General features: G+C 32.9%; 2 protein-coding genes and 2 long non-coding RNA genes across 5 annotated transcripts in view; 3 read left to right on the forward strand and 1 right to left on the reverse strand.

Annotated features, from left to right (window-relative positions):
• Nucleotides 1–639, forward strand: part of LOC127708337 (uncharacterized) — a 4,154-nt gene extending 3,515 nt beyond the window's left edge. Inside the window, exon 2 of the mRNA XM_052213190.1 lies at nucleotides 530–639. Coding sequence (XP_052069150.1) covers nucleotides 530–639 — 110 coding nt within the window. The remainder of the gene's footprint in view (nucleotides 1–529) is intronic.
• A 3,429-nt stretch (nucleotides 640–4,068) lies between these two features.
• LOC127709388 (uncharacterized) lies at nucleotides 4,069–6,225 on the forward strand. Its single transcript, XR_007985625.1, has 3 exons — nucleotides 4,069–4,169; nucleotides 4,681–4,838; nucleotides 6,108–6,225. It is a non-coding gene; the product is annotated as an uncharacterized LOC127709388 (long non-coding RNA).
• Nucleotides 6,226–6,754: 529 nt separating this feature from the next.
• LOC127709384 (uncharacterized) lies at nucleotides 6,755–14,413 on the forward strand. The gene is made up of 7 exons (XM_052214890.1): nucleotides 6,755–6,855; nucleotides 7,195–7,328; nucleotides 8,547–8,602; nucleotides 9,641–9,749; nucleotides 10,171–10,235; nucleotides 12,501–12,581; nucleotides 13,455–14,413. The coding sequence occupies exons 2-7, from the start codon at nucleotides 7,200–7,202 to the stop codon at nucleotides 13,621–13,623; spliced, it is 609 nt and encodes a 202-aa protein (XP_052070850.1). The 5' UTR covers nucleotides 6,755–6,855; nucleotides 7,195–7,199; the 3' UTR covers nucleotides 13,624–14,413.
• Nucleotides 14,414–32,568: 18,155 nt separating this feature from the next.
• Nucleotides 32,569–57,955, reverse strand: LOC127707891 (uncharacterized). 2 transcript variants are annotated; one of them, XR_007985072.1, is made up of 3 exons: nucleotides 57,752–57,878; nucleotides 52,076–52,972; nucleotides 32,569–32,581 (listed from the first exon to the last, which is right to left on the reverse strand). It is a non-coding gene; the product is annotated as an uncharacterized LOC127707891 (long non-coding RNA). The 2 variants fall into 2 exon arrangements; XR_007985071.1 differs by lacking the exon at nucleotides 32,569–32,581 and having other exon boundaries at nucleotides 51,065–52,972; nucleotides 57,752–57,955.
• Between the last annotated feature and the right edge of the window lie 14,134 nt (nucleotides 57,956–72,089).

The following is a 72,089-nucleotide window of genomic DNA, read 5'->3' on the forward strand; positions in this document are numbered from 1 at the left end:
TAGGGGGAGGGTTGAGATCTCATAAACATGTTTAACCCCGCCGCATTTTTGCGCCTGTCCCAAGTCAGGAGCCTCTAGCCTTTGTTAGTCTTGTATTATTTTTAATTTTAGTTTCTTGTGTACAATTTGGAGTTTAGTATGGCGTTCATTATCACTGAACTAGTATATATATTTGTTTAGGGGCCAGCTGAAGGACGCCTCCGGGTGCGGGAATTTCTCGCTGCATTGAAGACCTGTTGGTGACCTTCTGCTGTTGTCTGTTCTATGGTCGGGTTGTTGTCTCTTTGACACATTCCCCATTTCCATTCTCAATTTTAAAGTGTGTGTATCCTATAAAGATATTGGTAAATAATTGGTCATGCGTAACCAAGGGATATAATTTATAATTGTGCATTTTAAATGTTAATTATAGTGCCTGTAGCCTTTATAAAAAAATAACATCACTTATGTTAGGAATTCTATGACTGATACTATTTTATATTAATGAAAGTAAGACTTTAAGGAAATTACAATCTCTTTCTTTATACAGGCAAAGATGTAACAAGAAAAAGTAAAGACAAGAAACATCAGGCAGATACCATATCTGAAGAAGTCCAGTCAGAATGTTTGATGGAAGACTTTTCAACAGGTAAAAGATGAAAAATTGAAAATGAATCAGTACACATCCATCAGACTTAGTGTAAAGACATCATTAAAAGTCTGAGAAAAATGTGACCTTGTGCAATGCCAAAATATATGTATCAACATTATCTAGCACTTTAAGTGTCCATAACTGTATAGCAATGCATATTTTGTAATGTTTTAATTTATTGATAACTATATCAATATTAGTACCAATAAATATTTTTCTTATATTTGTGGAAGGGTAAGCAATATCTGACCCACACGTTACACCTGATGAGTTGTTCATATGTATTCATGTATTGTATGATTGAAGGTTATGTTTTCATTACAATTTAAGATCCTTAATATATGTAATAAAAAAATGTGGATTTTCTGGGTTTCAAGTTCATCTTAACTCATTTCTTCAAAGTTTACATTAAATGAGAATTATAGCTACATTGTATATAGTGTAAAGATGATGTCTTTATCCATTCTTATAGCTTGTTGTAATAAAGAATCAGGACATCCAGATCCGGTTGTGCAAGTGGAACACTTTGAAAACACAGGTAAATGAAGAACAGAAATCAGGAAAATTAACAAGAGATTATAATTCAATCAAGTGTTTGTTACATCAGAAATAAAGCAATATGAATGAAATTTTGTCTCAGAGATATGGGACTGGACTTGTACTTTTTCAGTCTAAATACAAAGGTGGTCACATCTGTATCCTAAGGATACATTTTTATACTAGCTCCTATCTATTTCAACATAGTTATTTTCACTGCCTCCTGTTAAATGACCATGATATCTTTACTGATAATTACCTATACTTTATACTTTTACAATCATTTTGACAACAAATTAACTGGAGTCTGTTCCACTTATTGAAAAGGACTAAAATTATTTTAGGAATAAGTCAACCATTTTAATATAGCTCAAACAGAAATAGTACTATATTGTTTTTAATAAATCCAATACTATTATAGTACATTACTCATCTAATATAATTAATGAATCGTCTGATATTTTTCTTTATTTTATCATTTTACAGTTAGGCAAAGAAATATGTCTATCAATGTAGTTGGATATAAAATAAACAGACGGAGTTTCACTGATTTGGATGATATGCTTCCAGATGAAGTAAGTGAAGTTGAAGAGCTGAAATAAACTATGCAAACATGTTTTATGTATGAACATAGCAGTTATACTCTGACAGATATTTGGATTCCATCTCTTAACAAAATGCAATCACCTACACTATTAAGTATTTGTTGCATGGTGTATAGTTCCCACTTAGTATTAGTTCTTTTAGATGTGTAAGAATGTTTTAAGATACATCATAATGGCATTTGGTTTCAGATCAATCAAATATATTAGTTTTATGTTTGCTAATAAAATGCTCCGCTGGGGCGCAGCTTGATACGACCGCAGAGGTCGAACCATGAACAGTTGGGGCAAGTATGGACACAACATTCAAGCTTGATACAGCACTGAATTTGGATTGTAATTAAATATTTGACACAGCAAAGGTTTCTGACACAGAATGAAAGTGGTCTAAGAACTTAAAAAATTTTAATTTACCTATTCAAACCATATCATTATTATTTGCTTTTATATATAAATCAGAAATAACCAATTTAAAATGGAAAATTCTAAAGAAAAAAAAGGGAAAAAAAATCCCCCCCCCCCAAATTTTTTGAACCCCCTTATGATTCATCACCCCCAAACTCAATCCCAGCCTTCCCTTTGTGGTATGGTACCTTGCAGTACAATTTCAGAGAGATCTATACACTTGAACACAAGTTATTGTCTGGAAACTAGAAAAATGCTTGTTTTTTGGCCCCTTTTTGGCCCCAAATTCCTAAACGTTTAGGGCAATTACCCCCAAACTCAAACCCAGCTTTCCCTTTGTGATATGGAACCTTGTAGTACAATTTCATAAAGATCCATACACTTACACACAAGTTATTGTCCTGAAACTAGAAAAATGCTTGTTTTTTGCCCTTTTATGGCCCCTAATTCCTACAATTTTGAGGGAATTACCCCCAAAATCAATCCCAGCCTTCCCTTTGTGGTATGGTACCTTGCAGTACAATTTCAGAGAGATCCATACACTTGAACACAAGTTATTGTCTGGAAACTAGAAAAATGCTTATTTTTGGCCCCTTTTTGGCCCCTACTTCCTAAGCTTTTTGGTCAATTACCCCCAAACTCAATTCCAGCTTTCCCTTTGTGATATGAAACCTTGTAGTACAATTTCATAAAGATCCATACTCTTACACACAAGTTATTGTCATGAAACTAGAAAAATGCTTGTTTTTTGCCCCTTTTTGGCCCCTAATTCCTAAAATTTGGAGGCAATTACCCCCAAAATCAATCCCAGCATTCCCTTTGTGATATGGAACCTTGTGATACAATGTCAGAGAGATCCATACACTAACACACAAGTTATTGTCATGAAACTAGAAAAATGCTTGCTTTTTGCCCCTTTTTGGCCCCTAATTCCTAAAATTTGGAGGCAATTACCATCAAAATCAATCACAGCATTCCCTTTGTGATATGGAACCTTGTGATACAATGTCAGAGAGATCCATACACTAACACACAAGTTATTGTCATGAAACTAGAAAAATGCTTGTTTTTTGCCCCTTTTTGGTCCCTAATTCCTAAAATTTGGAGGCAGTTACCCCCAAAATCAATCCCAGCATTCCCTTTGTGATATGGAACCTTGTGGTACAATGTCAGAGAGATCCATACACTTACACACAAGTTATGTCTGGAAGTTACAAAAATGCTTATTTTTGGCCCCTTTTTGGCCCCTAATTCCTTAACTGTTGGTACCATAACCCCCAAAATCAATCCCCACCTTCCTTTTGTGGTATTGAATCTTATGGTAAAATTTCATTGAGATCCATTCGCTTAAACTAAAGTTAGAGTGCGAAAACTAATGTGTCTTTGGACAACAACGACGCCGGTTGACGACGACGCCAACGTCATACCAATATACAAAATTTTTTTGCAGTCGTATAAAAACTGTTACTTTTTTGCATAACACATTTAATAGAATAACAAATTTGTTTGACAATGCACTTGAACTCAATTGATACGCCTTCCATTGCAGGTAATGAATGCTTACATTTCCTTGAAATGCAAAGAATGTCAGGTAATGTTTTCTAGGTTTTACTTCAAATTAATTATTTCCAGCTATTAATTTGACATCCTTTTCGATGATTAAAAATTTCAAATTTACACTATTGTCTACTGTTTTTAAACTCTGATTCTTAAATCATTTGCTTTAAATATAAAATAATTCATGAATCCATCAAGATATTAAAGAATCATCAACCTTGGTTTCTCCTGTCTCTCAGAATTGAAAAGCAGAAAATCTGGTTTTAGTTTTGTTGATGTTTCATTAAGTTTCATCTTTGTTTATTATATGATCATTTTTTTTATTTTTATCTTTTTAGAATGGAACTGTACATTTCTTGTCATGTGAAGTAATGACGTCAATATTTTGTGGCTTAACTCTAGATGACCCATTTCCATTGCACTCTTTTCTAGAAGGGGTAAGCATTTTACCGATAGTTGGTATTTTGTTAATTATTTCTCAAACGCATGAGTCAGCCACATAATCGCATTTAGTGTAAATCAATAATGACTTTAATTCTAAGTTGTGAATAATTTTTAATCAAATCCTCTGGGTTGATGTATTCTTCTTCAACCAATACACAAACCAAACATAAAACTGAATTATTACTAATGGTTATACCTTATACAAGATTTTTCTGTGGAAATATTGCTGGGAAGCTAGATTTTTATTGACTTTACATCACTGGCTATGGCATGTAAACAACTTAGACAGGTTTACATTGGTTTCGGGTATAACAAATAAACTATGGGAAAAAGCTCAGTTCTGTCGTTAAGTCAAACAAAGCAGCTGTTGTCCTCAGACACAGTCAATAATTAATTAAACATATTATTATTAAGAGGAATTTTTATATTTTGAGCATTGTCCCTGCACATGCTTGTCCTATTCTGAGCTAATGTATTCCCTAAAATTACTATTGTGAATTGCAGGTTGATATTGAGGAATATGACATCATAATTGGAGCTTTGCATGAAGCAGGATGTCATTGGTCTCTAATGGTCATCTTTCCAAAGAGACTTGAACTCATTTACCTCAACCCTATGGGTGAATGTAGAGAAATGAAAGACATATATTTGCAAAAGTGGTTGTAAGTATTACTGTTCATTTAATAAACACAGAGAAATTAAAAATAATCATAAATAAAACTATAAATAAGCACAATATTTCCATAATCAGAAATTTTAAACATTTCCTAAGAAAACACTAAGCTACAACACAAAATTAATTAACGCTGTGTAGCATGCATTGTCAAAGCCAATGTGAAGTCATATACTGGGTATAACATCTAAATGAGTCCTTTACTTTCCTTCAATGTGTCTTACAAATATTTTTATGATTGTACCAATATACTGTAAATTCAGAAATTGTTGTGATGTTATAAGAACTCATAAGCTATTTTATCAGCATGACCATGATGATTGGTGTGCACATAGACTCCAAATAAATCACATAAATAAATGTCACATTTTGGTCCGTAATTTTTTCAATCACAATAATGAATATAACATGTATAATGAATGTATACAATAATTCCTGAATAAACTGATAATGCAGAGTTTTTTTGTTTAATTCATATTATAGGGCTATTGCATGAATATTGTTGAATATTTACCAGAGTAGAATTTCATATTGCATGAGCTTGCAATATTCATGCAATGACCCTTTTACTGTAAAGCAATGCTTCAACACATGCTTAAAATGCATTTTTTGTCATTGATGACATAACTAATTTGACACTATTATCAAACTATATTTATTGCATGATAATTTGTGGTTACTTCCTGTAGCAAATATTGAATTGCTATACAATAACTATTTATATAGTGTATAGCAACAAAAATACTACAGAATATAATAAAATTTTAGTGTACAATATTGGCTGATATATTCACTGCAATATTGCCTACAAATTGTGACATCATCATAGTTAGAACTTCTAGATGGTTATGTCGTTTTGTATGCTTTGTTTTACAGCATAAGTGTTATTGCACAGATATTGTACCTTGTAGAATGTCATATCGAACTCACAAGCTAGTGCAATACTTTATTCTACAATATTAGTAAAATAACCCTTTTATTGTATAGTATCACAATATTCCCCACAGAACATACCGGGGTAATCAAAATTTAGAATGCAATATTATTATCCAGTATTGGATTTGATATTGCAAGCTTGAACAATGTTACATTTTACTGGGGACAATATTTCCCAATATTCGTGCAATAACCCTATAATATAAAAATAATGCTGGAGATAAGATAACCATGGGTCCTTTATATTGAGAAATGTAAAAAAAAAATACCTGTAAAAATTGCAAAATTGCAAACTTTTATTTTCATTTCATGTTTTATATAGACAATTTTTGAGTGACAGATACATAAAAGGAATTGGTACCTACATCAGTGAAGAATGGACCATCTCATCGAGGCGACATCATAAACAGATGGACTCAAACTCTTGTGGAGTTTTTGTATTGAAGGTATAAATTAGTTTTGTCAAATTTAACATTTTTACCTAACCCCTTACTCGGAAAATCTTTAAATCAATAAATCTGTTAACCAGTTTGAAAGTAAATGTCCGTCAAAGACAATATGCAGGAATTTATTACCAAAGAATGGTTATATGATATGATATATTGTGGAAATATGATATGATGTATTGAAGTTTTTCGTCAAAACCTTTTTTTAGATTATTCTGCATTGTTCATGTCTGCATGTTATTGGGACTACCAGTATTCACTAAATTTGCATCTCACTATTGTCAAATCAACCTTTTGTATGAAATATGACCAACTTCCTGGGACAAACATTAGATTGACTCCAACCTTACATAGACTCTTAATCAGTGGTCAAAGTCATTAAACATTCTCGCCATTATTTTTGTATTGATAAATGTTGAAAAATGGTCATCTTATGTTATTTAAATTGTAAAGTAGTATGAGCAGGCAAAGTTATTGTCCATTAACCATAACTAAATGAAAAAGGCAATTCTCAGTTTGCAGAGCTTATACTGAAAGGAGTAGAGGACTTCCGCTTCAACTCAACAAAGAAAAAACTACAGACTTTGCGAATAGAGATAGGCCAATACCTAGTTGAAAGCAGTGGTAAGGATCAGATAAACTAGTTTTGTCTGCAGTAGATTAATTCTTTTAACCTGCATAGCCTTGTAAGGTCAATTTCCTATTTTAGTTTATTGCTAAGTAATTCTAAACTCATTTTCAAGGGAACCTCTCTTCAAAACATAAGTTTTCGTACATCCCTTTGTATTTAACATTTACATGTATATACAGGTTTGACTGTATATGAAAATCAATATGTTTAATTCAGTTAAATCAACAAATGTAGTGAGTTTATGACTTAGATTTATCATTGTGTTTGTATTTTTTTAGATTAATGACTTGGTTTGTGTGTTCGAATTTAGTATCTGTATTATTTGTCTGTAGATAACATGCAAGAGGTGGCAATAACGCAAGAAGTAGGTCCGTCTCAACATAATGATATTGATGATGTTGAAGATGATTACTATGAAGATGACAAGGATGATAGAAAGATGTCAGTGGAGACATGTCAGGTTCATGTATGTAGTTTTTTAAAGCAATTGCGATGACTTCATGAAACTTTTAACTGAAAATTAATTTCTTTATTTTGAAAATCTGTTGCATTAATATTTTTACGCGATTATGTCATTAGTAATGACAGTGGTTAGCGTTAGCCAGTTCCCAGGTTAATCGACAGTTAACGTGCATTTCATGAAAATATCAGAAGGCGGTCCCATCTGCAAATCTTTAATTGGTATGTATGAATGAATGATTCTTATTATAAAAAAAAACTATAATTCGGTAGAACACTTGCGTCAGGAAAGTTGAAATCATCAACTCACTGAATGGTTAAATTTAAACCAATTATGATATACTTAAAATAAAATAGAAGCAATAAAGATAATGAAGCAAGGTGCATGGATTGTCATGTAAATTATTGCCCAGTAATAGACACTCTACAAGGGGATAATCTGTTATGATTTTTTCGGCAGTTATACATTTCCACGAAAAAAATATTTGCCTCCACCTTCAGCCGGGTAAACGTGTAGTCCCCCTGGGAAATGTAAAACATTGTAAAAATTACTTTCTGCTGGATAAGTCTTTTATTGATATAAAATTAAAACATCATTACTTCTCACTAGATAAGACTCCTCTCAGGTTTTAATTCTTTTACATGTGGATGAAAAATAAAAGTCACAAAAACATTAACTAGGCAGCAATTGCTTTAATTTCAACAAATTATGTACAATTGACAATATTGCAGATTTTCCTTGTAATGAAAAAGATTGAATAACCATCCCTTAGTACATAGTATTTAATACCATATTTGATATCTAGTGACCCAGTCTATGTGCAATTAGCTTTTTAAAAGATGATAAAATGACACTTTCCAGCTGATCACCTGACCTAATCCTGAGGTGAGCAACTGTCAACACTTGGTGCTGTCATCGTCTTTAATCATAAGATATAGAGTAAAACTTTCAATTGCAAAAATGATCAGCAGGTAAAGATCTACAAAAGTATTAAGTGGACTGACATCCTTCAATGCCTCTTATTGGAGTTACTGTCCCTAAAAAGGCATTTTAACATATATTTTTAGAAAATTATAAGACAAAGAAAATGCAGCTTTTTGCCACCAGGTGAGCAATTTGGGCACCTAGAAGTCTCTCATATGTATTTCAAAGTATGTATTTGAAGATAATTAATATTTGATATATTGTATGATAATTAATATTTGATATATTGTATGTTTTCAGTATCTGACCTGTAAAGAAAAACTGTATGAAATAGTTAACTGTCAAGAAAGCACTTGGTAAATTTAAACTTTTATTTAATGACTACCGCAGTACTTACAGATATTTATATGAACCAGTCAAGAGTTTCATGATGAAAAAACCCAGAGAATTTATTACATAATTTGATTCAGTTTCAACCACAATTAACAGTATTCAAAATATAACTACTTTTTCAAGATCATTATTAATCTGGCATCTGAGAAACATTAAATCGAATTCGCTGTTAAGTTGCCAGTGCAGTCTATTGTAGCATTCAGGTTGATTTAAGCAAATGCCTATCAAAATTCTGACTATCTTATGTGAAATTTGATATTTCTGGATCCTTACAGTAGTAGAAATGCAAAATATTCCTTGGTATCTTGTATACATGGATCGCCATTACAATGTTACCCGTCTGTAAATAAGAAATAGCTGTATTAAACTTATGATAAATATATATTGTAGAACTATTACAATACAATGCTTATGCATTATAACAAACTAAAGAACTACCGCAAAAATGGTCATTTTATAATTGTCAAGTGTTATTTTTGCATATTCAATGTGTTGATGAATCGTTTCTGATTGCGCATGTACTCGCATGTACTCAATAATTGTATTCTTAAAACTTTTACAAAAATTGTGGTTGCAAAAATTTACTGCTACCTGTTGTTGGTGGTGCCACAACAAGCAAAAGAGGAATATTTTTTTTTTAATCTTGCCCTACAATGAGTTGGAAACCACATTTCTCATGTGGTATTAAATTATCATGTTTAGATTATGTTTCTCAAATAACATTAAGGTTTATTTCAAGTAACAGCTCACAATCTAGAGAAATACTGTTTTAGAAGTACATCTGATACAAGTTAGACACCAATTATGCTACTGTATCAGTCATTTGTAATAGCGGCGAGAACATGCCAAGAGCTTATTTTTTTATCTATAAGAGTCCAAATTTGTCCTATGTTATAAAGTTTAACATGTTGTATTTGTATCAAGATGTGCTTCATGGAGCAGTCTAATGGGATTTACGTTAGTGAAATCTTTCAATACATGCACTATTACTTTTCTTTCAGTGACCTTGCTGACCATGTTAGACATCATGAATTTGTTGCCAATCCACTGAAAGTGCAAAACAGGGAAAGAGTGACAGTTGGATTTGGATTGAGTGTGATAAAGCATAGGGTTTGTGAAATTTTAGGAAAAACTATGATATTTTTAACTTAATATTTGTATATTTCCAGTGTACACTTCTGCAGAAATAAAATTAAATGGCAATATAATAATATATGAAACCATAGTAAAAAATAACCAAATAAGGCATACAAAAATGACTGCAAGAGCAGAATAACATCTCATCTACACACCCTTATATTTTCAATTTCATCAAGAGAAGTCTTCATTTTTCTCCTTGACTTTCTTTTGGTAAGTATTGACTTGTGATTTATTACTCTACACATTAAATTTTGAGTATTAAATTGTATAATAATGAACTGTTATTTTTCATTCCAAGTATGCAACACAGAAAATTTGCAATTTAAACCTTTTCTTCATTTCATTTTAAACTAATAATTTAGGGTTAATTGTATGCTGTATGTATTTCTAGGCCATGGAGTATGTGCATGAAAAGTTGTCTACAGATCTCCTATATAATACAGGACGGGATCCAAAGTAAGTTAAATGATAGAAAGAAACTTATATTCAAGATACTTTTTTTTGACTTGATATGTTGAGATTTATAATTAATTGTAGACATAATTGACTTCTTGTCAGTGATGGTTCGTTTATCCTATCTGTCTTTTTTATTTTACAATTAAATATTTTATATATTTTTTAAACAACAGCAGAAATTCATTTATGCAATAGTGTCACAGATGTAAGATATTTTTTTCTGGAACAGCACTTTAAGGTTTTACAATAAGTAATTTCCAAAAACTAGCAGACAAATAAGTACAGCAAAATTCGAAATTAGTACATTCAACAATTATTGGTTTTTGGAATTTTTTTTACAAAAATGTGAGATTAATCATTTTGATTTCAGTCAAAAGTTTCATTTGAATAAAGTTTAAGATAGAAAGTTCCTATTATCGAGATTGATAACCTGTCACAAAATTTGGAATAATTAAAACATTTGTTATTTTTAGCTCACCGGGACCCGAAGGGCCTTATGTGAGCTTATGCCATCACTTGGCGTCCGTCGTCGTCTGTTGTCGTTGTCGTCGTAAACTATTTCAAAAATCTTCTCCTTTGAAACTACTGCACCAAATACCTTCAAACTTTAACTTAATGTTCCTTAGGGTATCTAGTTTATAAATTGTATCCGAAGTTTTGATCCATCGACAAACATGGCCGCCATGGCTAAAAATAGAACATAGGGGTCAAATGCAGTTTTTGCTTATATCTCAAAAACTAAAGCTTTTAGAGCAAATCTGACATGGGGTAAAATTGTTCAATTGGTCAAAATCTATCAGCATTGAAATTTTCAGACGAATCAAACAACTCATTGTTGGGTTGCTGTCACTAAATTGGTAGTTTTGAGGAAATTTTGCAGTTTTTTGTTATTATCTTGAATATTATTATAGATAGATATAAACTGTAAACAGCAATAATGTTCAGCAAAGTAAGATTTACAAAAAAGTTTATATGACAAAAATTGTCAATTGACCACTTAAGGAGTTATTGCCCTTTAAAGACAATTTTACACAATTTGTTCATCAAGTTTGCTAACATTTAAAAATCTTCTCCTCTGAAACTACTGGGCCAAATACCTTCAAACTTCATCTAAATGTTCCTTAGGATATCTAGTTTATAAATTGTATCCGAAGTTTTAATCCATCGACAAACATGGCCACCATGGCTAAAAATAGAACATAGGGGTCAAATGCTATTTTTGGCTTATATCTCTAAAACTAAAGCTTTAAGAGCAAATCTGACATGATGTAAAATTGTTCAATTGGTCAAGATCTATCAGCCCTGAAATTTTCAGACAAATCGAAGAACCCATTGTTGGGTTGCTGCCACTAAATTGGTAGTTTTGAGGAAATTTTGCAGTTTTTTGTTATTATCTTGAATATTATTATAGATAGATATAAACTATAAACAGCAATAATTTTCAGCAAAGTAAGATCTACAGAAAAGTTAAATGACCAAATTTATCAGTTGACCTCTTAAGGAGTTATTGCCGACAATTTTACGCAATGTGTTCAGCAAGTTTGCTGACATTTAAAAATCTTCTCTTCTGAAACTATTGTGCCTAATACTTCTTAACTTTGAATGAATGTTCCTTTAAGAATCTAGTTTATGAATTGTATCCGAAATTTTGATCCATCAACAAACATGGCCGCCATGGCTAAAAATAGAACATAGGGGTGAAATGCAGTTTTTTGCTTATATCTCAGAAACTAAAGCATTTAGAGCAAATCTGACATTGGGTAAAAATGTTCAAAAGGTCAAGATCTATCAGCCCAGAAATTTTCAGACACACCGAACAACCCATTGTTGGGTTGCTGCCACTAAATTGGTTGTTTTAAGGAAATTTTGCAGTTTTTGGTTATTATCTTGAATATTATTGAAGATAAAGATAAACTGTAAACAGCAAAAATGTTCAGCAATATGATCTACAAAAAAGTTTAATATGACCAAAATTGTAACTTGACCCCTTAAGGAGTTATTGCCCTTTAAGAACAATTTTACACAAGTTGTTTTATGTTTTTTAACTCAAATGAATCTAGTATAAATTTTGTATTTCATTTACTTGTACCTCAAGAAACATATACACTATGGCTAAAATGGAACATATGGGAAAAAAGCAAAAATAACAGGTGAGCGATTCAGGCTCTTGAGAGCCTCTTGTTTTAATAAACAAAATATTTACTTTTGAAATTGGGAATTACAACGAAATCATCCTGATCATGTACAATTTTTCTTCTTATGTAGACATCCATACACTAATCGAGGCACAGAGATGATATTGGGAATGAAGAATGGGCAATTAGAAAAAAGATTTAAAGTGTACAGGTAAAACATAACACAATAATCTAATTGAATTGTTTTATAATATAAAAAAGAAGATGTGGTATGATTGCCAATGAGACAACTCTCTCCACAAGAGACCAAATGACACAGAAATTAACAACTCTAGGTCACTGTACAGCCTTCAACAATGAGCAAAGCCCATACCCCACAGTCAGCTATAAAAGGCCCCGAAATGATAATGTAAAACAATTTAAACGAGAAAACTAACAGCCTAATTTATGTACAAAAAATGAACGAAAAACAAATATGTAACACATAAACAAACGACAACCACTGAATTACAGGCTCCTGACTTGGGACAGGCACATACATACAGAATGTGGCGGGGTTAAACATGTTAGTGGGATCCCAACCCTCCCCTAACCAGGACAGTGGTGTAACAGTACAACATAAGAACGAACTATGAAATTCAGTTGAAAGAGGCTTAACTCATCAGATGGATAAAAATACAAATAAATCCAGTTGAATCGGGCTGTTTTGGTATTTTTTTTTGTTTTACTAATTATTAAAATTAAGATGTAAATTATTCAATAGTTCTTCCATTCGGATTTTATTACTTTTAAACAATTTTTGTGTTATCAATTCCTTCATGCTTGAATACTTTGAAAAATTATAGTTAATACAGACTTTGAAAAAAAAATCATGAGAAATTTCTTGTATTGCTTTTCAAATGGGGATATTAAAAAATGATCTTCACCATATTGTGTAAAGCTTATTATGATTGTTCACCTACTTAACATAAAGAAAACAAAGTATTGAACTTGGTTCTCTAATTGTTACCTTGAAAAGGGAATGTTTAATCTTCAAATAAAAATTTAAAAGTAAACAATTTTACTGAAAGAAGTTTTATTTCAGATTGGGTCCCCAATATCTTCTCCACGTACTGGTCAAGGAAATGATAGTGATGATTTATATGGCCACACATAATTCACAATACGACAAGACCAATGAATTGTGCCAAGAAACTGAAACAAATTTGACAACAGAATGTAGAAAGCTGAAAAAACAGAAAATCAACTATTAATTGAACAAAGATTTTTGTTTCCTCTGCGACAAAAGTCGCAGAGTGAGACATAGGTATTACTATCCAGTGGCGGTAGCAGCGTAAACTATTTGTATAAAGCTTTATATTTCAGAAGGTAGAAGACCTGGATGCTTCATACTTTGTATGCAGATACCTTATGTTACGAAGTTTCCGTCTGTCATATGTCCTTTGTCCTTGACCTCATTTTCATGGTTCAGCGACTGCTTGAAAAAAAATATAGTTTATTTGTTATGTGAATTTCTCACTTATTATGAGTAATAGGATAACTATATTTGGTATATGGGTTCCTTGCAAAGTCTACATGTCCGTCAGATAGGGTTCACCTGACCTCAACCTCATTTCATGGATCAGTGATCAAGGTTAAAGTTACGTGATTATGTTCGTTTCTCAAATACTATAAGCAGTAGGTCAGCTATATGGGGTGTATGGAATGATTGTAAGTGGTACATGTCAGTCTGGCAGGTTTCATCAGACCTTGACCTTATTTTCACGGTTCATTGGTCAATGTTAAATTTTTGTGTTTTGGTCTGTTTTTCTAATACTATAAGCAATAGGTCAACTATTTTTAATGTATGGAATGATTGTAAAGTGTACATGTCTGTCTGGCAGGTGTCATTTGTCCTTGGCCTAATTCTCATGGTTCATTGGTCAATGTTAAGAATTTGTGTTTTGGTCTGTTTTTCTAATACTATATTTGGTGTATGGAATGATTGTAAGGTGTACATGTCTGTCTGGCAGGTGTATTTTGTCCTTGACCTGATTTTCATGGTCCATTGGTCAATGTTAATTTTTCATGGTTTGGTCTTTTTCTTGTATACTATAAGCAATAGTTCAACTATGTTTGGTGTATTGAATGATTTTAAAGTGTACATGTCTGTCTGGCTTGGTTTATATGACCTTGACCCCATTTTCATGGATCATTGATAATTTTAAGTTTATGTGATACTTGTAGTAAAACTTTATCTTTAGGACTATCAACATAAAACCAATGTCAGGGTGATTGGTTGGGGTATCAGGGTGACTGTATGGGATGTCAGGATGACTGTATGGGATGTCAGGATGACTGGTTAGGATATCAGGGTGACTGGTTGCGGTATCACGGTGACTGGTTGGGATGTCAGGATGACTGGTTGGTATGTCAGAGTGACTGGTTGGGATGTCAGGGTGACTGGATGGGATGTCAAGATGACTGGTTTGTATGTCAAGATGACTGGTTGGTATGTCGGGGTGACTGGTTGGGATGTCAGAGAGACTGGTTGGTATGTCAGAGTGACTGGTTGGGATGTCAGGGTGACTGGATGGGATGTCAAGATGACTGGTTTGTATGTCAAGATGACTGGTTGGTATGTCAGGGTGACTGGTTGTAATGTCAGGGTGACTGGTTGGGGTGTCAGGATGACTGGTTGGGATGTCAGGGTGACTAGTTGGGATGTCAGGATGACTGGTTGGGATATTAGGGTGACTGGTTGGGGTATCAGGGTGACTGCTTGGGATGTCAAGGTGACTGGTTGGGATGTCAGGGTGACTGATTGGGATGTCAGTGTGACTGGTTGGAATGTCAGGGTGACTAGTTGGGATGTCAGGGTGACTGGTTGGGGTATCAGGATGACTGGTTGGGGTGTCAGGGTAACTAGTTGGGATATCAGGATGACTGGTTGGGATATCAGGGTGACTGGTTGGCATATCAGGGTTACTGGTTGGGATGTCAAGATGACTGGTTGATATGTCAAGATGACTAGTTGGTATGTGGGGGTGACTGGTAGGGATGTCAAGATGACTGGTTGGTATGTCAGGGTGACTGGTTGGGATGTCATGATGTCAGAGTGACTGGTTGGGATGTCAGGGTGACTAGTTAGGATGTCCGGGTGACTGGTTTTGGATATCAGGATGACTGGTTCGGGTGTCAGGGTGACTAGTTGGGATGTCAGGGTGACTGGTTGGCATATAAGAATGACTGGTAGGAGTATCAGGGTTACTGGTTGGGATGTCAAGGTGACTGGTTGGGATGTCAGGGTGAGTGATTGGGATGTCAGGGTGACTGGTTGGGATGTCTGGATGACTAGTTGGGATGTCAGGATGACTGGTTGGGGTGTCAGGGTAACTAGTTGGGATATCAGGGTGACTGGTTGGCATATCAGGGTTACTGGTTGGGATGTCAAGATGACTCGTTGATATGTCAAGATGACTAGTTGGTATGTGGGGGTGACTGGTTGGGATGTCAAGATGACTGGTTGGGATGTCATGATGTCAGAGTGACTGGTTGGGATGTCAGGGTGACTAGTTGGGATGTCCAGATGACTGGTTTTGGATATCAGGATGTCTTGTTGGGGTGTCAGGGTGACTAGTTGGGATGTCAGGGTGACTGGTTGGCATATTAGGATGACTGGTAGGAGTATCAGGGTTACTGGTTGGGATGTCAAGGTGACTGGTTGGGATGTCAGGGTGAGTGATTGGGATGTCAGGGTGACTGGTTGGGATGTCGGGATGACTGGTTGGGATGTCAGGATGACTGGTTTGGGTGTCAGGGTAACTAGTTGGGATATCAGGGTGACTGGTTGGCATATCAGGGTTACTGGTTGGAATGTCAAGATGACTCGTTGATATGTCAAGATGACTAGTTGGTATGTGGGGGTGACTGGTTGGGATGTCAAGATGACTGGTTGGGATGTCATGATGTCAGAGTGACTGGTTGGAATGTCAGGGTGACTAGTTGGGATGTCCGGATGACTGGTTTTGGATATCAGGATCTTTTGTTGGGGTGTCAGGGTGACTAGTTGGGATGTCAAGGTGACTGGTTGGGATGTCAGGGTGACTGATTGGGATGTCAGGGTGACTGGTTGGGATGTCAGGATGACTGGTTGGGGTGTCAGGATGACTGGTTGGGGTGTCAGGGTGACTAGTTGGGATATCAGGGTGACTGGTTGGGGTATCTAGTTGACTGGTTGGGATATCAGGGTGACTGGTTGGCATATCAGGGTTACTGGTTGGGATTTAAAGATGACTGGTTGGTATGTAGGGGTGAATGGCTGGTTGGTATGTCTGGGTGACTGGTTGGGATATAAGGATGTCAGAGTGACTGGTTGGGGTGTCAGGGTGACTAGTTTTAGATATCAGGATGACTGGTTGGGGTGTCAGGGTGACTAGTTTTGGATATCAGGGTGACTGGTTGGGGTGTCAGGGTGACTTGTTGGGATTTCAGGGTGACTGGTTGGGATATTAGGGTGACTGGTTGGGGTATCAGGGTTACTGGTTGGGATGTTAAGATGATTGGTTGGGATGTCAGGATGACTAGTTGGGATGTCAGGGTGGCTGGTTCAGATGTCAGTATGACAGGTAGGGGTGTCAGGATGACTGGTAAGGATGTCAGGGTGACTGGTTGGGATGTCAGGATGACTGGTTTGGACGTCAGGATGACTGGTTGGGATGTCAGAGTGACTGGTTCAGATGTCAGGATAACTTGTTGGGACGTCAGGATGACTGGTTGGGATGTCAGAGTGACTGGTTGGGATGTCAGGATGACTGGTTGGGATGTCAGGATGAGTGGTTGGGTTATCAGGGTGACTGGTTGGGATGTCAGGATAACTTGTTGGGACGTTAGGATGACTGGTTGGGTTATCAGGGTGACTGGTTGGGATGTCAGGATGACTAGTTGGGATGTCAGGATGACTAGTTGGGATGTCAGGGTGACTGGTTGGGATGTCAGGGTGACTGGTTGGGATGTCAGGGTGACTGGTTTGGATGTCAGGATGACTAGTTGGGATGTCAGGGTGACTGGTTGGGATGTCAGGGTGACTGGTTGGGTGTCAGGGTGACTGGTTGGGATGTCAGGGTGACTGGTTGGGATGTCAGGGTGACTGGTTGGGATGTCAGGGTGACTGATTGGGATGTCAGGGTGACTGGTTGGGATGTCAGGGTGACTGGTTGGGATGTCAGGATGACTGGTTGGGATGTCAGGGTGACTGGTTGGGATGTCAGGGTGACTGGTTGGGATGTCCGGATGACTGATTGGGGTGTCAGGATGACTGGTTGGGGTGTCAGGGTGACTAGTTGGGATATCAGGGTGACTGGTTGGGGTATCTAGTTGACTGGTTGGGATATCAGGGTGACTGGTTGGCATATCAGGGTTACTGGTTGGGTTTTAAAGATGACTGGTTGGTATGTGGGGGTGAATGGCTGGTTGGTATGTCTGGGTGACTGGTTGAGATATAAGGATGTCAGAGTGACTGGTTGGGGTGTCAGGGTGACTAGTTTGGGAAATCAGGATGACTGGTTGGGGTGTCAGGGTGACTAGTTTTGGATATCAGGGTGACTGGTTGGGGTGTCAGGGTGACTTGTTGGGATGTCAGGGTGACTGGTTGGGATATTAGGGTGACTGGTTGGGGTATCAGGGTTACTGGTTGGGATGTTAAGATGATTGGTTGGGATGTCAGGATGACTAGTTGGGATGTCAGGGTGGCTGGTTGGGATGTCAGGATGACAAGTTGGGATGTCAGGGTGACTGGTTGGAGTGTCAGGATGACTGATTCGGATTTCAGGGTGACTGGTTGGAGTATCTGGGTGAATGGTTGGGGTGTCAGGATGACTGGTTGGGATGTCAGGGTCACTGGTTGGGGTGTCAGGATGACTGGTTCGGATTTCAGGGTGACTGGTTGGAGTACCTGGGTGACTGGTTGGGGTGTCAGAATGACTGGTTGGGATATCAGGGTCACTGGTTTGGATGTCAGGGTGACTGGTTGGGGTATCAGGATGACTGGTTTTGGATATCAGGATGACTGGTTGGGATGTCAGGATGACTGGTTGGGATATCAGGGTCACTGGTTTGGATGTCAGGGTGACTGGTTGGGGTATCAGGATGACTGGTTTTGGATATCAGGATGACTGGTTGGGATGTCAGGATGACTGGTTGGGATATCAGGGTCACTGGTTTGGATGTCAGGGTGACTGGTTGGGGTATCAGGATGACTGGTTAGGGTGTATGGTTGACTAGTTAAGATATCAGGGTGACTGGTTGGGGTATCTAGTTGACTGGTTGGGATATAAGGGTGACTGGTTGGCATATCAGGGTGACTGGTTGGTATGTCAAGATGACTAGTTGGTATGTGGAGGTGACTGGTTGGGATGTCAAGATGACTAGTTGGTATGGCAGGGTGACTGGTTGGGATGTCATAATGTCAGAGTGACTGGTTGGGGTGTCAGGGTGACTAGTTGGGATGTCCGGATGACTGGTTTTGGATATCAGGATGACTGGTTGGGGTGTCAGGGTGACTGGTTGGGATATTAGAGTGACTGGTTAGGGTGTCAGGGTGACTAGTTGGGATATCAGGGTGACTGGTTGGGGTATCTAGTTGACTGATTGGTATTTCAGAGTGACTGGTTGGCATATCAGGGTTACTGGTTGGGATGTCAACATGACTGGTTGGTATGTCAAGATGACTAATTGGTATGTGGGGGTGACTGGTTGGGATGTCAGGGTGACTGGTTGGGGTGTCAGGGTGACTTGTCAAGATGACTTGTCAAGATGACTGGTTGGGATGTCATAATGTCAGAGTGACTGGTTGGGATGTCAGGTTGACTGGTTTTAGATATCAGGATGACTGGTATGGGTGTCAGGGTGACTAGTTGGGATGTCAGGGTGACTGGTTGGGATATTAGGGTGACTGGTTGGGGTGTGAGGATAACTGGTTGGGATATCAGGGTCACTGGTTGGGATGTCAGGGTGACTGGTTGGGGTATCAGGATGACTGGTTAGGGTGTCAGGGTGACTAGTTGGGAGATCAGAGTGACTGGTTAGGGTATCTAGTTGACTGGTTGGGATATCAGGGTGACTGGTTGGCATATCAGGGTTACTGGTTGGGATGTCAAGATGACTGGTTGGTATGTCAAGATGACAAGTTGGTATGTCAAGATGACTGGTTGGTATGTCAGGGTGACTGGTTGAGATGTCATGATGTCAGAGTGACTGGTTGGGATATCAAGGTGACTAGTTGGGATGTCCGGATGACTGGTTTTGGATATCAGGATGACTGGTTGGGGTGTCAGGGTGACTAGTTGGGATGCCAGGGTGACTGGTTGGGGTATGAAGGTTACTGGTTGGGATGTCAAGGTTGGGATGTCAGGGTGACTGATTGGGATGTCAGGGTGACTGGTTGGGATGTCAGGATGACTAGTTGGGAGGTCAGGGTGACTGGTTGAGGTGTCTGGATGACTGGTTTGGATGTCAGGGTGACTGGTTGGGGTTTCAGGATGACTGGTTGGGATGACAGGTTGGGGTGTCAGGGTGACTGATTGTCAATGTGTTTGTTGTGTGTGATAAACAATAACAAGGGGAATAAATGGAATTATAAGCAATTGGATGCATAATGCAACAAAAATAAAAAGAACTGTTAGACATTGAATTTAAAATATTGAATAGTGTGTATCATTTATTACTTAATGTTTAATAAAAAAATATACAGGTATAATTTTTCAATTATTTTGAAGCCGAATTAACCATATTCTCCCCAACAGCACCTACAGAAATGTCATCATACATTTTTTTGTTAATTTTTTTAACACTTGATTGATTGGATTGTAGATTAATTTCATCATCCTTTGATTATAATAAAGTTTTATATGATTGCAAAAATTTGTGTTTGTATTATGGAATATTCTTTTTCTTCCTTGGTCTTCCTTCTGTACAGACTGTAACTGATATTTGCATTGACCAAATGTTATTGACTATATAAGAAAGCTATAATGGTCTATTGCGGGAAATACTTCGTGTCCAGCTACCAATTATACGTAACTATACATGTGCCTAGCATATTACATCCTTATAATATTTACACCAAATGCCATTTGAAGTAATTCAATATTCTGCATTTGGAATGATTTACCATAAAATAAGACCGCAAGACTCTTTCTAAAAATCTACCATTTTGCATTAACCTTATCATTGTAAATTATATGCACTCAATTGAGATAATATTTTCATGGAGGTATCTAAAACATATATTGTAAAGATTTAAATAAGATTATGTGGTATAATATTGCCAATGAGACAACTTTCCACCAGAAATCAAATGAAGTAGAAGGTTATCAACTATAGGTCATCGTACAGCTTTCACTAATGAGCAAAACCCATACCACATAGCTATTGTAAAGCTGTTTGAAAGTTCTGTTCTATGGATGAAATGGATGACCTTGCAGTATTTAACAAAATAGTTCTACATTGTATAAATTGATGACAACTACAAGGAATTAATTTCAAGGCTCTCTCAACATCTCGTTACAATAAAGTTTAGTTTTGGAAGAATATGCAAGCTTCATGGGTGCTTGGTTTGGCATATATATATATACTAGGGTCTGGATTGGGGGGGGGGGGGGGGAGTCCCTTCATTTCTGTATTCTTAAATTTTTTGGGCCCCATTATTCTCTATTCTTTATTTTTTATGGAATAATTTGTCTCTGTTTATATTTGTTGCCCTTTATTCTGCACTTTTTGCTCTATTTTGTAAACCCCATTACCCCCTCATATATATATGCACACAAGGACCAACCAGAAGAAAGATATGACTTACACCACCAGATAATACTTTTTCTCTGACATGGAATCATGAGCAGAAAACAATTATCAAATGAGATCTAGGACTAATATATTAACGTTAGTGTATTAGTCCCAAAAATAGAAATCAGATTTTTTTTTTTACTTGTGCAGCTCAAAAAAGGGGAATTATTACTTTTTGCATTTTTAAACAATACAATTGTCAATAAGACAACTCTCCACCAGAACCAAATGACATAGGAGTTAACAACTACAGGTAACAGTACGGCCTTCAAGAATGAGAAAAACCCATACCGCAAAGTCAGCTAAAAAGGCCCCGAAATGACACATGTAAAACAATTCAAACAATAAAACTAACGGCCTGATTTATGTACAAAACCATGAACGAAAAACAAATATGATATACAGCAACATACGACAATCATTTAATTACAGGCTCTAGACTTGGAACAGGCACATACAGAATGTGGCGGGGTTAAACCTCGGGAGGGGGGACCACTTCTTTCCTATATATGTTTATATAATGTTTATGTCATGTTGTTATTAATGTTATGCTCTTAATGGGCCCTTTTATTTGGAAAAATAAATATTGTATTGTATTGTATATACAAGATGATAGGACGTGCCGCTGTAATAGGTCACATTTTTCCAGCTTGAAAATATGTTAAGTAAACATTGCATAAGGAATACGAGTCTCATTTTTATTATTTGTTAATTCTTCTTCGTCTGTCATCTTTCTTGGTGTTCCCGGCTGTGTTTTTATCCACAAAATTTCCCTCTTTGGGCACTTTGTCCCCCCCCCCCCCCCCCCCCCCCCCGAGGGTTAACCATGTTTGCGGGCGTCCAACCCTCCCCCCTCACTATACTTTCACTATAGTATTTTACCACAGTGCGCATGATAATTATCTATTCCAAAAAAATTGAACGAATCTTTATTCTAATTTGTAACTATGTCTACATTTTGTTAATTGTCGTATTCAATAAATTCTATCCTTTTATAAATAAATAAATGTATCGTGTACTATTTTTAGACACTGCACAAAAACTCGTGACGTACTTTAACAGTAAATACCGGGAACAAACTGGGATCTGTTCCGTCAGTGTGACTGGTGAGAAACTAGTCCGTACTCTGTAAAATTTTAGCGAGGGTTAAATTGAGAAAGGGAAGAGAAACCATGACTTATGTTTCAGAAGGTACCAATTCGCCCCATTAGATGATAGTTCGTCCCTGTTAATTAGGATTTTTTGAAAATGCTCTCCAGGTCTATCAGGAAGAAGACAATTTCCTTGATTTAATTAAATGAGAGATTGAACTTTTATATAATGCATTTAATTAATCATGTTAATCTAAGTTTACATACAAGTCTTCAAAATAACAGAACACCCAATTCTTCACTAAAATCATAAGCTCAAGCAACATATGGTCCACTTCTAACACACCACCATGACCACAGTAAAAAGCTCAAACACTGGTGACATCATCAATGACATATTCAATGTTCTGGCTCTATTCTGGCATCATTTTAGTAGATTAAGAATGAGAAAATTATATGTGTGCTTTATGGCAACATTGTGGCGCTTTTTGTCATGAAAGGAAATAGCGCTGCACTGTAGCCAGAATGATGCTAGCGGCATCATTCAGCACTTATCCGGCATCAATTTTCTGGCAACCTGATCAGCAGCCGCAACATTGCAGCATTGTTGCTGCAACATTTTTTATTTCATAAGGACCGGTATGAAATGATGTGATTATCATGTACAAAACCTTACAAATCTGGTAAAGGAAAGGAAACGTGAAACAGCATTCATGTTATAATTTTTGTCTCTCAAAAACAAGATTCAAAGAACTTCACATAATTTTATGTTTTAAAGTTTAAAAAAGGGGTATTAAAGAAGTTCATATGGCTGTCACATGCTAAAAACAATAAGCTTAAGGTTCATAGACAAATGGTAGATAAGTAGTAACCCTAAGGTTTTTTTTGTTTGTTTGTTTTTTTTTTTTAGGGGGTGGGGGGGGGGGGGTACCTGACAGCTGCATTTGATTTCTTTTTTATAAGAGGTTTATCACTGTATCTTTTTTAAAGAAAAATGATATTAGGTAAATAGTATCTACTTACATGTTCCAATAGGAATGAAAATGCCTGTCTTTGTAACAATTCTTTGAAACATATCGGGTGTAACATGTCGATCCACTGCTTTTGTAGTATTATGATATTTCAAAATGACATTTACTGAAGGCACACCACAATTTTTCCTTCTATATCTCTTGTTAGTTGTTTCGATGATAATATTTCTATGAATATCACAGATCCTCAGTTGTGACGTACAATGTAATGTCAGATTTAAGTAAAAAAATTTCTGACAAAAATTTATACAGGTCTCTTTTTCCAATGGAAGCATTTTCAAAAATACCTGTCGTCACTGCAGTTGTCACAATTGCCTACGAAATCTTTTATGCTACACATTTTATAAAAATTGTTCGAAGATTATATAAATAAATACATTAAAAAAGTTAGTTACGGTAAGCAAAATAAACTATAAAATACACTGTCTTAGTACAGACACAGTTCCATTGTTCTGACAATATAGTCAAAATATGAGCAAATCACACCAACTTAACCATATATATAAGTGTAGGCTAACATCACTGTGAAAAATTTACCCATTTCCCATTATGCTTGAATATAAAACATGAAGAAATTCGCAAAATAACATTGTTGTCTGCATTTGTTTACATTTTCCCTCCTGTTTTTAATTTGTTTCTCTATAAGAGAACTCCGTAAAGGGAGATAATTTGATTAGGTAAATACAGGACAACTCAACTTTTCAGGGTCAATTAATTTCAACACAGTCAAGTTTGCCCACTGATTTTTTTTCTTTTCTTGTATAACCTTAATCCATTCTCTCTATTCATATAATCAACAATATAAGAAATGGCTGCCTTTTTTTACAACACCTGATCAAAATAGGCTCTAAAACCCCCCTTTTATTGCACTTTTTACCCTATTTTAGCTATATAGATTTTTTTTAAGAAAGTTTACTGTTGAACACAATTTTTATTTGTTTTTTTTTAAACTGAAAAAAGTTTTAAATGTCTGAATATCTATTTTATTTTCTTTTTATTAGACATAATTGATCATAATTTGTAAACACTGCATTTTCCCTCTTTCTTGCCACTTTAAGTCCTGTTACCAAGGAAACGGTAAACATATGGGGCTAAGTGTAATAATATTTTTTGTTAAGCTCATGTGGCTCTATTGAACTAATAAAGTTTAAAACAAATATTTTTTAGTGCGTGCCGAAATATTTTGGTGATTACAGAGAATTGCTCTTAATGCATGATATACAGTCCGCCAAAAGTTAAGCACCACCTAAATTTAACTGGCAATATTTTTTTAACTATTGCGAAAAAATTATTAATGTTTGGTGTTATGAATTGCCTTTAACATTCACTAAGAAAATTCGTGACGATCAAAAAGATTGAACTCCGATAAACCCGGCAAGCAGCTTTTTATTAAAGGTCATCTGCACTTTTACAAATACACTGTTTTGATACCTTTAAAGCATCTTCCTACTGTCATGCGTACAGGTGAAATTTGACCTTCATCAAGTCATTCTGTAATATGGCAAGGCTTAAGTTACCTGTGGCTGAACGTTGGCAAGCAATTGGCATGTCGAATGCCGGTAGGAGCACTAGGAGCATAGGTAATCATTTCAATGTTAATCACACCGTCATTGTCAGACTTTTACAACTTCATGTTGACACAGGAGCTGTAAATGATAGACCAAGGTCCGGAAGACCCCTTTTAACTACCCGTCGTGATGACAGACTGCTTATTAGTCGTGCTTAAGCCAACCCATTTACTCCTGCCCCGCAACTCAGACACACCTGGCCTTCAGGTGGTCGTATTAGTGTTCGAACATTGGTCCGTCGACTTCATAGAGGCAACCTAAGAGCACGTCGGTTGTCAAGAGACCTGCCCTATCAGCCAGGCACCGTATAATCAGGTTTCAATGGGCTAATGACCATCGACGCTGGAACATGAAAAGCTGGCAAAAAATGCATTGGTCAGATGAGTCGGTTTCTGTTACGACCAGTAGACGGCAGAATACTGCCTATGACCAAAACAACATTTGCCCAACGACTACATTCGGTGCTGGTGGTGTTACAGTATGGGGTTGATTCTCATACCGTTGTAAGCTGGATATGCATATTCTGTAGGGTAACATGAACGGACAGACGTACAGGGATTTGGTGCTTAGAAACATTATAGTCCCTAATTTTGATAATCACCCACTTGCGTCAAGACCCTTGTATATGGACGACAACGCTAGACCACACAGGGCAAGGATTGTAACAGAGTACAAAGAGCAAGAAGCCATTGACACTATCTTTTGGCCTACAATCTCCAGACATGAACCCTATCGAATATGTCTTGGTTGCCATTTGCAGAAATCTCATTCGCAGAGATCCACCACTGCAAAATCTTGGCGATTTAAGAGCGGCAATTGTTGATGAATGGAGTAGATTTCCTCAACTAAAGTTCAGAAGGCTTGTACAGAGTATGAGACGCCGTGTTATGGAACTGTACCAGAAGAGAGGTGGTTACACATCCTATTAACTTAAATATTGACATTAAATTTGCCGAACATACCAAAGATTATTTGTAGAGAATTTTAATGATATTGGGTGATTAATTGTTGTATAAAAATTAAATCACGGTGAAACTTAAATTCCGTTTCTGATCTGTGTAATTTGCACTATTTCTATGAACGCAAAATTTAAATGCATAGAACCTGCATAAGTGACCAAACTTAAGTTTATGGTTTGTTTGTGGTATATGTTAGCAAAATTGCTACAAGAATGTTTTCTCTTTTTCGAGGAATAACTAATTTTTTTAAATGAAAAAAAAAAATCGATGCAATAAAAATAGGTGGTGCTTAACTTTTGGCGGACTGTATAATTTAAATGCATGCGAACTGCACATTGTACCTTTATTGACAAGTATTATATTATCATGCACTAGTCTAATGTTCAGTGAATTTGTCTACTCATAACTAAGATTGAATTTTGCCAAGTATTTGCAGTTTTTGGCACAAACAAAACCGTAGGATTCATTATTCTAAAACAAATACACTTAGGATCATTCAATTCATCCTCTTTTCTGACCAGTACCTTACTATCTTGTCCTTCTTTTGATATTGCTATTATTGTACTAGTACCCCGGTCTGCTACAATAGTGTTACCATAAGTATCAATACAGAGTTCGAAATGGTCTAAATAAATAATGTGTATATTGCCAGATCAGTTTACCTGATCCATCAATACAGATTACTACATAAGCAGCATAGTCACTATATATTACTCTATTATCATGGTAAACAAGATAATTCAGGATTAATACAAAGTTTAGCGAGTGTGGTGGAGAAAACCAAGATTGGGACATCAAAAGAATCAGTAGATAAAGATATAAACTCTATCTTACTTTTCTTGAATAGAATGGTTACGAAAAAAACAAGTTTCTAAAGCTCGTACAAATAAATTATATATTTTCCGACAATGTACATGTATTGTACATTTTTGTGTTCGGTACCTCTACACCTCTATACTTCGCTCTCAAATATACGGCATTAAGCGTTCCTAATGAAGAGAGGTAAATCTAAAAGAGCGCTTCGGACATATAAAATCTATACAGTATTTGTTTGTGTATTTTTCTTCATTAAAAAAAAATGAAAATAATAATGAAAAATGCTTATAAATTAGTGTTTTGTTAATGAAAGAAATATTATCGTAGTTGTGACTTTTTGTCCTTAACGTTTTGTCTGCGACTTTTATCATTTTAAAACCTCACACTAGCGTCTTTTGATTAACCAAAGTTTTAATTGTTGTTGTGAATGAGTAGTTTTGTCAGTGGACCTTAAATTAAACAGTTTTCGCCTCATTCATTTATTTAAAAGCACACGAAGAAATGAAAAACATGAACAGATGTATTTTCTACAGAGCATAACACATATCTTTCTCTTAAAGTGGTAGGGCCAATTTCCCCTGATATTTTTTCACAGAAGGGCCAATTTAAAAAAGTGCTGAAAGAATAAAATTTACGATAAAACAGGAAATAAAAATGTTTTTGGTCAATATTTCGATTTTTATATATTATGATATTTTGAAAAATAGTTAATTTAACCTCCCCAAAAGGATAAAAGTAAAATTTGCGGAGTTTACCGTGTTTTTAGGTTGGAAAAACAGGGAATCCCCCGAGAAGGACATTTCAAACCAAAACAAAGTTATGTTGTTTGTTGTTGTTATAATTTCTACAACTTTTTTCCACAAGAATGAAATTGGTTTAGTGTGTCCTTAAGGTTCATCATAACAAATAGACAAATATGGCTGTATTTACAACTCAAAAACTACTCTGTGTACAGACTTACCTGTACAGTTTGTAAACTTTTAAGGCCTGGCATCCACTAAATGTGTAAAAGTTAAATGCATTTTGTGTTTCAAAAAGATAAAATCTTTTTTGGATTTTGATGGGTATTTTTTTTTGTTCCTGCTTCCTGCAGAAGGTGTAAAAATAAACTAAGTTGGGTAAATCTTTAAGATGCTCCCTCTCAGGGAACAATTGTATTGCATTGAATTGATTTTCCTTGATTGGCATGGACTATAGAAGGACAATAGATATCTACACAACAATAGGTGAGTTAAAGGATGTAACTGAGTGGACAGTATCAAATGTAATTTAGGTGTTTGTTTATTTTTACACCAACAGCAGGAAGAAAAACAAATGCCCATCAAAATCCAAAAAAGATTTTATCTTTCTGAAACACAAAATGCATTTAAATTTTATATATCTAGTGGATGCCAGGTCTTAAAACTTTCTAAACTGCACAGGTTAGTCTGTACACAGAATAGTTTTTGAGGTGTAAATACAGCCATTTCTGTCCATTTGTTATGATGAACCTTAATACCTAAAAAAACCCACTTTTTTTTAATAAAAAGTGGAACATCACTAAATTGAACCTATATGGCTGCTTTTAAAAAAATAACAGCATAATCTGCAAGAGTTGCCGTGGCTCCATCGGTAGCGCATACAACTGTAAATCAGATTGTTTTAAAGATGGGGTTCAAATCTCACGCACTTTTTTTGCATGTTTGTGTTGTAATATTAAAATGTTATGTTTCTATCACATTTTTTCGGATGTTTGTTTAATTCAAAGAGTCACACTGAAGTAGGTGCTTGTACATAACCAATAACACAAGAATTGATTGTAAAGCAATGAAGCCCAAATGTTGTTTGTGTTATACACATATAACGAAAAAAGGTCATAGCAAAAAAAATTCAAAACAACAAAAATATTTTTTCTAAACCTTGAACAAGAACGTTTTAGAAAATGGTATTATACCCAGCAAACACAAAAATATTTTAAAAATGCTATTGAAATGTTATGTCGAATGTCATGACAATATCGCCAAAAAACGTTAGAAAAATATGAAAGTGTATGGTTGGATATATTCGCAAAAACATTTTCTAAAATATTTCCTTAAATGTTAATAATATAATTAAAATATTGTCAAGAAATATTATGATAATGTGAAAAACAATGGCGTATACAATATTTTGATGATCTTTTTTAAAAATATTTTCTCGAAACATTTTCTAAACGTTTGAAAAATATTATGAACATCAAATAATGTTATAAAAATGTTTTGGGGATATTTTCTTTCCAGTGCCTGAAAAATGTTTTTAAAATGTTTTTAGAAGATGTTTTTGGTTGATATCTGTATAATATCAATATAAAATTTTCTGTACTTTAAATTATGTTTCCAGCTTTTTAATATAACAAATCATTAGTTTAATAGATACACTAAGATTCATTCTTTATACGAACAATTAGAATAAATCAGTTGTTTTACTAAACATATGGCAATTCACATTTCAAAGTATCTGAAAACAGGAAGTAAAAACAAATTTTTACATATCCAAAATGGCAGACACAACTCATCATGGTTAAGCCACTAGCCAAATATGAAGATATTCTGTTCTGCAGCATTACATGCATTACCGATAGAAGTCATTAAAAATTTGTGTTCATTCAATATACTGAAATATAAGCCAACAAGAAACACATACATTTTGTATATGAGTGACAGATACAAACGCTCACACATCACAGTTCATCACTAACAGCTCACCATATATGAACTCATCCAGTTCTGCAGTATTTGGGAAAACAGTAATGAAAATATTTGTTGGACAAAGATAGATGAACAGACAGGCATTGCAATAAAGCCCACATTCCTACTGAATGCCAATGGTATACATGGTATAATGATTAGTTTTTCACTCTCAACCTTTATTACCTCTGTAATACACATCATACACATGTCATCCGGAGCATGCATGAAATATTTGCCACTGGACATTAGGCAAACATCAACCAATTCATTATACACATTTTAAAGTTGAGGTTACATAAACTTGAACTTGTGTCACAAATTCAGATTTTTCAAAATAACTTCTCCATGTTCTCCATCTTAACAAAAAATGTTACACTTCTGGTGGGATTATATCAAAAGTCAATAATTGGCTTAAGAGATAAAGAGCAAAACACTATTTTGCATCAATAGTTAGATTTATTTAAGAATACATTTGAAAAGTCCATCAATTGCCTTATTGTCTTATTGTCTTATCCAGAATCACTTGGAATGTTTTGTAGAATCTTAAATCTTTTTTCTTGTTGTGCCATGCTTCTGAAAAAAATTAATAAACAAAAAATAATAATCTTACATTTATATATAAACTTCTTAAATATTCCTTTATTAGTGAACAAATCAAGATGCCTGAAGGACACACAGCCCCTCCCCCTAAAAGTTTTGAAACAAATATCAAGTAGTCTCACAATGAAGATATTGACAAATTCTAATATGGCGTTAAGTTATCCTTTTAACAATATATATACATGTATATAGCATTAAACAAGATCAAATATACAATGTAGAGTACAGATAAAAACCTTTTCATTCAATCCATAAAGGTTTTAATTGACATTCATTAAAGCTGAACTTCATTTTGTTATAAAAAAAAAGAAAATTGGGACTTCAGATGCCTGTTGTTTTATTATACTCATTGATTGGTGTCTATCATATTTGTCTATATATGATATTTGATCTTTTTTTTGATATAAATCAAGCTTTTGGTATAAATCAAGCTTTTGGTTTTCTTATTTTGTTTTTTTTTTTTTTTTGGGGGGGGGGGGGGTCATTTAATCATGTAGGGGCATTTAAAAGCCTGCTACATTTCATATCTTACATGTATTGTCTTTTTTGATTATTAAAATCTGTACGGTGACATAGGATACAGTTTATATTTGTTATTTGTATCTAAGGGCATACAATCAGTACTAGTGGTAGTGGTAAATTATAACTTTTCAAAAATTTACGCCTTGTTTTTCGTGATGTTGCTAATAATATAACTCAAACTTTCGGGGAACACACATACGTAATTAAATCAGATGTTTATATTTGAAAGCATTTACAAAGCAAAGCAAAGATGTTGTTTATCATTTTTATGAAAGCACACTGTTGAACTAAAAGCTTGATTAAAAAATAAACAACTTGTTTCTATATTGTCACAAAAAAATAATTTATTTATGAATTTAACATGGTTAATATCAATGAGTTAAAGAGTCAAGTTAAAGGTAGAGACTTGTCGGTTAAGGTCCAAATCCCTCTATTCTCTTTGTTGTCCCTATTCTTATGTTTTTTCCGTTTTTCTTAATTTGTAGTGTACTGTGGATATTTTTGTAATAATAGCGGGTTTTCTCATTCTATTTTTTTTTGCATTATTATTGGCTATTTCACATATTTGAAAAGAAAATGATACCATTCAATTTGTCCATTTTTGTATTAATAACATAGTATGTTTTCATCTGTTTTACTACATATCTTTACACATGTTCAGTCGCAAATCCCTATGCCAGTAAATCGTGATATGTCTAGAATTAGTCTTGATAGAATTGTTGGTAGCATACTTATTATATATACTTAGAAATAAGTTCGAATATGTCTTATTTTGTGAATTACGAATTATATATTCAGATGCTTGATAATTTAAAGAAAGACGTGTTATGTTATATTTGTTTTTCTCTAACCAATTAATTGTGAACTCAGATTTATCAATGCATCGTTGAACATGAAAACATGGTTATTTAAACTCACTTACAATACCGCCTAATTAAGAAAAGGTTTTAATTTTGAAAAGACATCATCAACACAATAATTTAAGTTAGAGATACAATGAATAAGCGTTGATTAATAAAAAAGACCATTCGCCCTCCGGGCTCATTGTTTCTTTTTCAAGAATCAACGCTTATTCATTTTATCTATAATATTTTTTATATAAAACAACATAATCATTGTTATTTCCATAATTATCTTTACATGTTTGTAGATTTTTGTGCTAGTTCAATCCATCACTTTTCACAGGCATTAATACATATGATAATTCTTCATACTTTAAATTCATACGTACTGTACATTATACTTTTATTGACAAGTATTATATTATCACTAGTCGAATGTTCAGTGCATAAATCTAGTAATCACTAAGACTTAATTTTGCCAAGTATTTGCAATTTCGTCATAAAAAACGTAAGATTCATTATTTCTAAGACTAATACACTTAGGATCATTCAACATGTTCAATTCATCCTCTTTTCTGATCATTACCTTACTATCCTGTCCATCTTTTGATATTGCTATTATTCTACTAGAACCCCAGTCTGCTACAATAATGTTACCATAAGTATCTGTACAGAGTTCTTCTGGACCTGATAAATCCTGGTTATACTGCCAACTCTGTTTACCTGATTCATCAACACAGTATACTGCCTTTTCGACGTAGCCACTATAGATTACTCTGTCATTACAGTAAACATGGAAATTCAAGAACGATTAAGTCTGAACCTGTATTGACTTCAGAGTATTTCCTTCCAAATCTATAATACGGATTTCATTACTATTTAAACCTACAGCAAGAGAATCATGAGAGAATGATACGCCGCAGCAGCAATCGTGTAGTTTGAAAACTTTGGTCACTGTTCAACCTCTATATTTAAGATCTTAATGGTTCCCTCAAAAGGATAAGATATGGCAATGATATCATTGCTGATCTGTGTAACACAGAAGACTTCACCAGGTATAGGTAACTGTTTTAGAAGTTTGCCATCCGCAGTAAGTAGGTAAACATTACCTAGATATTCAACTATTATAATTCTTCCATCAGACAGACAAATCATGTCACGAATTCTCTTTCTTATGGTGTCCCCTATTTTTGTCTTTGTCTCAATATGCATTGTCATTTTGTCTATGTAGGATTGTTTTTTTCGTGTTTCTACCTGTGCTTCCCTGCTTACACTTGTTTCTCTATTAATAACTATTTCAGTTTTAGAGACCTCCAATTCTCCGAAGGATTTAAGTGATTGTAAGTTGCTTAGTATCTTTTTTATCTCAACAAATTGCTTTATTTTGATATCTACTTCATTGGCCATGTCTTTGTTTTCCATATCATCAACATATCTTTGATATTGATGTACTTTTTCTCCAATCTGATGTACCCCTAGAAATGATTGAACATTTGAAGAAAGTTCAGTTACAGTATGTAAATCATCCTGCATTTCCTTTAATTCTTTCTTTTTTTCTTCAATTTTAGTAATGAAACCTGTTAATGTAAATTTCTCTTGACCCCATACAGTATCTGCTTCTTTCCATAGCTTCTTTTCTAGCTTGTCTAACTGTTTGTTGATTTCCTTCCGAATTTTACCGAATGATTTCTTTATGCTTTCGTATTGTTTTTCTCCTTTCTTTATGTTACTTGTTTTTTCGTTAGCCATTTTATTCAAGAAAAGTAAGATGGAGGTTATATCTTTATCTACTGATTCTTTTGATTTTTCAATCATGGTTTTCTCCACTACAGATGTTAAACTTCTTATTCCGGTGCAATTTGAATGATGAGTAGAAATACACTCATCGCAACAAGGCAATACATGACTGGGGCAGTACAAGTTAAGCTGTTGATTATGTTTGTCGCATTCTGTTTTGATAGGGCCAATGGGAGGTTTGTAGATGTGTATATCGATTGTCTTGTGATCACGAGTTGATTTAAACTTTTTATGATGACCAGAACATGATGAGCATAATCCTTAATCACAGTTGTAACACCATATGTCAGCTCTAGTGTTTAATTTTTCCTGTTTACATAGTCCACATGGTACAGGTTTATTTGATGCCATAACCTAAACATAAACACAACTTCGGCAGTAAATTTAGTTCAGTTATTACTTAAAGCTTTTTTTATTGTTTTTTTTCACTGACTAAAGAAAGATTGCTTCGAATGCAGTTTTTTAATGGTTAACTCTTTTCCGAGTGCTATTTAGAGCTTGAAGTATGGTTACGATACTTGTGTATTGTTAACGAAAGTCTGAGATTTTTTTGTGTAGTTGGTTTGCTACCTCAATGAAGTTTACCTTAAATCTACTGTTTCATACAAAATATTAACATTCTAAATTAGCTTACATAATATGGTTAGCATAACAAAGACTTAAAGGATATCATGACAGTTACAAGGTTTCAACTCCCTCGAGCAAAGTTGACCTACGATGAATTTCGCTATTATTGTAGGTCCCCTTTGACCTTATAGCTCTCTTTTGACTTTAGAGCTGTTTCGGTACCTCACATTCTTCGCTTTAAATTATTTGGCTTTAAGCGTTCGTGATGAAGGGAGAGTGCTTTGGACGTATAAAATTTATGCAGTGTTATTTTCATTTTTACAAAGTAAACATTACATATCACCAAAGCATGAACTTTACCATTCCCTTTTCAGGGAACCCATTTTGTATCCGCAACTCTTCCTTAACCCCTTATAACATTTGTTGAAACTTTCTGATACCGGCAACAGTCTTGTTTATACTTTGGTATGAAAATATTGATTCAAAGTTGCAAACTCGGTCCAGTTTCAGGGATAGAAAATTTACATGAATGCTAGTTTACGATTTTTTTTTTTTTTTTAACGTAACTAGTATATTTTATTGCACACTATTGCTGTTAACAATTTACTTAGTGTACAACATTGCACTAAGTATCCCTGATATATTAGTTATTAGGTATCCAGGAAGAATATCTAATAAGAGTAAATTGATATTACATTACAATATTACAATATTTTAAATAATTTCATGTTTACCGGAGTATTCCATTTCTATCCGATAATGGTTTTTCATATTAGTTAATATACAGCGTGTTTGCTATCATCATCTGAGATTTTAATGTTCTGGATTATTTTAACTGAATTTGAATAACTACGGAATATAATATTTAGACAAATTGTCCTTTGTTAACAGGTAAGTTGACCATAATCTTATTGATTTTTGTATCATAAGCAAAGTTTGCACTTATTTGAACTTTGTGCAGTTCTGACTTAAATATAAACAAACTACTCAGGTAGACATGATTATACACAACATCAGAATATACAACACAAAGTTACAAAAAAAAGAAAAAGAAACAAAAAAGAAGAATATAGAAAGTGTGTATTGTACACTAATATATCTTTTAAGATTTTCCATATTTAGAATGCTTTCATTGAAACCTAAGAAGTTAAGTAGGCTTAATATTTTTGATATAAACTCATTGTTGTAGCTGCAAGAGAGAAAAAATGTTCATAATCTTCTTTTATACTACAATGATTACATTTATTATCTGAGAGTATTTTCCATTTTACTAATTAATCATTGCATGGAAGAATAAAATGAATTAATTTCCACCTAAACATTTTCAGTTTATTGTCAGGTAAAAAAATAAAGTTAAAACAATTTTCTAGTTTAAAATATAAGTTTTTGGCAAACAATTTTTCCCAAGTTATAACTCCTATTGATTTATGTGGTTTGTTGTCATTTATAATAATGTTATAAATTTATTTTGTACTCATTTTAGAATTGATTTCTTTGTTAACCCTTTCGCCGACGAATCCCGGTTTACCGTGATTCACGCTTCAGACAGCTGACGACGAGTCCCGGTTTACCGGGATCGGAATACCACGTTTACATTTCCCACTAAAAACATTGGAAAAACAAGTTATCTTTCTTTGTTGAATACCCGGATGAATGTGTAAACAAAAGCTTTCGTTTACTGAAAACCGTGTCAAAATCAGATGAAATTTACGGATTCTACTAGAATTTGAAATAAGGAAACATTTTTTTTGAAAGAATATGGAAGAATTGAAGCCAGACTAGTATACTTTTTTGACATAAATGCCGTTTTATGTACAAAAACACTTGGAATGGACATCGTTCAGTGTAAGGAATTTGTACAACCTTCTTGAATTTTTCAAGCTTTTGCCGTTTTGGGTTAAAAAATTACGATTTTGGGTCACAAAGTCGAATTTCGAGAATTTCATCTCTCTAATGCCGAAAATTTGCAAATTTTGATTTTTTATGAAGGAAAAATGATCAAAACGTTAACAAAACTGTGTCCATGATGTAAGTGAATAATATAAAGATATAAATAACTACAGACAAGTTTTTATTGATATTTAATATGAAGATATCCCACTTGTGTCATAACAGCCAGGGAAGCCATCGTCTCAGAATAGCTTCTGTCAGGCCGGCTATCGGTGAAAGGGTTAATAGATATAAGAAGATGTGGTATGAGTGCCAATGAGACAACTCTCTATCCAAGTCAAAATTTATAAAAGTAAACCATTATAGGTCACAGTACGGTCTTCAACACGGAGCCTTGGCTCACACCGAACAGTAAGCTATAAAGGGCCCCAAAAAATTACTAGTGTAAAACCATTCAAACGGGAAAACCAACGGTCTAATCTATATAAAAAACGAGAAACGAGAAACACTTATGAACCACATCAACAAACGACAACTACTGAACATCAGATTCCTGACTTAGGACAGGTGCAAACAAATGCAGCGGGTTTAAACGTTTTAATGGTACCAAACCTTCACCCTTTTTCCTGAAACAATAGTGTAACATCACAACATAGAAAGACACACTATAAAATATCAACTGAAATAGCTTAACTCAATCAAAGGACATATTAACACCATTGAACATACACTGAACAAATAAATTTGACCTATGACACAATGTAAATACAAAATAAATAAACTAAGGGAAGAATAATAAAAGTAACATGTTATATCGGTAAGAAATGTTAAACAATTAAAGAAAAACAATATGCTCGAACAAAAATACCATCCATTTGCAATAACTTTAAACACAGGTAAATGAAAATAATTTTGTTGTTAGGTATACCTGTACAGTACCAATAGAGAAAGGAAATATATTTACAAAATAAATAATTTTGAATACAAAATAAATAAACTAAGGGAAGAATAATAAAAGTAACATGTTATATCGGTAAGAAATGTTAAACAATTAAAGAAAAACAATATGCTCGAACAAAAATAAGCATGATTTTTAGACTATTTATGGTTTTATGAATATTAACTTTGGTTTTAATTGAATTATCTTGACTTATTGTGGTAAGCCAATGATTTGGTATTGCTTTTTTAATGCAAGATATCTGCCTGATTCAATCATGTTTATTTTTTAGTTTAGAAAGTATATATGTATCTGAAATTTGACTTCTATCATCTATGATATCATTTATGAAAAACAAGTTGCTTTTTACCCATTCTTCTAAAAATAAACATTTTCCATTTAGTCTGATAAAATTATTTCCCCGTATAAACTGTTTTCTTATTTGCAGAAAGTTTTGTGGGTATGTTGATGCACCTCCTTTAACACAAATCCAAGTTTTAATTAATTCTTGGTAAAATTCTGGTAGACTTTTGAAAATTGTTTTATCTAGATCATTTATATGTTTTAGATTCATTTTAAAAATTATCAAATTATTACCTAATTTATCTAAATAAAATCTTGGGATAACTGTCCAATTTTCCTTTTCAGTATCAAATAATTTTGTTATCCAACCTATGTGTATGGATTTTATAAACATATCAATGTCTATCATTTTTTATCCCCCTTTTTTATTCTCTGTTGTAAGTGTTGATCTTTTAATTTTATCTCTTTTACCATTCCATATAAAATTGTATATGAGGGTTTTGAATTTTTGTAGCGAATCTTTTGGTATGACAGTATTTGATACTTTGTATGTTAAGTTTGGTAGAATTAAAGATTTAGTGACTACTATTCTTCATAATATACTTAGTTTTCTTTTCCTACAGTTAGCTATTATTTTTTCACATTTCAGTATTTGTTTTTCAATATTTAGTTTCTGACATTCTGATTTATTATGCCCAAAATAAATTCCCAAAACGTTTCATTGGATTATTACACCAGTTAATATTTTCATACTTTTCTTTACAATGTTTAAATTTGCCAAGCCTTATTCCTTCAGTTTTAGTTCTATTAAGTTTAAGACCAGAAAAGTATCCAAATGTTTCAATTATATTAAATGCTACTGTGATGTCTTGTTTAGATTGTAAGAACAGAGTAGTATCATCTGCTAGTTGACATATTTTTAGGGTATAAGTGCTACTATCTAGCTTAATTTCTAATCCTTTGATATTTTTATTTTCTCTAATTTTTATTGCTATTATTTCTACAGCAAGAACAAAAAGTAGAGAAGGTAACTGACAGCCTTGTTTAATTCCATGAAATGCTTTAAAATGACTTGAAACCCAGCCGTTATTAGTTATACATCCTTTAATGTCTGAATACATTAGTTGAATCCATTTAAGAAAACTTTCTTTAAAACCAAATTTTTTAAGTGTTTCAATCATAAAGATCCACTCCAGAGAGTCAAAAGCTTTGCTGAAATCTAAAAATAAAACAGCTCCATCTATTTTAAAATTTTCTGAGTAGTCAATAGCATCCTGTATCTGTCTAATATTGAAACCAATGTACCTATTTTTTATATATTCTTTTTGATCAGAGTGTACAAGTTTATGAAGTAAAGGTTTGAGTCTTTGCGCCAGTGCATTTGTCAGAAGTTTCACATCATAATTCAAAAGTGTTATAGGTTGATAGTTGTCAAGCGACAACGGGTCATTTGTTTTATAAATTAATGATATAACACCTATTTTTTGTGTGTTTGACAATTGTCCTCTAGTATAGCAATAATTTAATGTAGATACTATTAAAGTTTTTAAGTCCTCCCAAAACTTTCTGTAAAATTCAACATTTAGTCCATCTAATCCTAGGGCACGGTTTAGTTTCATTTTAAAAATAGCTTCTGTGCATTCTTCTACAGTTATTTCTCCTTCGCAAGCGTCACTTCACTTTCACTTATTTTTTTATGTTTTTTAATATCATTTAAATAGTTTTGTATTTCTTCTAAGTTTGGGTTTCTTGACGTGTATAAATCTTTAAAATATTTTACTTCAAGGTTTAATATTTTTCTTGATCTCTAGTTATCTTCCCTTTTTCATCATATAATTATGTTATGGTTTTTTTGCTTTGCCTAGATTTCTCAAGACCTAGAAAATAAACTGATTTTTTTTTCACCCTCTTCCATCCATTTTTCTCTAGCTCTAATTTGGTCACCCTTTATTTTTTCAAAGTATAGCTTTTCTTATTCTTCTTGTGCATTTTCTATTGTTTGTAATAATGTTCTTTTAGTTATATTATTGTTCATAGTATCAGCTAGGATATTAAGTCTTTGTAAGTCTTTTTCTAAAATGTCTATTTTATCTCTTTTCTCTCTAGCTTTGGATTTGCAATAGTTAATTGAAATATCTCTTACCTCTGTTTTAAAATTATCCCATAGTATGTCGAGATCGGGATAGTTTGTACTTTTATTTTAATAATTGGTTATCAAATTAGAAATTGTTTTCACATAGGCCTCGTTTTCTAATATACTGCTGTTCAATTACCAGTACCCCCTGCCTTTAGGACCTCTATTTATATCTATTTTTAATGAAACACAATTATGGTCAGTATATTGCAGAACTATAGGCCTTATATCGCATGAAGTGGAGTTTTTATAAACTTCAGGTCCTATTAGAAAATAGTCAATTCTTGTTGCTTCAGATCTATCTTTTCTACTCCAAGTGAACTGGGTTCTATGTTTGTTTTTCTTTCTCCAAACATCTATAACTTTTAATGATTTTATTAATTTGTTAAGGTTGCAAACTGTTTTTTTATTTTTTTGTTTAGTTTTATTTTTTGAATCTATTTGAGCTAATATGTCGTTAAAATCACCTCCCATGATTAGTTGCCAAATGTTATGTTTATCGACTAATAATTCAATGTTTTTGAAAAAGTTATTTCTAGTGTGTGAGTTATTAGGCGCATATAAATTAACTATAGCTGATATGCTGTCATTTACTTCAATGTTTACAAGTAAAAATATTCCTTCTTCGTCTTTATAACTGTCAATTAATTTAAAATTTGATGTTTTTTAGCCAAATTGCAACACCTCGCGAATTACTTGTTCCATTACATAGTATAATTTGACCTTCAAATTCATCTTTTAATTGGATTGACATATTATTTACGAAGTGAGTTTCTTGCATTAAGATGATATCACATTTTTGTTGTTTTGACCATTCTATCAATCTTTTTCTTTTTTCAGTTTTTTGTAATCCTTTGCAGTTAATAGAACAGATGTGAAGATTTTTCCCGATAGTCATACGATAGGTAAGTTTGATTTAGTTTATTTTCTGAAAGTTGGGGAGTTTTCACTTTTAAAATAAGTATGACCTGTTTCTGACCTAGACCGATATTGATCACGTGATATTTATATTTATAGATATAGGAAGATGTGGTATGAGTGCCAATGAGACAACTCTCAATCCAAGTAACAATTTATAAAAGTAAACTCTTACAGGGCAAGGTACGGCCTTCAACACGGAGCATTGGCTCACACCGAACAGGAAGCTATAAAGGGCCCAAAAAATTACTAGTGTAAAACCATACAAACGGGAAAACCAACGGTCTAATCTATATTAAAACGAGAAACGAGAAAAACGTATGAACTACATAAACAGACGACAACTACTGTACATCAGATTCCTGACTTAGGACAGGTGCAAACATTTGCAGCGGGATTAAACGTTTTAATGGTACCAAACCTTCTCCATTTTCTGAAACAATAGTATAACATCACAACATAGAAAGACACACTATAAAATATCAATTGGAAGGCTTAACTCAATCAAAAAACGTAAATTAACACACAATGAACGAATAAATTTGATCTGTGATACCTGAATGCAAACACACAGTCAATAAAAATTATAAGGGATAAATAATTAAGGTCAAAAGTAAATAAACAGGTTTAAACAAAGTCAAAGTATGATACAACTGTGAAATGCCAAACAATATTCAGAAAATCATCACTTTTGAAAAAACCTGCGTCATATTATACACAGGTAAATGAAAATAATTTTTTTGTTAAGTATACTTCTTCTTCTGTGTGTATAAAATCTTCCGTTTAGGAATACCAAGAAATTTCTTTAATATCAATAAAACTAATTTAACACTTGGTACATATGGGGTGAATATCAACAATAAAACTATACAATAAGTGCTAGAGAAAACTTCCTGTACAGCTGCAAGAATTTAAGGAGAAATGAAATAATTTTGATGTTCATAGTACGAAGAAGTGAAAATTTGTAGTAATACCAATTAATCAAAGCTGGTATATAAACAAGATCAATGTTAACATTAAATAACAAAAAAAGCATTACAAATAGTATCAACAGGTCAAATTAAAAAGAAAGTACGATTTGAGAGTACTCGCAGTTACTGACAGCTAGTTAAAAGCCAAAACAATTAATAATAAAACATCATGCATCAGAGACTGAAATCAACTAAAACACATCCCAGGGATTTAGTATTTTAATGTCATGAACAGTCAAAGAAGACATGTTTTGTGCAATGCCAAAAATAAATGTATCGACAGGTAGTAGGATAGTTAGGAGTGACTTCTTTATAGATAAAAATGAACGTGTGTGTGTCTCTATCCATCCCGTTTGAAAAGAAAATACAAATTTAGTCTACAACGTGGATGTAACAACAGATGTCGGAAATATTCTTATTTATGTATATAAAAGTGGTAAGCCCTTTAGAGAAGAATTTTCTTTTTAAACATCTGTTTAGTAAAAAACATTTAAACAATTCATTTAGTAAAAAGAATATAAACAATTCATTAATTGCACAACATACTCTAATGATACACTATAATGTATACATTTTTCATGTGTCAATATATGGGTCATCTGGGTAACTTTGTTTACAAACTTTGACATGCAATACAATGTACATTCAAAGTTTGAAAGATAAAATTTACAGTAATAACAATTTATAGAGATGGAAATGTACAATGATGAAAAATTATATAGAATACATATACAGGTATATACAATAACATAAGTCAACAGTTTAACTGAAAATAAAGCTGTATTTGAATTTTTTGGGAGTCAGCTCAGGTCTAAATTTTGTAGTGTATTACAAGTGTGAATAATATTTATTTTCCAATATATTATATTTATGAGCTGACGATAAATAACATAGATACTGTAGATTCGATATGTGTCAGAAGTATTATCATCAAAAATAGACTCAATTTGTTTTGCTTTTAAACTGTTTTTGAAAAAGAATTTATTTCTCTCTTTTAGGTTTGGTGTTATTTGATGTTGAATGGCGTAACCATTCCAGTTACCAACATTTGAATTATTTGAAACATTTATATTTATTGAAGAAAAAAAACAGTATGAGAAGATGCTTTTGAAATTTACACATAGACTTATGAGAAAACTAAAAATAGATATGTACAAATTCATGAGTTTTTTTTTGTTTTTTTTTAAATTTTATAATAAAAAGAATAAGTCTGTTTAGTATTCATGGTCTTTATTCCCTGGTAAAACGCAATGTGTAGGAAGCAGTTTTGAAACTTTTGTTTGCATTATTACGTGTTCCATCGTGTAGTTGCTCTGTTGGTGTCACTGGTGACTTTTCAATGCCGCGTCCAGATGTTGATTTTGCAGGCGTATGGACTTGTTTATTTTCATTTTTCCTTGTTGGACGCGATTCCTGATTTGTGACATGCATAAACTTCGTCATTTGTGATTGACCCGTATTCCTGGTTTGTTTGGCGGGATCAGGATTAGTTAATTTGTTTGTTGGGCCTGTTTTACGTGCTGGAAAAACTTTAGGTCTAGCTGCTGGTGAATCAGTTTTTTGTAACGCTACATTTGTTTCGTCTGCAGTGGTCAAAATTGACTGCGATTGGTCTATAGTGCAGTTTGACAAGTCATCTGGCTGTGCGCTATCTGTTAGTTGTTGAATCTCATCTCCATTAATGTCATCATTATTATCTGAGTTTGACTGATGTGATAGATAGTTATTAGTATCATCTTCATTGTACTCTGTGTTGTCATAATGCGGTGTGTTTTCGCCTTCAGCTGAATCACTTTTAGTGCAATCTATCTGTTTATGTCCAGATTCACCACAATTTCGACATTTCCAGTCATTTTGACATTTCGAAGCACGATGACCTACTTTACGAATTTAGTAATTTCATAGGCTATGTAGGGTTAGATAAAAACTAATTACCTATCCGCTATTGTGTAATGCCTAAACACTTGATATAACTTATCGAAATATAGGAGTTAAACGACATGTGGAGTGGGATCTGCTAACCCTTCCAGAGCACCTGAGATCACCCTCGGTTTTTGGTGGGACTCGTGTGTTGCTCTGTTTTTTTTTATTCTATGTTGTATTTCGTGGACTGTTGTTTATCTTTCGTTCGTTTTTCGTCTTATGCCATGGCGTTGTCAGTTTGCTTTCGACTTATGTATTTAAATATCCTTTTAATATCTTCCGCCTCTACTTTTTTCACAATCCATGAAATGCTATTGTCGAAATCCTTTTTTTGTTTTATCAAAAACAGTTTCATATTTTCCTTCAACAAATAATGTGCCCACTACAGAATTAATATCCCTTTCACCTCCTAAACCTCTTATCAAAATTTTATCAAATATTTCAGAATTGTTACATAAAAGGGGCGCTAGCTGTCAAATTTATGTTCACCGATTTGACTCAAATACTCATATTCGACTTATAACATACTAAAACGTATATACAAATAAAAAAAGTAAAACAATGCATAAACTCGAAATTATGTATCAGCATTTTGTGTGTATTTTAGTCTAGATGCCATCTAATTTGACCTTCCGAAAACTGACGACGGTTATATAATCCGATATAAACATAAACATAGATATAAATAGATAGCGAACTCGTGCAATTGGATTTTCCTAGGTCTGTTTGATTTCATATTATAGGTTAAAACAATATGTTAATAATCGTTTTTACCTGTACAAGAATGAGTTTTTGTAGATCGAATCAGTTAATCAAATGGTTTACCCTTGTTTCACTTTCAATGTTGACACTCTTTCCTTTTACTATCTGAACACGCCTAGTTCATGCGTAACCCATCTCTAGCTAAGAGGTTCAATTGAACTTCACATGAATACGGATTTAATGAGGTCGAATTATTCACTTGCAAGTGAATAATTCATTAACGATGTTTCTTAGCTTATTTTGACAAAACTGAACCAATCTGGCTGCTAAAAGCCTGTTTTTATTTCACTATTTTACTTTCCTTAATGATTGAACAAAAAAAATCACATTTTATTTTTTTCTATATCTCATAGCTAGTGCTTCTTTAGATTGCTTTTGCGCAACTTCTATAATATTATTTTTTTAATCCGTATTATTTTTTTCATGTTTTCCTCACTTAAACATGTTCTTTGCAAGAGCGGGGTATAATTTTGTTGAACTTTGATCGCAGTAACTCTATTTTTTTTTATATCATATTGATAAATAGGCCTTTTTAAATAAAGTGACCTCTGTAATTTGCATAAATTTGAAATTAAAAAAAACGCTTTGAGGAGGTTAAAGTTTTTGTAGAAGCTAAATACCAAATTAAATTTACATTTTAGTTTCAAGAACAGATAAAGTGAAATCATATTGGTTAATTTATTCTTAATGTATAGTCGAATTTGGCTACTAGATAGGAGGAAACATGGGATGATCCATGATATTGATCCATAATTCAAATAATCTTCTCCTAAAGAAAAACTACCTATGGACCAATCAAAATCGTTTTCATGTTTATGTTTCCTTTGAGGTCTTTAACAAGCTAAGAGCATATGCTCCAAGCAAATAAATCTATTAATTTAATTGATAAATGTAGCCACTCAATAAAAGAGAGGCGAACGAAACCCAATTGGACATTCAAATTCATACATCGAGGACACAATCACGATTATGGTCATGGCAATGAAACAACAGTTTAAAAAATACAACATAGAAAACTACAGACTGAGTTACAGAGAGAACAAGGAAAAAAGTCACAAATTAAACAGGACGAAAATTCACAAATAAATTGTTTATAATTGTTTGAATATTTAGGAGAAAGTTCTTAAACATTAATTTCTTTTTATTTCATGTATCCATATCACAGTTGATGACATTGTTTAAAAGTCTTGAAATGAAGAAGTATAACATTTTAATCATACAAAGGACACATGTCTTGTCTTGGCACCATGAAGCCATTTAAGTACAAAGTTATTTTGACTAATTACTTTCTTAACAGTTATTTCATCATTATCATTTTTTTTTCAGAATATGTTTTGTTTACAAAGTTCCTTTATAATAAAAGTTCAAGAAAAATAAAAAAATGTTTTATGAAAAAGGTGTTTTCTTATTCAAAGAAAAATAATCGGAACTTGTGACTGTATGTCCTGCAACTTTCTGTCATACATTCTCGAGATCAGTTTATGATCTCATACCAGCGTCTTTTGTTACACTAAAAGTTAAGTAGTTGCTGTGAATGGATAGTATTGTCAGTGAACCTCAAATTATTAAATAGTTTTCACTTCATTCATTTATTTTTAAGCACACGAATAAATGAAAAACATGAACATATCTGCTTTCTACATAGAGCAGAGTAAATCTTTCTTTAAAATGTGTTCGCCTTTACCAGGTTGGGGATAACCCGCCAAATGGGAAACTATTCCCCAAATGAGTAACAACCCCTCATTCGAGTAATCATTTTGTAGTGCTAAAATACCAAATTTCTTTACTGACTCTTTTTACTTCAAATGGCACATATTCATGAAAAATGCAGCAAATTTCCCTAAAGATGAATAGCCCTATGAAAACCTCGAAAAATTGACAATTTTCAAACCTTCTAACTTTTTAAAAACCCATAATATAAATATACTTCTTAGGAAGAAGTTGTTCCATTTTCTATAAATTTGTGCCATTTAATGTAAAAAGACACATTTTCAGAAACTTTTGTTTTAGCACTATCAAATGATTACTCAAATGAGGGATTGTTACTCATTTGGGGAATAGTTCCACATTTGGCGGGTTGTCCCCAACCTGTTCACCACTTCCGAGTTCATCACTCACTTATGAAAAGCTTGATACGTTACAATTACATGATGAAACTAATCTTAAAATAAAAGCTATGAAAATATAGACATTACTCGTAGTTTAACTAATCACCTTAGCTGTTATATTTATGGTCAAACAATCATTTCCCCTCACTATCTCAAAATGGCTGAGTATAACGTACCAGGATGGGAATTAAGACATGTTTATATCTGATCAAGTTAAAAGTTCAAGATTTAAAGGTTTATCTGTCCTGAATCAATTTGCTTTGTATTGGTTTCAATTATTTGGATTTAAATCTATCATTGAAAGAAGTCGGAAATAGCTTGGTTAAATGTTTGATTTATATTGAACTCTATTCATGCTAATTTGATCATAGTTTTGGCTGCTGGGTATCAAATATTGACACATGAACCAATAATGTCTGTGCGGGTGTCTCACCTGATTTTGTCAATTTAACAGAACTATAAAGAATTACCATACAAGTGGGAGATTTTTCAAGCTATAAAACCAGGTTTAACCAGAGAATTCATGTTCCAAGTAATTGACACTTATTTCCATTTGTTTTTGTTTTGTTAAAACGTCTTTTTTTATCAATCACTAAACATTATATTTATCACAATATAGGACACATGCATGTTCCTCCATATGTTCTCCCTTATACAAGGAGGTTGCTCCTACAGCGAAGAAAAACAAATGAAAAGCTTGCACTGCAAAGTAATATTCCCCGAACACCGCACATGTGTTCAGAAAATACCATTGGGCCAGGACTTTCTTTAAACTTAAATGCCAGACCATGAAATATAGAACCCTTTTAGGGACCTTGTTGTTTAAACACGGATATGTGTTTGCTGTGTTTTTACAACAACTTGGTCGATGTCATTGCTGGTGGATTTTTTTATGAATGGAATTCGTACATTTCTTCTCTAAGCCACATTTAATTATATTCTTTAATAGTTAAGCACTGTTAAAGTCAATGATATTTCCCTTTATATTTTTTGTAAAATATTAAAAAAAAAATACGTATACACCTTTCTATATTTTTCTGTCATTAGACAGGCGACATGCATATACTTTTTTTCATAAACTAACAGTGACAAACATAAACTCTTTTGAACTTTACTTAAACTTAGGCAAATCAGATGAACAATTATAAATGATAATAATATAGTGATTACTTTGATAATTTTCAATGAGTAATTTCTTGAGAGGTGTAGGGTATAAGGCAATGTTGAAAATAATATCTCAAGGAAAGTATAATGGTAATAAACAGATCTTTATTCATCCTTTATTTTTAATAATTCATCTTCTCCCAGGCAAGAGTTTTTCTGCATTTGAAAGATTTATATATACATGTTCCCCAGTTTTCAAACAAAATCGAATTCCTGAATGTTATGGAAAGAATAAGTTTATTTTTATTTTAGTCGACCAAATTAATTGTGTTCCGAGAAAAAGTCCATCCCCCTCCAACAAAAGATAAATGGTCGGTGCCAAATCCAAGAAATGACCACGGATTACATTATGACCCCCTTTTTCTAAGGCACTTAACATAGTCCTATCTTGCGTTTTAGAAACATCAACTGTGACTGTCGATTGTGACCAGCAATATTTGGAAACATTTACCCAACTAGTATAAAAGGTAGGATCGCCAAAGTATCTCTTTGTTAAAAGTTAAAAAACGTGGTTGATGAAAGAAAGTGTTTGTTTGCTTTCTACCAATAAAATGAGAACAGATAGATGAGGGTCTAGATGGGGGGAGGGGCGGGGGTTCTTCATTTCTGTATTCTTTAATTGTTTAGACCATTTTGCTCTATTCTTTATACTTTTTGCCCATTATTCTCTATTCTTTATATTTTAGCACCGCCTAATTCTCTATTCTTTTTTTTTTGTCAATATATCTCTATTCTTTACGTTTTTTCCCATTAATCTCTGTTCTGTAAACCCCATCCACATCCTCATGGATTCTGTAAACCCCCATCCACATCCTCATGGATTATCAGTATGAAGTTACATGGACAAAACGAGGTCGATAAATTATATCATTTCCGACAAAGGTTGTAATGTTCAAAGAAACAATAGTCATGTTTTAGTTAGATAAACTAGGGTACGTTAACCGCACAAGACTGTGCTATGGGCCGTCTTGAACTTGCAGCGAGGTGTGAGTTTGTGTTGTCCTTGTTGAAGGCCTCACGTTGACTTTAAGATGAAGAACAGCAATAAAAGCGCTGTTCTTCTGATTTTTGTGTGTTTTTTACTGTGCATGTAATGATTTTGTGTCATGAATGGATACCCCGTCCCATATCCTTTGTTTTTCTATTATTTATTTAAAGTGGTTATGGCATGCCATACATTTATAAAGTCTTTCCTTATGTAGAACTGTAGAAATGCCGTGTCCATGAACTAAATTAATGTTCATGGTTCAAATTACCGCCTAAAGACTGTAATAATACGACATCTATATTTCTTGTATAAAGTTCAACAGGATTCACTTCTCCTTGACCTATAGTTCGATCAGTAATCAATATTTATACGTTTTTGAGAATTTTTCAATTTTTTCTGGTTCTATAAGGAAATGTCAACAACAAAGGTGTGTAGAATATAATTGAGAGGTTTACATGTACGTCTGAAGGAATACTGTGACTTTTGACCTTATTTGCATGGATCATTGATTATGTGCAGTTTCTGTTTTAACTATAGTTTTACATTAATCTGAGATACCTTTAGATTAAAAGTCAAATGACGTGGATATAAGCAGACACAAATATTTTATTGGTGAGTAAAGACGCCAGAAACAGTCAATGAAAAACATTATCTTTTGCAAAGCCCAATATATATTTATATGTGATATATATCAAATATAGATTTATTTCGTCTTCAAGCCATTGTTCCACTACTAAACTGTCTATTCTACTTACTAGTACACTTGGTACAATCAAAAACCTGGTAATACATTGTTCAAATAAGGCCTTTGAAAATAGTGAAATTAATATTTTTTGGAGTGTCAAAAATTCGTTGGACGTAAATTGCATGCTTATATGTGTGATTTCGAATCTGTTCAAAGTTTTGATTTTTCTACCCTATATACCACTTTGCTTCATAATCTCATTAAGAAAAATTCACACACCTAATTAAATGAGCATTTAAAAAGTCAGAATGCGAATATATATGTTCAAGCTATTTTAGGTCAATTTTTAGTAACATGAAAGAAAAATAACCATGTCAATTGGACCTGCTTTAATACGATAACTGCCTTTGAATTTTTACTAGGTAACATTTTTTTTTCGCTATGGATTCCGTATATCTTCAAGTTATCGGAATTCCAATGGGGACTAACTGTGCACTACTCATTGCGGACCTGTTTCTGTATTGTTGTGAGTTACAATTTATGACTTAATCCAGCAAAGACCGATCGAAACAACATCTGGTACAAAAATCTAATAACACTTTTGGATATTTGGATATGTTGGCTCTCAATAATGACGACTTCAGTATGTACACTGAAGTGATTTATTATGCTGAACTGACTTTAAATAAAGCTAACATTAACAATGAACACTGCCCTGTCCTGGATCTTGATATCTTTATCTTAAACGGAAATCTTAATACCAAAATTGACGAAAAAAAAGAGACGATTTTTCATATCCTTTTGCTAATTATCCATTTTTAGATAGTGAAGTTCCCTTGTAACCATCCTAAGGTGTCTATATATCTCAACTTGTTCGATTCGCTCGTGTATATAACAACGTATTTAATTTTAATGAAAAAAATATCTGTATTACTGAAAAATTATTACACCAGGGTTTTCGATATCACAAACTAGTCAAAACATTTATTAAATTTTATCATCGGTACAAGGACATCATTCTCAAATATAAATCAACATGCAGACATCTTATACGTTCAGGTATTTCACGTCCAATCTTTTATGGTAATATTCTCTGCAAAGCACAAAAATGTCGGCATTCACCCCAAAAGCTAACCAAACCTTTAAACAGACTTATTCAGAAGGGATATAGTTACGATACTGTTGTCAGGTTATTAAAGATGGCATATTTTGGTATCAATATTGATTCACTCATAGGGTCTTTGCATCAGAAATAAACACATTTATTCTAAAACCAGTTGTTGGCATGATACGGATTTTGTTCTCATATATTCTATGATGCTATGCTACTAAACCACTAACGGGACGGATTGTGCTTGATTTTCATATGACGAAGACATAATCTTTCAATCAGTTTAATTGAGGTCTGGAGCTGGCATGTCAGTAACTCCTTGAAGTCCTTTGTTAATTTATGTATCATTGTTATTTTGCTTAGTTTCTTTTGTTACCTATTCTGATATCGGACTCGGACTACTTTTAAACTGAGTTTTACTGTGCGTATTGCTGTGTGTTTGTTTATTCTACATTAGTAAGAGGTATAGGGGAGGGTTGAGATCTCACAAAACATGTTTTACCCCGCCGCATGTTTGCGCCTGTCCCAAGTCAAGAGGCTCTGGTCTTTATTAGTCTTGTATGTTTTTTTAATCTTAGTTCATTTTTATGTTTTGGAGTTTAGTGTGACGTCCATTATAACTGAACTAGAACACATTTTTGTTTAGGGGCCAGCTGAAGCCCTCCTCCGGGTGCGGGATTTTCTCGCTGTGTTGAAGACCCATTTTTTTCTGCTCCTTTGAAACATTCACCATTTTCATTCTCAATTTTATATATCGACAGAACGTAGAAACGTACATTTTCAAAGCTGTATAGAAATAATATCAAGTTATGTTTTAAATTAGGACAAGAAAATCAACATTCGCTCCGATTATACAATATTCAAAGAACTTGTTACAGTGTTGACTTGAATAAATAAGTTACATAAAGTATCGATAATTTTACACAAATCGTATCTAAATGTTCGGATTCTATAAATAACATTAGGATGTGATATCTGGTTTGTAATAAGATGTCTACAACCAAAATTTCAAACCAATCTTTGTATCTTTGTTTATTTGTTTTCTGCTTGTTTGTGGTGGTGTTGTCTCTTTGACACATTCCCCGTTTCCATTCTCAATTTTATCTATGAAAGAATATAGTACATGTTTTAAGCAGTTTGTGGTAACCAAATCCCTGATTTGATATTTTACCAGTGATACATATATTACGTTCATTGAAATCCATAAAGTCGCTACAGACATGGGCATAGCGAACGAGTTGGGATATATATATATAATAAACACTGTAAGATGGGTTAAAAGAACAACACTATACAAAAAAGGAAAATTAACAATAGGAAACGAAAAATCGTTCTGTCATAATATCAATAATTGTATAAGGTTCCCCGTGTGAAGATAAAATATCTTAATCAAGAAAAGGACATATCTTGCTGTTTATATTTCTCTTTTGTAAATATTATAGTAAGGACTATTTGTAACCTGTGTTTACACAACACAACTTTGTTGCTGACATATATTTTTTTTCTCAAAAACATAACCATCGTTATTTCAATATTTATCCATACAAGTTTGTTGATTAAGTTTAATCTATCACTTTTCAAATGTTTTAAAAGATATAATTGATCTTCATAATTTAATTCATGCGTACTGTACATTGTACTTTTATTGACAAGTATTATATTATCACTAGTCTAATGTTCAGTGCATATATCTAGTCATAACTAAGATTGTATTTTGCAAAGTATTTGCCCGTTCTGTTACAAACAAAACCGTAAGATTTATTATTTCTAAAATAAATACACTTCGGATAATTCAATCCATCCTCTTTTCTAACCAGTACCTTACTATCCTGTCCATCTTTTGATATTACTATTATTTTAGAACTCAAGTCTGCTACAATGATATTACCAGAAGTATCTGTACAGAGTCCTTCTGGACCTGATAAGTCCTGTTTATATTGCCAGATCTGTTGACCTGATCTATCAATACAGTTTACTGCATTACCAAAATGGTCACTATAGATTACTCTGTCATCAGAGAAAACAAGGTACTAGTATTGCATATACAGTTTATTCTTAACCTGTAATAAATTCAGTGTATTTCCTTCCAAATCTATAATACGGATTTCATTACTACCTAAACATACAAGAAGAGATTCATTGGAGAATGATAAGCCGTAGCAGCAACTGTTTAGTTTGATAAGTTTGGTCACAGTTTCATCCTCTATATTGAAGATCTTAATGGTAAACTCTTCAGGATAAGTTTTGGCAATCGTAGTCTTGCTGATCTGTGTAACACAGACGGCGTTACCAGGTATGGGTAACTGTTTTATGAATTTTGCCATCCGAAATAAGTAGGAAAACATTACCAAACTCTTCAACTAGTATAATTCTTCCATCAGACAGACAAATCATGTCACCAATACTCGTCTTTATGTTGACCTCTATTTTTGTCTTTGTCTCAATATGCATTGTCATTTTGTCTATGCAGGATTGTGTTCGTGTTACAACTTGTGCTTCCCTGTTTACAGTTGTTTCTCTATTAATGGCTATTTCGGTTTTAGAGACCGTCATTTCTCCTAAGGATTTTATTGATTGTAGGTCGCACAGTATCTTTTCTATCTCACCAATTTGCTCTATTTGGATATCAACTTCAAATGTCACGTCATTGTTTTCCATATCATCATTATATCTTTGATATTGATGTACGATTTCTCCAATCTGATGTACCCCTAAAAAAGGATTGAAGTATTGAAGTCTGTTCTGTAACTGTTTGTAAATCATCCTGCATTTTCTTTAAGTTTTTCTTTTTTTCGTCAATTTCAGTAATGAAACCTGTCAATTTGGATTTCTCTTGACCCCATACAGTATCTGCTTCTTTCCATAGCTTCTTTTCTAGCTTGTCTAAATGTTTGTTGAATTCCTCCCGAATTTTACCGATCGATTCATTTATGCTTTCGCATTGTTGTTCTCCTTTCTTTATGTTACATGATTTTTTGTTAGCCATTCTATTCAAGAAAAGTAAGATAGAGTTTATATCTTTATCTATTGATTCTTTTGATGTATCAATCTTGGTAATCTCCACTACAGCTGTTAAACTTTTTATTCCAAAACATTTTGAATGATGAGTGGAAATACATTCATCACAGCAAGGCATTAAATGACTGGGCAGTACAAGTTGAACTGTTGATAATGTTTGTCGCATTCTGTTGTGATAGGGCCGATGTGAGGTTTGTAGATTTGAATATCAATGGTCTTGTGATCACGAGTTGATATAAACTTTTTATGATGACAAGAACATGATGAGCATAATCCTTCATCACAGTTGTAACACCATATGTCAGCTTTAGTGTTTTCTTTTTCCTGTTTACATGGTCCACATGGTACAGGTTTACTTGATGCCATAACCTAAATATAAACACAACCCCGTCAGAAATTTACTTTAGTTTATTACTTAATATATTTTTATTGTTTCTTTCAATGACTCCAGAAAGATTGCTTCGATGGCAGATGTTTTATGGTTGTTGTTGACTCTATTCTGAGCGCTACGTGAAGCTTAAAATTATGGTTATTTATATATATATATAAGATACTTGTGTATTTTTGAAGAAAGGATTTCAACCTCTTCCTGTACTATGATGTTTTTGTGTAGTTGGTTTGATGACTCAATGACGTTCACCTTACATCTACTTTTCTTCATAAAAAATATAAAAGATTTAGCTTGCATGAAATGGATAGCATCATAAAGACTTAAAGGATATCATGACACTTTATACAAGGTTCCAATTCGGTCGCACAAAGTTGACCTTTCAATGATTGATTGATAGATTGGTGATTGCTTTACGCCGCATCAGCACAAAAGGCTATATCGTGGCGAGAGCTATTTTAAATATTATAACAAAACGTTTTTGTTTTTTTTAAACAGACAAAAAGTCTTTTCAATATACTAAAACTTTAGTTTAAAGCCAAAATACTTATTTACAAATAAAAATTCATCAATAAGATAACATGATAAAAACTTAAAATCGTTTTAAACTAATACAACAAAAAAAAGGAACAATTGTTTCAACAGGAATATCATTAAATAAATCATACATATAATTTACATTAACATGTTTTTTCCCGGATATCGGAAAAGTCTATACATTCAATTAAAATGTGTTTTATTGTATACTTGCAATCGGAATGTATGCATACTGGTTGAATTTCGTTTTTCAGAAGATACTCGTGTTTTATTTTACCTTTCAAGTATTTGGCATTAAGCGTTCATGAGAGTGTGGATGGGGGTTTACAGAATAGAGAATAATGCGCAAAAATATAAAGAATAGAGACAAATGGACCAAAAAAATAAAGATAATAATGAGGTGCTAAAATATAAAGAGTAGAGAATAATGGACAAACGAATAAAGAAAAGACAATAATGGTCAAAGGAATAAAGAATAGAGAATAATGGACAAACGAATAAAGAATAGAGAATAATGGACAAACAAATAAAGAGTAGAGAAAAATGGCCTAAAAATTAAAGAATACATAAAAATGAAGGACCCCATCCAGACCATTGTTCATGATGAGGGGAGGTAATTCAAGAAGAGGGCGTTTCGGACGCATAAAGATTATTTCATTTTTGATAAAGAATATATTATATATCATTTAAGCATGAACTTTACCATTGCTTTTTTTAGGGTAACCATTTTGTATCTGTAACTCTTCATTAACCCCTTATCACAATTTGTTGAAACTTCCTTACACCGGTAAAAGTCGTGTCTATACTTTGACATGAAAATATTGATTCATTTTCAAAGTTGCACACTCAGTCGAGTTTCAGGGTTAGAAAATTTAGATGACCAATAGTTTACGAATTTGGTAATTTCTTAGGACATGTAGGGTTAGATAAAAGTCAATTATCAAGCCGCTTTTGCGTGATGCCTAAACACTTGATATAACACTACAAACCAGTAAAAGTCTGAAATGGCCTATATCTGTACTCGACTGTACTGATTTTTACTCGACCAGTCTGAATTGGTCTGAATTTTACTCGACATTACTCGACCCCAGTCTTAACCATACTCGACCGTACTGATTTGTACTTGACCCTTATCTTTGCCATTGAAAATAGTCTGAACTATTACTCGACCAGTCTGAAACAGTCTTAACCCATTCTCGATCTGTACTCGACCTATTTTTTCAGTCTAAACCATACTCGACCAAAGGTCTGAACAATACTCGACCTGTCTGAACCATACTTGACCAAATAACCTCTACTTTTTTTTAATTTTAGCTGTTAAAATTAATTTCTTTTTTTCTGACATGATAATAGCCACAGTAAAATAAAGATATATATAAAACATATTCTGACATCCTTACATGATTCTTACATTTATCAAATAGAGATAGTTAAATCAAATTATCTTATATAATAATTTAATTATATTAATTTTAAGTTTTAGAGTTTTGTTAAAAAAAAAAATCTTTTACCTAAAAAACCACACCTTTACTGAGGGTATTAAAACCTTATTAAAGTGCTTCTTGGTTGGCATTTGTTTATTTTTTTTTAAACTTAATTTTCCTAAATTCCTAAAGAAAAACTACATAGGTTTATGGTTACCTACAATAGTTATATAATTGTCTTTTTAATGAGTTAACAACAGCCAAAAAAAAAATCACTGAAATTGTTTAACCTTATAAATTATTAGAAATATATCTATTCTTATTATAATTTGGGATATAATATATATAATATATATCAAAAAGGGATAAAAAAGTTAAAGAAATAAATAAAAAAAAAATTACTGAATAGTGGTAAAGTATAAAGTAATACCTCCTGCTTGGGGCAAACTCATTAAAAAGATCACTCCTGGTCAGAGAGAATTAATTTCTAATTAACATTCAGTAAAAATTGCAACATCCTGTAAAACTTAAATCGCAAGGCTTTTTGAGTAATACACGAGTTTAAGAAAAATAGGGCTTTCTTTTTACCTGTAAAACACACATGTAATGAGGTAATTAAACCTTACTAAAGTTCTTCTTGTATGCCATGTCTTTAATTTTGAAAAAAGTTATTTAAATTTAATTGAAATAAATTTTTTCTGCAACTTTCGAACACATTTCCTTTTTTAAATGGTTATCAAGGATTGCTACGGAAGTTCTATTATCATGATTATATTAAATTCTTGGTTTTACAAAACAAAGGTGTGATCTTTTAAATTTATTAAGTTGCTTTATAAATGTTATATACTATTCTAAATATATTTTAATAAAAAAAAATGTTCACTGCATTAAACTAAACTCAACTGACACCATAAATCTATACAAGGCTTAAGTAAATGGTGAAAATTGTCCAGTAACCATAAAATATATCTGAAACATTTAAAAAATTTTGAATAACATTGAAAATATAAGTCACAATTCAGTTTTGAGATTATTGGATCAGCTTGTTCTATTTTTATTTTAAAGGTGATATATATATATGTAAGAGTTGATAATTATGGTGTTGAATTTATATTATGTTTATTGTGAAATTTTGGTTTCAATGCCATATTGAATACATTTTAAATTTCAAATTGTTGTTCAAATTTCTAGCCAGGGGAAATAGCTGTTAAAAACAGTTCCTAAATTGACGAAATACAATAGATAGATACAAAAAATATGTCTAGGTTGGTTAAGACTTGGTCAAGTATGGTTCAGACTAGGTCGAGTATGGTTCAGACTAGGTCGAGTATGGTTCAGACTAGGTCGAGCATGGCTCAGACGCAAATAAAATGGTTAAGTACTGGTCGAGTGTGGTCGAGTACAAGTTCAGACTGTTAAGTATGGTTCAGACTACAGTCGAGTATAATCAAGTAAATTTCAGACCAATTCAGACTGGTCGAGTAAAATTCAGTACAGTCGAGTACAAATATAGGCCATTTCAGACTTTCAATAGTTTGTAGTGTAACTTATCAATATATTTTATAGGAGTAAAATGACGGGTGTCATATTAGAGTAGGATCTGCTAAGATCTTGCAGAGCACCTGAGATCACTCCTTCGTGTTTTGTGGGATTGGTGTGTTTTCATTTTTTCTATGTTGTGTGTTGTGGAATGTTGTTTGTCTTTTCATACAACATAGAAAACTACAGACTGAGCAACAAAGACATCAAGATGGAAAACAAACGGGAACTATTGTGAAATTTTTAAAAGGTGTTAACTCAACTTTTGCAATTTGATATTAATGGAGTGAGTATCATTTCTTTAAGTGGACAGAAAGTGTTGTTTATAATTATTTAAATATATAAGAGAAAGTTCTTGCAACAAAAATTTCTTTTTATTTCATATATATTTATTTCACTGTTTAGGAAACTGTTCATAAGCCTTGATAAATGAAGAATTATAAAATGTTAATCATGCAAAGGACACATGTCTTGGCACTATGAAGCCATTTAAGTACAAAGCCACTTTGACCAATTATTTTCTGAACAATTGTTTGATCATTATTGATTTTTCGGAATACATTTTGTTTTCAAAGTTGCTTTATATATAAATGTTTAAGAAAACTCACAATTGTTTATAAAAAAAAAAAATGTTTTCTTATTCAAAGAAAAATAATCGGAATTGTGACCTTTTGTCATGTGACTTTTTGTCCTGCGACATTCTGTTATATATGAGGATGTGGATGGGGGTTTACAGAATAGAGAATAATGGACAAAACATTCCTAAAAAATAGAGAAAAATGGACCAAAAAATAAAGAATAGAGAATAATGAGGTGCTAAAATATAACATGTATAAAGAATAGAAAATAATGGGCAAAACGTATAAACAATAGAGAAAATTGACCTAATAAATTACAGAATACAGAAGTGAAGGACCCTCATATAAACTCGAGATCATTTTAGGACCTCATACCAGCGTCTTTTGTTAAACTGAAGTTTTAGTTGTTGCTGTGAATGGATAGTTTTGTCAGTGGACCTTAAATTAAATAGTTTTCGCCTCATTCATTTATTTTTAAGCATACGAAGAAATGAAAAACATGAACAGATTTGTTTTCTACAAGGCAGAACAAATATCTTTCTCAAAAATGTGTTCGCCTTTACCACTTCCGAGTTAACCAATCTCTTATGAAAAGCGTGATACGTTACTATTACATGATCAAACTAAAATTGTAGAGTAAAATCTATGAAATATATACATTACTCCTAGTTTAACAAATCACCTTAGCTGTTATTTGTATGGTCAAACAATCATTTTCCCTCACTATCTCAAAATGGCTGCGTATAACGTACCAGGATGTGAATTATAAAGACATGTTTACTCGAGCATGTTTACACCTGATCAAGTTTAAATGTCAACATTAAAAGGTTTATATGTCCTTAATCAATTTGCTTTGTATTGGTTTCAATTATATTTGGATTTAAATTTATTATTGAAAGAAGTCTTAACTGAGAGTCTAGAAGGGGATTCCGTTATTTCTGTATTCTTTTAATATTTTAGGCTATTTTGATCTATTCTTTATATTTTAGCACTTCATTATTCATTAATCTCTATTTTTTATTTTTTTTCATGTCCATTTTTCTCTATTCTTTAAACTTTTGCCCATTATTCTCTATTCTTTAAACTTTTGCCCATTATTCTCTATTCTTTATATTTTAGCACTTCGTCATTCATTATTCTCTATTCTTTATTTTATTATGTCCTTTTTTTCTCTATTCTTTATATTTTTTTCCCATTATTCTCTATTCTGTAAACCCCCATCCACACCCTCTTAACTCGGAAACAGCTTGGTTAAATGTTTGATTTATATTGGACTCTAATCATGCTAATTTGATCACAGTTTTGGCTGCTAGCTCCCAAATAGTGTCACATTAACCAATTATGTCTGTCCGGGTGTCTCACATAATGTTGTCAATATAACGGAACTTAAAATAATTGCCATACAGGTGGGAGGTTTAAAAAGCTATAAAACCAGGTGTAACCCGAAAATGCCTGTACCAAGTAAAAAAAATGACATTTATTTCCATTCGTTCCGTTGGTTGAAATAGTCTAATGTTTTTAATTTGTGACGTTTTATGGAATTTATTTAATTTACCTTTGATTTTTTTTGTTGCTAAAACTTCTTTTTTATCAAGCACTAAACAATGCATTTATCACAATATATGACACATGCATGTGCTTCCATATGTTCTCCTTTTATGAGGGTCTGGATAGGGGTCCTTCATTTCTGTATTCTTTAATTTTTAGGCCAGTTTTCTTTATTCTTTATACTTTTTGCCCATTATTCTCTATTCTTTATATCTTAGCACCTCATTATTCTCTATTTTTTTTATGGTCCATTTTTCTCTATTTACATTTTTGTCCATTATTCTCTATTCTGTAAACCCCTATCAACACCCTCTTTTATACAAGAAAGTCGCTCCTACAGTAAAGAAAAATAAATGAAAAGCTTGCACTGCAAACTAATATTCCTCGAGCACAGCACATTTGTTTAGAAAAAAAACATTGGGCCAGGACTTTCTTTACACTTAACTGCCAGACCATGATATACCGAAACCCTTTCAGGGCCCTTGTTGTTCCATAGACACTGGCTAACCAGCCATGGTTTGAAGCACATGCCCAGTACAAATATTCAAGAAATATTATAAGCCACATTTCAGAAATTTTATTTAGAAACCAAGATTTAGCAGAGTTTCATTTTATGTACTGTTACAACTGTCCTTAGCAACTATGACTTCTGACTGACAGCCGGTTTCCTTTCTTTTTTCTGCCAACGTATTTATAGATATAGGAAGATGTGGTATGAGTGCCAATGAGACAACTCTCCATCCAAGTTACAATTTATAAAAGTAAAACATGAATGTTTTATGAAAATCCAGCAAGTGTACCTCACAGTATCACGAAGAAACAACAAATTCCAAATATTTGTTTTTAAAAAGTAGCCTCTCGCTTAAAGTTATGACCTAGACCTTTTACCTTTTCATTTGAAAAAAATCATAGGGTTCCCTTTTCTCTATATTTTCATCTATGAAAGTCATTTCAAGTCAATGAAGTAAACTAAAGTTACCATCTTGAAAAATGTTTGTTTTTACTTAATTCATTGACAGTTATCTTGATCTATGACTTAATGGATCCACACTCACCAATAAGCTTATTTCACACCCCTAGATCTTCCATTGGTAAAAGTTTTTATCTAATCAAGCGGGGGAAACTCAAGCTATACCATACGGCAATGATTTTTTTTTCAAATGTGACCTTAAACTTTGACATATTGACCCAACAATGAAGAAAGTTATCCCCCTTCCCTATATATTTCATCTGTAGAAATTCTTTTTAATAAAAGCAAGGGATACTCAAGTTATCAACCGAAAACCATTTTTTTGGTCACACAGACTGGTGAAAGCTAGGACGGACGGACAGACAAAACCACGGCTACATGCTCATTTTAAATTTCGGTGGAGGATAACAAGGGGTATTGCGAGCAGAGCTCATAAAATGATACCCCTCCCCAATCCCACGCCCCCATATTATCAGGTTTGCCTTGTAAAATTCAAGAAATAATTCTGAGCATAAGATAAAAGATTAGGTGCAGAATGGCTTCATATGGGTAAGAATTATATGAAAGTTTCAATGAATTCTTATGAGGTGTTCTGAAAGGATGACTTGGAGGTGCAAAATTGATACCCATAGATAAAACAATGGCAAAGGATCTTGATACTTTAGTATTCGAAGGAAAAATCCCAAAATTGATTTTTTAATAGGGCTTTAGAAAGAACAATTAATTTTAAGAGATGACGCAGATATAATGGACCTTAATCAAACAATCTATCAATCAATATTCTTGTAGAAATGGCTTAGAAAGTTATATATATATATAACATTGCTTTAAATTATTTCTGCTTATTGAATAATGATCAATGAAGATTGTTGCAACGTACCAACTTGATAATGAAATTCTATATGATGGTCTGGATTGGGGTCCTTCATATCCGTATTCTTTAATTTTTTAGGTCATTTTTCTATATATTTTTTTTAACTTTTTGCCCATTTTTCTCTTTTCTTTTTTTTTTTGTGTCCATTTTTCTCTATTCTTTATATTTGTTGTCCATTATTCTCTATTCTGTAAACCCCCATCCACCCCTCCTATATGAAATCCTGAATAATCATTGGATCTTCTTTCACAGTATTGGATACCTAAACTACATTAGTGCCATAACAAACCACGTTATATTGCTTGGTCTGTCAAGTACGTACTCCACTTTCAAGTAGAAGTACAATGTATTAACATAACATCAATTTTATCAGTAATCAAAACCGGGCTTCAAGGCTATTGTGAAACGAACTACAGTAACTTTTTGGGTGGCGTGAATAAGATGTGGATACTAAAAAATTCCAAAGATCTGTTGGAGTACATACAATCTAAGTCTCTTTTTCCTTGCAATATTAAAATGGCTAGTCTAGTAACCGAAATAAACCGGAATGTACCGAAATGGACCGAAATGGACTAATAATGTATCAAAATGGACCGAAATAGAGAAAAAATGCATGGACCGAAATGAAGAATAATATACCACAATGGACTAAACTTAAACAAGATGGAACAAGATAACTACTTTTGAAAAGCTCTCCAGAGCTTATGTTTGCACTTTGTTTTGTATATATACTGACTTTAAAGCTTTATGTCTTTTTTTCGCAAGGACAAATATGTACTGGTGAGTTGTATGAAATGATGTACTTCTCAGTTCTGTGTTTTAGGAGTAATGGTTTATTTGTGCTTAAAATAAGGGAAGTATAGTAATAAAGACTTTAGCCTTGTTTGAAAATGAAAATTGTACTGAAATATTTGTACATACAGTATGTATATATATATATACATGATTACTCTAAATATCAGCACAACAATGTTAAATCTGCAAATTTGCAGAAGCAAATTTTTGTTCTTCCCTCGCCGGGATTCGAACTTATGCTATTGGGATATCGTCACAACACCACCTGCACTGTGTCCAGCGCTCTAGACCACTCGGCCAACTAGACTGAACTAAAAACTTCAGCTTTCGTTGGCCTAGTGTTAGCTTTCCTCGTCAGTAGAATCTAGAGTTGTAACACAGTACATGATATATTAGGCATGAAGATGGAATTGATTGCAGATTAGCTAAATTATCTATCGTAAAGGATCGTAAGATGCAGTCACAGAAATAATTGTATGATAAGTACGTCGTAACAAGTGATAACTCTACGACACATCCATCCATTGGATCACCAATGAAGGTGATACACGGCTGAAAACACATATTATATTCATAATTACTACAAATATCAGCACAATAATATTAAATCTGCAAATTTGCGGAAGCACATTTTTGTTCTTCCCTCGCCGGGATTCGAACTCATGCTATTGGAATATCGTGACAACACCGCCTGCACTGTGACCAGCGCTCTAGAATACTCGGCCATCTAGACTGAACTAAAAATTTCAGCTTTCATATATATATATATATATCAGCTTTAATATACATGTATATAGCTAATAACATTCACGTCATTGGTATACAATTGTCTCAATGGCATTCATACCACATTTCCTTATTTTTAATATGGACCCAAGTCATTATTTTGAGGAAGAGAGGTTAAAGGCAAACAGATTGTCACAGGTGTAATATCTATGTTTCAACAGGAAACCATGATTTAAAAAGAAAGTTGAAAAAGACTAAATTTCAGAACCATCTTCATCATGTAAATTTCAGCCGTATATGACGTATATTTGATTTCAATTGGAATTTATCTTACTTTAAGATTCTCAATGTTAATAGCTATTTTCTTATTTCGAATATCTGGATACCCATAGATAAAACAATGGCAAAGGATCTTGATACAATAGTATTCAAAGGAAAAATCCCAAAATTGATTTTTTAATAGGGCTTTAGAAAGAACAATTAGTCTAAGAGATGAGGCGGATACAATGGACCTCGAGCAATCAATATTCTTGTAGAGATGGCTTAGAAGGTTATCATTACTTTAAATTATTTCTGCTTATTGAATAAAGATCAACGTACCAATTTGATAATGGAATTCTATATGAGGGTCTGGATGGGGTCCTTCATTTCCGTATTCTTTAATTTTTTAGGTAATTTTTCTTTATTCTTTATATTTTTGTCCATTATTCTCTATTCTTTATATTTTAGCACCTCATTATTCTCTATTCTTTATATTTTAGCACCTCATTATTCTCGATTCTTTATTTTTTTCGATTTTTCTCTATTCTTTATATTTTTTGTCCAGTATTCTCTATTCTGCAAACCCCAACCCACACCATCCTATATGAAACCCTGAATAATCATTGGAACTTCTATCTCCGTATTGGATTCCTAAATTACATTTAGTGTCCTAACAAACCACGTTATATTGCTTGGTCTTTCAAGTACTCCACTTTCAAGTAGAAATATCAACATAACATCAATTTTATCAGTAATCAAAACCGGCCTTCAAGGTTATTGTGAAACGCCTTACAGTAACTCTTCAGGCGGCATGAATCAGATGTGGATACTAAAAATTTCTAAAAAATCTGTTGGAGTACATACATTGTACAATCTTAGTCTCTTTCTCCTTGCAATATTATTAAAATGGCTAGTCTAGTAACCGAAATAAACCGAAATGTATCGAAATGGACCGAAATGGAGTAATAATGTACCGAAATGGAGTAATCATGTATCGAAAAGGATCGAAAAAAAGAAAAAAATGACCAAAATGGACAATAATATACCACAATAGACCAAACTTGAAAAGATGGAACCAGATAAGTATTTTTGGAAAGCGCTCAAGAACTTGTGTTTGCACTTTGTCTTGCATATAAATTCTGTAACCATAGACTCTTTATACTAGTAATATTTGTCCGCTCGGACTTATTTTACCAGGACTAATTTATCTCTTATATATATACCGACTTTAAAGTTTTATGTATTTTTTCGCAAGGACAGATATGTACTGGTGAGTTGTATAAAATGATGTACTTCTCACATTATGTACTGGTGAGTTGTATAAAATGATGTACTTCTCACATTATGTACTGGTGAGTTGTATGAAATGATGTGTACTTCTCACAATATGTACTGGTGATGATCATGAGTTGTATAAAATGATGTACTTCTCACAATATGTACTGGGGATGATCATGAGTTGTATAAAATGATGTACTTCTCATAATATGCACTGGTGAGTTGCATAAAATGATGTACTTCTCAGTTAATGATGTACTTCTCAGTTAATGATGTACTTCTCAGTTAATGATGTACTTCTCAGTTCTGATTTTTAAGGAGTAATGGTTCATTTGTGTCGAAAATAAGGGAAGTATTGTAATAAAGACTTAAGCCTTTTATGAAAATGAAAATGAAAAATATACATACAGTATATATACATATAAACAAGTCTAAATTGAAAACAACGTTCAAACCTATGATTGCGTTGGATAAAAACCGCAATTTTTATACGTGTGCATGCAAAACAAATGTCTTGGTAGATGGGTCTAAATACAGCACAAACAACATTTTCCAAAAGACCAAAACGTGAAAAAGTATATTTAAACAAAAAGCATTTGACTAGCAGGTCGAACAACGGAAGTTCTTAAACCCTGCTGACTGCCATTGGCGATATAGCTACTAGTCTAACACTCACGTCATTGATGGACAGTTGTCTCAATGACATTCTTATACCACTTTTTCTTATTTTTATAAATAGACCCAAGTTAATATTTTGAGAAAGTTGGGGCAAAAAGGTTATTCCAGTTATAATATCGATGTTTCAACACGAAATCATTATTTAAAGTGTATAAGAAGGACTAAATTTCATGCTGCGTTCACACGTAATTCGAATTCGATTCGCATTAACTAATTAGTCCAAACGTAAATTTTGATGCGAATTGCAATGCTTTGCTGTCTGAACGACGTTAACTTTTAATTCGCATTATCAATTAATTAATTATAATTTAAAACAATACAGCCATTTTAAAGCCAATAACATCTCCGAACTTGCTCTCTTGATCTGAGAGAATTTTTCCTTCTCATTAAAATAACAGAGCTAGGATTTTCTATTTTTTCCAAGAACATTTTTTTTCTTATTATTTTTCACAATCCATGATTCTTCATTTTATACGATTTTTTTTTAAACGTGTCAGTTTCTGTGAGTCTCAAATAACTCGGCCTCAATATCACCATCCACTCTACACTCGATAAAACAGAATGTCTCCATAAACGACCAAGTGTTACCCTTTTGTAAATTATTGTCGGGACATGTCGGACTTGTCGGCTTATACAAATATGACGTCAATATGCATATGACGTCATTTTGATTTTCGCCTGTTATTTTCGCGGACAAGAATTATTAGTTTTACGTTTTTAATTTTAAAGAATCAAGAAATAATGATAATATTCTATTAATTTTTCCGTCCAAGCACTTGTTCGGGTAATTCGAATTACAATTTAGAAAGTGTCCATATCACAGTTTAATTCGAAATGAAGCGAATTATAACTAATTCCCATTAACGAAAACGCATTTCTAACGCGAATTGGATAATGCGAATTAGCGAATTCGAGTACAATTCGAATTAAAAAAGAAGTGTGTGTGTGTGTGTGGACGCGATTAGCGAATTCGATTCGCATTCGATTCGAATTCAATTCGAATTAAATGTACGTGTGAACAAGGCATCAGAACGTTTAGTATTCTATGAACTTTCTACTTCGAAATAGACATCTTTATTATGCTAATTTCAGCCGTATATGACGTATATTTGATTTCATGTGGTGAATAATACTCTGAATCATTTATTTTATTTTCAGATTCTCAATGTTAGAAGCATCTATTTTTTATTTCGATATATGGTGCAAGTAAAAGAATTGAATGCAATTGATACAAAATGAAAGCAAGTGATCATCAATTTATTTAGCAATAGTTAAATCGCTCCTCCCGTCGACTGCTTCAGGCAAATTGCGATGGTCGCTTGCTTTCATTTTGTATAAATTATAAAAAAAACAGCATTCAATCTATTAAAATAAAATGAAATATCAATGACTACACGTACTCTCTATGACAACATTGCGATAAAAAAATGCTTGCAAATATAACCTCATTGGATTTGTACTTGTATTGTTTTGCGATTATATATATTTATATGTATGTCGGTTAGAAGCTCTAAAGAGGTGTATATATGAACTGCGTCGGATAGAAATCGACCTTATGCAAATGCACATATACATGTACATGTATAAGACCTTGAATGATTTTGGAACATTCGAATATGAATTAAAGATGAATTTTGGTCGGTTTTGTAGGGTCTTATATCAACTCTTTTTTCAAACAGTTGCAGACTTTGCATATATATTTTTTCAACCCAAAATAAGTTCACAGATTTGTTAATATTCTGTTATATGTATATTTGTTTGTATGTCGGTTGGAAGCTCTAAAGAGCTTTATATGTTATATGTATATTTGTATGTATGTCGGTTGGAAGCTCTATATGTTATATGTATATTTGTATGTATGTCGGTTGGAAGCTCTATATGTTATATGTATATTTGTATGTATGTCGGTTGGAAGCTCTATATATTATATGTATATTTGTATGTATGTCGGTTGGAAGCTCTATATGTTATATGTATATTTGTATGTATGTCGGTTGGAAGCTCTATATGTTATATGTATATTTGTATGTATGTCGGTTGGAAGCTCTATATGTTATATGTATATTTGTATGTATACATATTGTAAATATAACTTCTATGTCTATAGATATAAGAAGATGTGGTATGAGTGCCAATAATGAATAGGAATGATTGAACCTAATGAACTGAATTTTTGTATTTTAACCATCAAATTCATCATTTTAGCATTAAAATGTAATTGTAAGTCATTAGAATCAAACCCTTCTATTTTGCAGTTTTAGATGGTTTAAAAAAAGCGTTGACCATGCGCACATTTGAGTACGAAGCGCTTTAGATGTGCTTCAGGCAATGCTTTTACAGAACAAAGAGGTGCATTCAACTCTTAAAAATGTATTCTGCCAAAATATTTCAGTTACTTAACAACTTAAAAGTATCACAACACATCAAAATTACTTTTCAACGGAATTTTCAACAATGGCGAATGCAACGTTAACAAAAGTTGTGGTGTATAATGAGAAATTTTTCGTTTGCAGTAAAAGTCAATAGTTGTATTTGGTCTTACATCGTTTAAAGAGAACTAAAAATAACTGATGCGTTATCAGTTATCTTTATTCATTATATTTAAAGCAGGACACCAATTGGTCCGGGTACACAGTTATCGTCCTTTGATTTTCGTTGTCCACGAATATAGTCCCTAGTGTGGACAGTGTGTTACTTGTCGATTTTTTTTATACCCCTTCCGAATTTATTTCTCCATGTTTTATGACTCAAATAGTAAGTAGGGGGGTGAAATGACACTGTAAAAAAATTTGGGTCATGAATTTTAAAGTAAAGTAGTGATTTGGTCCAGCTGAAAAATGTTAAAAATTAGCACTTCGGAGGCTGTCAAAAGATTTGAAGACCCCCTCAGCATGAAATTGTCCATATTTTGAGTTAGAGCCGATGAAGTTTTCTATAATTTTGATATAATTTGTCCCAAAAGTAGTACAACACACTGTAAAAATATTATTGAGAAAGCGCAGGTGGGATTTTTTTAATTTTCATTTATTGTCTAAAAGAAATGCACTACGAAATAACTGTGTACTCGGACCTAAGAGGTGAAATCAGGAAATATAGAATCTGTACTTTGGCAACTTCCCTGAATGATTTGATGGTGTCAATTTATCAAATAGCATAAAACTAAAGGATTAAAACTTTTATTTGATAGAATTTCTGCAAAAATGACCAATTTTGGCATTTTATGGTCAAAATTAGCATTTCATAGCTTTTTCAATTTTGATGCATAAGTGGCATTCTGACTTTCTATCTGACAGGTTGTTATGTGTCAATATTTGTGTTTCTATGCTTCAATCCAGTTGTATTACTCATTTGTGAACTCTGAATCTACAGAAAAGAAGATTATCTCAGACAATATGTTCAAAATGTGTTGTATATATGGTCCTCGTCTAACGCCCTGTTTGGATCGAGTTAAATGTGAGGAGCTTGGAACATAAAAGTTGAAGTCCATTATAAAGACCTCACTAAATTTGTATAAAAAGCACTTAACAATGTCTTTTGTACCTGTTTTATGTCACATAATATCTTTCTTTTCTTCTGTAGGATAGCAAGTGGTTCAAATATAAGCCTGTTGAGACTAAAATTGCATGCATGTTTTTCACTAAAAAGTGAAAAATCTTTGTATCAGACCATACTGTTTGCAAAAAAAGTTGAATGCAAGAGTCTTTTTGTGCTCAGATTTATTGTATCATGTCACCTGAGTATAGAAATGATAGAAAAGACACAAAATTTTATTTCATATAGCTTCAATATGCATTTTTAAATGTAAATATGTGATACGGCCTAAATTGACCCTAAATTATTTTCAGTCTTACTTGGCCTAAGACCCTTTTAAACTAATGTGATATGTTATTTGTAAGTTTTCTTTCCATTTAAAGTACATTAAATACATATGTAAGGATTATTTATAACCAAAAAGCTTTACAAATTTAAAATTGCTGGAAAATATTACATCTTCATGTAAGGCCCCCCTTCATTGGAAAACCTCCATTTTTAGCCACAGGCTCATATAAATTTGACTTTTTAATAATTATGATAAGTCTGATAAATCAAATGAGTACTCTATTGCTTTTAATACATAATATATTATATATTAAGGCATTTCAAAAGTATTTTTTTGCAATATTTAAATTTTTTAAGCCCCAAATGTTGATAGTTGAAAATTTTCAATTTTAACATCTAAATTTAACACTCAAAGTTGAATATAGAATAAGTCATATTGTCTATAATATATATCCTATTGCCATGAAACTTTGTAAGCAGTCTTATAATTTAATAAGCTTTGGTCATACCAAGTTTCATTAAGATTGGTCAACTTTTTCTACCCTATTAGGTCCGGGTACACAGTTATCGTCCTTTGATTTTCGTTGTCCACGAATATAGTCCCTAGTGTGGACAGTGTGTTACTTGTCGATTTTTTTTATACCCCTTCCGAATTTATTTCTCCATGTTTTATGACTCAAATAGTAAGTAGGGGGGTGAAATGACACTGTAAAAAAATTTGGGTCATGAATTTTAAAGTAAAGTAGTGATTTGGTCCAGCTGAAAAATGTTAAAAATTAGCACTTCGGAGGCTGTCAAAAGATTTGAAGACCCCCTCAGCATGAAATTGTCCATATTTTGAGTTAGAGCCGATGAAGTTTTCTATAATTTTGATATAATTTGTCCCAAAAGTAGTACAACACACTGTAAAAATATTATTGAGAAAGCGCAGGTGGGATTTTTTTAATTTTCATTTATTGTCTAAAAGAAATGCACTACGAAATAACTGTGTACTCGGACCTAAGAGGTGAAATCAGGAAATATAGAATCTGTACTTTGGCAACTTCCCTGAATGATTTGATGGTGTCAATTTATCAAATAGCATAAAACTAAAGGATTAAAACTTTTATTTGATAGAATTTCTGCAAAAATGACCAATTTTGGCATTTTATGGTCAAAATTAGCATTTCATAGCTTTTTCAATTTTGATGCATAAGTGGCATTCTGACTTTCTATCTGACAGGTTGTTATGTGTCAATATTTGTGTTTCTATGCTTCAATCCAGTTGTATTACTCATTTGTGAACTCTGAATCTACAGAAAAGAAGATTATCTCAGACAATATGTTCAAAATGTGTTGTATATATGGTCCTCGTCTAACGCCCTGTTTGGATCGAGTTAAATGTGAGGAGCTTGGAACATAAAAGTTGAAGTCCATTATAAAGACCTCACTAAATTTGTATAAAAAGCACTTAACAATGTCTTTTGTACCTGTTTTATGTCACATAATATCTTTCTTTTCTTCTGTAGGATAGCAAGTGGTTCAAATATAAGCCTGTTGAGACTAAAATTGCATGCATGTTTTTCACTAAAAAGTGAAAAATCTTTGTATCAGACCATACTGTTTGCAAAAAAAGTTGAATGCAAGAGTCTTTTTGTGCTCAGATTTATTGTATCATGTCACCTGAGTATAGAAATGATAGAAAAGACACAAAATTTTATTTCATATAGCTTCAATATGCATTTTTAAATGTAAATATGTGATACGGCCTAAATTGACCCTAAATTATTTTCAGTCTTACTTGGCCTAAGACCCTTTTAAACTAATGTGATATGTTATTTGTAAGTTTTCTTTCCATTTAAAGTACATTAAATACATATGTAAGGATTATTTATAACCAAAAAGCTTTACAAATTTAAAATTGCTGGAAAATATTACATCTTCATGTAAGGCCCCCCTTCATTGGAAAACCTCCATTTTTAGCCACAGGCTCATATAAATTTGACTTTTTAATAATTATGATAAGTCTGATAAATCAAATGAGTACTCTATTGCTTTTAATACATAATATATTATATATTAAGGCATTTCAAAAGTATTTTTTTGCAATATTTAAATTTTTTAAGCCCCAAATGTTGATAGTTGAAAATTTTCAATTTTAACATCTAAATTTAACACTCAAAGTTGAATATAGAATAAGTCATATTGTCTATAATATATATCCTATTGCCATGAAACTTTGTAAGCAGTCTTATAATTTAATAAGCTTTGGTCATACCAAGTTTCATTAAGATTGGTCAACTTTTTCTACCCTATTAGGTCCGGGTACACAGTTATCGTCCTTTGATTTTCGTTGTCCACGAATATAGTCCCTAGTGTGGACAGTGTGTTACTTGTCGATTTTTTTTATACCCCTTCCGAATTTATTTCTCCATGTTTTATGACTCAAATAGTAAGTAGGGGGGTGAAATGACACTGTAAAAAAATTTGGGTCATGAATTTTAAAGTAAAGTAGTGATTTGGTCCAGCTGAAAAATGTTAAAAATTAGCACTTCGGAGGCTGTCAAAAGATTTGAAGACCCCCTCAGCATGAAATTGTCCATATTTTGAGTTAGAGCCGATGAAGTTTTCTATAATTTTGATATAATTTGTCCCAAAAGTAGTACAACACACTGTAAAAATATTATTGAGAAAGCGCAGGTGGGATTTTTTTAATTTTCATTTATTGTCTAAAAGAAATGCACTACGAAATAACTGTGTACTCGGACCTAAGAGGTGAAATCAGGAAATATAGAATCTGTACTTTGGCAACTTCCCTGAATGATTTGATGGTGTCAATTTATCAAATAGCATAAAACTAAAGGATTAAAACTTTTATTTGATAGAATTTCTGCAAAAATGACCAATTTTGGCATTTTATGGTCAAAATTAGCATTTCATAGCTTTTTCAATTTTGATGCATAAGTGGCATTCTGACTTTCTATCTGACAGGTTGTTATGTGTCAATATTTGTGTTTCTATGCTTCAATCCAGTTGTATTACTCATTTGTGAACTCTGAATCTACAGAAAAGAAGATTATCTCAGACAATATGTTCAAAATGTGTTGTATATATGGTCCTCGTCTAACGCCCTGTTTGGATCGAGTTAAATGTGAGGAGCTTGGAACATAAAAGTTGAAGTCCATTATAAAGACCTCACTAAATTTGTATAAAAAGCACTTAACAATGTCTTTTGTACCTGTTTTATGTCACATAATATCTTTCTTTTCTTCTGTAGGATAGCAAGTGGTTCAAATATAAGCCTGTTGAGACTAAAATTGCATGCATGTTTTTCACTAAAAAGTGAAAAATCTTTGTATCAGACCATACTGTTTGCAAAAAAAGTTGAATGCAAGAGTCTTTTTGTGCTCAGATTTATTGTATCATGTCACCTGAGTATAGAAATGATAGAAAAGACACAAAATTTTATTTCATATAGCTTCAATATGCATTTTTAAATGTAAATATGTGATACGGCCTAAATTGACCCTAAATTATTTTCAGTCTTACTTGGCCTAAGACCCTTTTAAACTAATGTGATATGTTATTTGTAAGTTTTCTTTCCATTTAAAGTACATTAAATACATATGTAAGGATTATTTATAACCAAAAAGCTTTACAAATTTAAAATTGCTGGAAAATATTACATCTTCATGTAAGGCCCCCCTTCATTGGAAAACCTCCATTTTTAGCCACAGGCTCATATAAATTTGACTTTTTAATAATTATGATAAGTCTGATAAATCAAATGAGTACTCTATTGCTTTTAATACATAATATATTATATATTAAGGCATTTCAAAAGTATTTTTTTGCAATATTTAAATTTTTTAAGCCCCAAATGTTGATAGTTGAAAATTTTCAATTTTAACATCTAAATTTAACACTCAAAGTTGAATATAGAATAAGTCATATTGTCTATAATATATATCCTATTGCCATGAAACTTTGTAAGCAGTCTTATAATTTAATAAGCTTTGGTCATACCAAGTTTCATTAAGATTGGTCAACTTTTTCTACCCTATTAGGTCCGGGTACACAGTTATCGTCCTT

This window comes from Mytilus californianus, unplaced genomic scaffold, assembly GCF_021869535.1.
Source record: "Mytilus californianus isolate M0D057914Y unplaced genomic scaffold, xbMytCali1.0.p SCAF_7, whole genome shotgun sequence".
Classification (NCBI taxonomy): Eukaryota; Metazoa; Mollusca; class Bivalvia; order Mytilida; family Mytilidae; genus Mytilus; species Mytilus californianus.

Excerpts from the sequence above, each read along its gene's own strand:
- LOC127709384 (XM_052214890.1), top strand. The coding sequence starts at position 7,200 with ATGCAAGAGGTGGCAATAACGCAAGAAGTAGGTCCGTCTCAACATAAT. Across the intron at positions 8,603-9,640 it reads AACTGTCAAGAAAGCACTTG|TGACCTTGCTGACCATGTTA; the intron begins GTAAATTTAAAC and ends CTTTTCTTTCAG. Across the intron at positions 10,236-12,500 it reads AATACAGGACGGGATCCAAA|ACATCCATACACTAATCGAG; the intron begins GTAAGTTAAATG and ends CTTCTTATGTAG.